Source organism: Homo sapiens, chromosome 12 (genome assembly GCF_000001405.40).
Source record: "Homo sapiens chromosome 12, GRCh38.p14 Primary Assembly".
Taxonomy (NCBI): domain Eukaryota; kingdom Metazoa; phylum Chordata; class Mammalia; order Primates; family Hominidae; genus Homo; species Homo sapiens.
In genome coordinates this window covers 127,586,351-127,658,439 of record NC_000012.12, presented here as the reverse complement: position 1 = coordinate 127,658,439, position 72,089 = coordinate 127,586,351, and the positions used below count along the sequence as shown (strand labels likewise).

General features: G+C 43.0%; 3 long non-coding RNA genes and 1 pseudogene across 3 annotated transcripts, besides 4 other annotated features; 2 read left to right on the top strand and 2 right to left on the bottom strand.

Annotated features, from left to right (window-relative positions):
- The first annotated feature begins 2,851 nt into the window (after positions 1-2,851).
- LOC105370068 (uncharacterized) lies at positions 2,852-9,544 on the top strand. The gene is made up of 4 exons (NR_134995.1): positions 2,852-2,889; positions 7,100-7,195; positions 9,125-9,213; positions 9,326-9,544. It is a non-coding gene; the product is annotated as an uncharacterized LOC105370068 (long non-coding RNA).
- Positions 15,882-16,176: a silencer, noted in NCBI's record as "tiled region #13155; K562 Repressive DNase matched - State 9:DNaseU". NCBI's record gives its function as "represses a minimal TATA promoter and a strong SV40 promoter by Sharpr-MPRA in K562 cells {active_cell/tissue: K562}" and the evidence as "EXISTENCE:reporter gene assay evidence [ECO:0000049][PMID:27701403]".
- Positions 19,459-45,097, bottom strand: LOC124903051 (uncharacterized). The gene is made up of 3 exons (XR_007063524.1): positions 44,965-45,097; positions 34,087-40,982; positions 19,459-20,781 (listed from the first exon to the last, which is right to left on the bottom strand). It is a non-coding gene; the product is annotated as an uncharacterized LOC124903051 (long non-coding RNA).
- LINC02411 (long intergenic non-protein coding RNA 2411) lies at positions 21,973-27,171 on the top strand. The gene is made up of 4 exons (NR_120451.1): positions 21,973-22,038; positions 22,322-22,496; positions 23,038-23,082; positions 26,735-27,171. It is a non-coding gene; the product is annotated as a long intergenic non-protein coding RNA 2411 (long non-coding RNA).
- LOC100420119 (transmembrane protein 132B pseudogene) lies at positions 32,104-34,287 on the bottom strand (annotated as a pseudogene).
- Positions 33,961-35,160: an enhancer, noted in NCBI's record as "BRD4-independent group 4 enhancer chr12:128107825-128109024 (GRCh37/hg19 assembly coordinates)". NCBI's record gives its function as "activates an origin of replication core promoter dependent on BRD2, P300/CBP, MED14 and CDK7 cofactors, and independent of BRD4, by STARR-seq in HCT116 cells {active_cell/tissue: HCT116}" and the evidence as "EXISTENCE:reporter gene assay evidence [ECO:0000049][PMID:35650434]".
- Positions 50,347-51,243: an enhancer, noted in NCBI's record as "OCT4-NANOG hESC enhancer chr12:128091742-128092638 (GRCh37/hg19 assembly coordinates)". NCBI's record gives its function as "activates a minimal SCP1, AML or CMV promoter by ChIP-STARR-seq in naive H9 embryonic stem cells {active_cell/tissue: H9 hESC(naive)}" and the evidence as "EXISTENCE:reporter gene assay evidence [ECO:0000049][PMID:30033119]".
- Positions 61,505-62,004: an enhancer, noted in NCBI's record as "H3K27ac hESC enhancer chr12:128080981-128081480 (GRCh37/hg19 assembly coordinates)". NCBI's record gives its function as "activates a minimal SCP1, AML or CMV promoter by ChIP-STARR-seq in naive H9 embryonic stem cells {active_cell/tissue: H9 hESC(naive)}" and the evidence as "EXISTENCE:reporter gene assay evidence [ECO:0000049][PMID:30033119]".

Below are 72,089 nucleotides of genomic sequence, written 5' to 3'. Positions count from 1 at the left end.
ATCACCATGTTGGCCAGGCTGGTCTCGAACTCCTGACCTCAGGTGATCTGCCCGCCTTGGCCTCCCAAAATGTTGGGATTACAGGCGTGAGCCGCCGCTCCCGGCCTTACTATCCTATAGTTCTAAAGGTCAGAAGTCCTTAGATTATGGTACAAGCAGGGCTGCGTTTCATCTGGAGGCTCTAGCGGAGAATCCGTCTGCGTGTTTCTCCCAGCTTCCAGAGGCGCCACATTCCTTGGTTCCTGCCCTCGCATCATCTTCTCTGACTGACCCTCCTGCCCACTCTTACAAGGAGCCTTGGGATGACATGGTCCCTGTATGAGTCGCATTAGTTTTGCATTGCTATAAAGAAATACCTGAGACTGGGTAATTTATAAAGAAAACAGGCTTAATTGGCTCCCAGTTCCACAGGATGTACAAGAAGCATGATGCTGGCAGCTGCTTGCCTTCTGGGGAGGCCTCAGGAAATTTTCAATCATGGCGGAAGGTGAAGGGGAAACAGGCACATCAGACATGGCAAGAGCAGGAGGCAAGGCGGGTCGGGTGGGGTCGGGTCGGGGGGGGGAGGCAAAGCGGGGGCGGTGGGGGATGTGGGTAGAGGCCAGGTGTGGGGAGACGAGGTGGGGGCGGGGGTGGGAAGGGTAGAGGCAAGGTGGGAGGAGGCGAAGCGGGGGAAGTGAGGTGGGGGGAGGCGAGGCGGGGGAGGTGCCATGCACTTTTAAATGATCAGATCTCAGGAGAACTCCCTCAGGATCGTGAGAATAGCACCAAGAGGGAAATCTGCCTCCCACCAGGCCCCACCTCCAACACTGGGATTTACAATTTGACATGAGATTTGGGCGACAACACAGATCAAAACCATGTCAGTGGCCCATGGATCATCCAGGATCATCTCTCCCATAGCAAAATCCTTTTCTTAAGCAAATCTGCGAAGTCTCATTTTCCACGTACGGTAAGGTATTCGCAGGTTCTGGGGATTCGGTCGTGGACATCTTCAGAGGACCATTATTCCACCTAGCACAGGGACATGCCTTCTCAAGCCCTTTATTTCACCCCTTTTTCCTAAACCTGCTCCTCCCCCTCCCAGTCTTCCTCATCCCAGTAAATGCCAGCAGCCTTACTCAATGCATCTTTAACTACCAAGAAAAAAAAATGGCCATGACTCTGATACATTTCTCCAAGTCATGAGAGCCTCAACTGATATTTAAATAAAAACTTGCCTATTAAGCAAATGCACATTAGAAGAAAAAAGGAATAAACAGATGTCTCTCATTAACAAAAGAAGGGCTTTTATTTTTACCCAACTTTACTTTTATTGCCCTCCTAAATGCTCATCCCTAAATGGAATGAAATGAAGAATTCAGCTAAATAATAAATTTTTTCAAGTTTCAAGATGTAGGAGACTCAGTGAAGTTGAGATAAAGGGCACCGCAGCTCGGCCGGAGGCTGGCCAAGGAGACAGCTGCCATGTCCAACTTGTTCTGGGATCATACGACTCTCAACATCTTATTCAAATGAAACGATTTTCCTAAAGCAGACTGCATGGATTCAGCCAGGGTCAGAAGAGCAGGAAGAGCAGGCAGGGCACAGCATTGACCTTGACCCGACCTTGCAGCCATCACCCCATCTATACTTGGCCCCAGTGCTCAGGAAATTTGCAATGACCCCTGTCATCTCACGGGGCTGGGGACAGCATCCAGGCCCCACAGGGGGCTAGGTAGGTGGTAAGATGAAGCACACTGTGGAATTTCCTAAGACCCATAATTGTATTTGCATTTTAAAAACTTTCCAAAACAACTATGGACTCTTCCCCTTCACTAGAAATAACTGATCCTATTAGTTTCTCTTCTGCTTACCCATAAAGACCATGGCTTTCAAAAAACGTTTAATTTCCCTTTTACGCCTGACCACACACAGCACAGAAGCCTGGGGAGGGGCATCACTGCCCCCCAAGAGTGCATTCTTGAAAAGTGCGATGACCTCCCTGGCACAGGGCCTGGTGAATGCTTCTCCCTGTAAATATCTGCTAAATGAATCAATAAGTAGACTAATAAGTAGATGAAATCTACTTCTCTGAGGATGAAAGACTCATCAAATCAACATGCCCTGCTCAGGAGTGGAAGTGGGTCCACTTCCCACTGGATTATTTTGTGCTGGAAATAATCCAGCACAAACATCCTAATGACTGTAACTTCTGTTCACCCCCCCATGTCTCTGATAAACGGTGAGGGGTGGGGGCTGGGGGAGACTGGGAGGAGAGACCCCTTGCAAAGGGGACTTCTCACCACCATGCTGGCTGCCAGGTAGGAAGAGGAGTCCAGTTACCAGAGCTCCCATCTTCACAGGAAAAGACAGTAGAGCTATATTTTACTTGGGGCCTTCCAGTGTTTATGTGTTGTCAAATAATTCAGTCTTTCTAAACTAACTGAACAGTTTGGCATCTCTGATGTATGCATGGGAAAAACATCCTTAATTTGCCTCTCTGGGAAGTAGATGCTGAAATAGTGTTAGGAGTGCAGGGTGCCGGCAGTTTACTGGAGGCAATACTCATTGTATTAGTCAGGGTTTTCTAAAGGGCCAGGACTAATAGGATGGATGTTTATATGAAGGGGAGATTATTAAGGAGTACTGACTCACACAGTTACAAGGTGAAGTCCCACAATTTGCTGTCTGCAAGCTGAGGAGCAAGGAATCTAAGCTGAGGAGCAAGGAAGTCAAATCTTAAAAGGAGGGAAGCCGACAGCGCAGCCTTCAGTCTATGGCTGAAGGCCCCAGAGCCCCTGGCACACCTAAGTCCAAGAGTCCAAAAGCTGAAGAACTTGGAGTCTGATGTTTGAGGGCAGGAAACCTCCAGCATGGGAAAAAGAGGAAGACCAGAAGACTCAGCAAGTAGGTTACTTCCTCCTTCTTCTGCCTGCTTTACTCTAGCTGCTCTGGCAGCTGACTGGATGGTGCCCACCCAGATTGAGGGTGGGTCTGCCTTTCCCAGTCCACCGACTCAAATATTAATCTCCTTTGGCAGCACCCTCACAGACACACCCAGGAATAATACTTTGCATCCTTCAATCCAATCAAGTTGACACTCAATATTAACCATCACACCTCTGAACATTAGAAGAGGGAGGAAGTGGGAAAGGGATCTGACAAAGCCCAAGCCAGCACAGAGGGGGCTCCAGCCGTGGGGAGGGGGTTGCCCATTAGAGGAGTGCTGCATTAGAGGGAATGGGTCAGACCCCAACATCTCTGCAGCGCTTTGCTCCATCATCAACCGGCTGCCCGGGAGGAGCGTGGCCTCGGCTCAACAACAGAGGCAGATCTGGACCACCTTAGCAGGTGGGGCCTGTCGGCTACTGAACCCTTGGAGCTAAATGGCGAGGCATAGAAATCTAGGTGGCATTGCTCCACATGGTGGAGCACAAAATGTTTTGCAATGGACCCACTTCCACTCCTGAGCAGGGTGTGTTGATTTGATGAGTCTTTCACCATCAGAGAAGTAGATTTCATCCACACATTAGTCTACTCATCGATTCATTTAGCAGATATTTACCGGGAGACAACAGTCACCGGGTCCTGTGCCAGGGAGGTCATTGCACTTTTCAAGAACACATGCTCTCGGGGGCAGTGACTCCCCTCCCCAGGCCTCTGTGCTGTGTGTGGTCAGGATTCTGCACAGCACAGAACAGGGCCACTCACTCAGTCTCAGGGCCGGCCTTCCAGGGACATCCACAATCAGTCCATCCGTTTGACTTCTCTGGTGGCTGAAATCCTGGCTTATCGGAAATTCATAGTGTTACAATGACCCGCCCACACATATTTATCTGAAACACACAACTGACTGCCAAGACCAGTCACATTTCAGTTTCAGGGTTGGGTGGTTGATGGAAAGTGGAAATAGAGAGGAGAAAATACCTGGCTGGTATCATACCTTGACTCGCAGAGAGATCAGATCACAGTGCATTTAAATCTGACCTCACTTTTGGAGCAAGTAAAGGGAAAGGAGGAATAGGAATCTTAGCTAAGAAAAGACAGAGACGCCAGATTATTCATTCAATGTTTTAAAAAATGACAGCCCCTCTATGTACGCCTTGTGGGTACATTGTGGGTGACAGCAGCAACACCCCCGTTTCATGGTGCTTGTCGTCTAGTGAGAAAAGTAATACAATAAATTGGTGAAAAGTAAACGCATAAGATAATATTTGACAATGAGGAATACTTTGAAGGATATGAAACAGGTTGGTGTGTGAGAAGGACTAGAACTATTGAGAATGACCTGAATGATCCCACAAGAAAAGGGTTCTATGGAAAGGGGATGGCTCAAATGGAAACACCCAGAAGTAGGAACCATCCTGGGTCGTAGAACTGGCACATGGCTGTGTGGTTTGTGGGGAATGGGAGGGTGGAGCGAAGGTCATGGAGGAAGGTGGGCCAGGCACACAGGGTCTCGGGGCCTCTGAGCACTGAGATCCCTTGCTCCTCAGGTGTTAAGAACAAAGGAGCAAGTCCTGGTGTTCAAATACTGTCCCATGACACTGAAGAACAGAGACCTGAGGAATGCACACCTTCTGCTCCTCATCAAGTCTCCTAAACAGGCTGCCCAGCTCACCAACCTGGAAGGAACCTCCTTTCTCCATCTTTGTGCCCTCGTCCCTGGAGCCACAGCTATGAGAACAGGTGTGCACACTGGATCTAGGTGCGACAGGCATATACCCTCTCTGATATGGTTTGGCTGTGTCCCCACCCAAAATCTCATCCTGAATTGTAGTCCCCATAATCCCCACATGTCAAGGGCAAGACCAGGTGGAGATAATGGGATCATGGGGGCAGTTTCCCTCATAGTGTTCTCATGATAGTGAATTCTCACGATATCTGATGGTTTTATGAGCATCTGGCATTTCCTCTGCTTGCCCTCACTCCATCCTGCCGCCCTGTGAAGAAGGTGCCTGCCTCTCGGCCATGAGTGTAAGTTTCCTAAGGCCTCCCCAGCCATGCAGAACTGTGAGTCAATTAAACCTCTTTCCTTTATAAATTACTCAGTCTTGGGTATTTCTTCATAGCAATGTGAAAATGGACTAATACACTCTCCTTTGGAACCCCTGGGCCAGTCAGTGATACAGAGCTAAGGTCCAACACCAGGGGGACTTGAGGTTATAAGGTATTTGTGAGACCCCCAAACCTAGGAAGGATCAGAACCAGAGCAGATGGAGGAAACGGTCAACAGAGAGGGTGGCTAGAAATAAATCATAATAATAATAGACTAGGCTTGCTCAACACCTCATTATAAACCAGACCCCCGAATCTAAGCACCAAGCATTAAGACAGTTAATTGTGGTAGCGAATAATGGCAGATGCTACTGTTACCCTTATTTTACTAATGTGGAAACTGGGCTAATTTGACAATGAAGCAGAAACAGAAGCAAGACAAGATTGTATTCTGCTCCACGGACAGAGACTGAGAGACCAGCTACCCCCTGCTGCAGTAAAATAAACCTTTGTGTAGGACAAGACACTTCTGGGTTCTCATAGGCCACCTCCATGGCAGCTCCCCATGAGGGAGGGAGGTCACCCCTCATCCAGCCCTTGACAGCACTGGCTGATTGACAGGTGCAGCCACAGCCTCCCCATTGCACAGCTGGGTATAAAGTGTGGTGGTGCACACTTCCCAGTCATTTCTCAGCCATCATTCTCATTGTGCTTGTTAAGCCTTTTCACTGAGTCTTTAATGGGCATACAGTTTATTTCTCTAGTGTTTTGAACCACCAACTAGTTGTGCAGAAATCTCCTCCTAGGCCAACATTTTGTACGTTATCGCCTGCATTGACCATGATCACGCAGTACCTAACAAGGAGAGATTCTGCTGCAGATGGGGATGTGGGCGACATTTTAATACAGCACTTCCAAAAAGCAGACAACATGATGAATAGGTGGTGATAAAATGGTCATCTTGCAGGTGGCTGGATGTAATAAAGTGATGTGTAATGGCCCACCAGGGAGCTTTTCCAAGAGGGAGAATGGATTTCTTGGGAGGGTCAAGGCTCCATCAAAAACCTCATTCCTTCTCAGCATTGAGGGGTTGCCTGCCCTGAAGTGGACTGTTAACCACATTGATTAAAAAGATACCAGCTCTTCTCTGAGCACCTATTTGTCTGGTACTGCCTAGGGCTGGGATATATAGCATGGGATATAAAGGTAGATGAAAGCCTCCACTCATGGGGCTTATATTTTAATGGGGGAAGACCGACAATAAACAAGTATGTAAGTTAAATACATAGTGTATCAGATGACCGTAAGTGCAACTGATAACAGTAAGGCCAGGAAGAGGAAGAGAGTACTTGGTGACTGGGGGTACAATTTTACTGAAAAGGGTTAGGGATTCCTAACTGAGAAAGCGACCACCTTGAACAACTCAGTGTAGCAACTGAAAGACAGAAAAGTAAAATGATGATAATAATGACACTTTCAAAGTTATTACTCTGTACTGTGTATTGTCCTAACAATTCAACTCACTGATGCTTTATTTTCAAGTATGGAAATTGAGATAAACACTTAAAAAGCCTTTCCCAAAGTCACACGGGCAATAAGCTGTAAAGACAGACCAGACGTTGACCCAGGCAGTCTGACTCCAGTAAGTGTGACTTGAAGCCCATATCCCACTGTCTTTCATGGAATACGGTAGAGAGTACCTAAGGCCATGAGCCTGCTGCTGTGTAGAGGTTCAAGAGTCCTGCCCTACTGGACTGCTGCTGTGTAGACAAGGCTGCCCTACAGTCTGCTGTGGTGTAGAATAGACTCAACAGTCCTGCCCTACTGGACTGTTGCTGTGTAGACAGGGCTGTCCTACTGGCTTGCTCTTGTGTAGACAAGGTTCAAGAGTCCTGCCCTACTGCCTGTTGGCCATGTGAACTGGGGACTCATTTGACTTCTCCTTGCTTCCTTGTTAGTATACTGGGGATATTAATAGTTCCTGTATCTCAGGGCTCTTGTGAAGTTAAAATGATGTAATAAATGCAAAGCTCTAAGAAGAGTTCCTGGCCCATGTTAAGTGCTCAATCAAGAATGTTATTCTTGCCAATATCACCATCTAGTCCTTGTTACTTTTTAGGTCACATGTAGGATGTAGGGAAAGGTATCAACATCATCCTTGGCAGAGAGAAGGTCAGAGATCACCCACCTGTTGTGCCCATGGAGTGTCTCAGGAGTAAGTACATTGCCCCGTTCCTCACTTAGTCACCTAATCAAACACCGTCTGGGGAGGTCATCCCCAGTGATTTTCCTATTCCTAACCATCAACAGGGATTGAAAGGTCGATGGGATGTGCAAATAGGAGGAAGGTGAGTGCTAGGGTCTGGATGTCTGTGTCCCCCTCAAATTTCTGTTTTGAACCCCTCATTCCCAAGGTGATGGTATTTGGGGATAGAGCCTTTAAGAGGGGATTAAGTCGTGGGAGTGGAGCCCTTATGAATGGATGAGTGATCTTATGAAAGAGGCCCCAGGGAGGCCCCTTCTGCCCTGTGAGGTTACAGGGAGAAGACAGCAGGTGATTTATGAGGCCGGACACCGAATCTGCTGGTTCCTTGATCTTGGACATTCCAGCCTCCAGACATCTGAGAATACATTTCTGTGGTCTCAGCCACCCGATATATGGTATGAGACTTAGCCCAAACAGACTCAGACAGTGAATCAGATTGAGACCACTGGTAGCTCCCAGTGAGTCCCTTGGGAAGAAACAAGTGCCCCTGTAACCCTATCTCATAGATTGTGGTTTTACACTTTGGAACATTTTTGTAAGTTTACGTAGGACTCAGTTAATGTTCTGGATTTCTACCTGGATGTGCAGAATTCATAAAGTTCAACCTATATACATTTTCCACATAAATGTACAAAAAATTAAAGGAAAGATGTAATCACAAAATAATTGAGAAAACAAATCATAGAAGAGGGTGTTCATAGATGTGTCCAAACGAGTGTGTGGTATGCACGGTGACAGGAGTGCTGGCTGCATTGGCTGGTGCAGTTGGGAGGTGCCAGAGCCTCCGGGACATCCTGAGCTTCCAGTCACTGGGCCAGCAATATGGTGTCCACAGACATTCCTGCCCACTCAGCCTGGCTGGAGAAATGGTGGCACAATTTCCTGTTTCTAGGCTCTACTTCATTCCATTCTACCAGTCTTAATGGATATCTATCCAATCACCAACATGTGTCACTCATTACTTGTGTTAAAAGAAAAACTTCAGCCACATTAAATTTAAAGGACTTCAATTGAGCAATGAATGATTTGTGAATTGGGCAGCCCCCAGAATCAGCACATTCAGAGAGGTGCCTCCAGATGTGCCTCGTGATGAGAACAAATTTATAGACCAAAATAGTAAAGTGATATACAGAAATTGGAAGTGAGGTACCAAACAGCTGGATTGGTAACAGCTGGACGTTTGCCTTATTTGAACACAGTTTGAACACTCAGCAGTATATGACTGGTTGAAGTATGGCCTCTGGGATTGACCAAGACTCAGCGATTGTTAAAGGCGCATACTGCTCAGTTAGGTTTTCAGTCCTGTCTACCTATTAAGTCGGGTTGCAGTTTATCCACAAGGACTTAATTATAGAAGTACGGAGTCTTTCTCAGGCCATGTTTAGTTTGCTTCAACACTTGAAAATGCTTTATAGCTCCAAGGATCTACTGAATAAAGGCCAATAGCTTAGCTGGAGCCCAGTGGCCCTCCACAGGCAGGCTCCCACCACCAGACACATCACCCATCCTTCCTCCCCGTGCAGCCTGCTCCAGTCACCCAGGATGACCCAGCATTTCCAGAATACACAATGTTCTTTTTCTGCCTTTCCTAATGATAATAAATTAAACAAGATACAAATTTATCACAATTGCAAGATTTTATGATGATGATTTCCAGTGTGGTGTTGTGTATGATTCTCCCAATAACTTTATACGGTAGGGACCTAACGTTGCTTCCCTTTTGTTTATAAGAAACTTCAGATTTGGGGCTATTCCAAAAAAGCTGGATTTTGCTAAGGTAACAACCCCAAATTTTCCAAGACTTAAAACAACACAGTTGATTTGGCATTGTCACAATGTGAGAGGTCACAGGATCTGTTTCCCGTTGTTCTGTCTCAGGAACTCAGGCCGAAGGAAGCCCCTCCATCCAAAGACTTGGACTTCTCAACTGGAGGTTGCAGGTTCTGCCACAGCAGGAGAGACAGCAGGCTGGTACCTTTCTTTTCAGCCCCAAAGATCATGAGAGCACGTATTATGCTACTCAGAAAAAATATTATCTATTTTACTTTTCCATATACCCTGAATGTGCTCTTTTCTTAGAAGCAAAAAACGAACAATGAATCCCAAGCCCCTGCTGCTGTGTAGATGGGGTTCAAGAGTCCTGCCCTACCAGACATTAGAGAACACAGGAAGAGCCTGGTGCCTGGAGGGGAGAGGGTGTGGCTGCCCTGACGACGGGAAGGAGGGGCCCTCTCTGTGTTTTGAGTGTAGCCCACATGACCTGTTTTCTGCTTTAAAATAAAACATTAAAAGTCCCAATTTCTATTGTTTGTTCCTCCTAGATTCATAGTATGTTAGTTGAGTCAATTACCTGTGTGCATTTTTCTCTTCATCTCTCTTAGGCAAAGTACTGATTTAAATTCAACCTATAGTTACCTGGTCATGTCTGAAGGCCTTGGCCCATCACATTTGAGCGAATGTGGTTAGATAGATGTGTGATGGCTCAATCCCAGACGCCTCCACTTAATGCTATTGTGGGTATGGAGAGACACAATACTGGAAATATTTGTCAATCTCAGCAAATGTCCTCAAAATGCCCCCCAGGAACACATATGGATTCACTAAATAGTTTTCCAACCATACAGTGTAAGAGACTGAAATTCCATTTTCAGCTACAAATTAACTTGGGGAATTTGGAAATATCCCACGCTATCTGTGAGCTGGAGATCTATGAATTTCAATCTGTCAATATCCACAAATAATTCCAAGACATTTAAAACACACAGACTCGAGAGCTAGGGACATCTGGTTTACCAGGCGTTCTCCCTCCAGCTTAGTGGCTGCACGTGTTCCTGTTGGCTGCTGGGAGCTATGATGGTGTCACACAGGTAGCACGTCTTTCTGCCTGAGTTAAACACATTTAACTCAATCAGTGGAGTTACTGTTCTGAGGCCAAAACGTCTCCATCTCGTATCTTCACTTTTGTTTCTCATACAAGTATGATATTAATTTCTAACTCTGAGTGGCAGATTCCTCCCAGAGCTATAAAAACAATGGCAGAAAGAAGAGGAACATTTACTGAGCACTCCCCAGACGCATCTTTTCATTTCACCGGTCACACCACAGCAGCAGAACAAATATTGCAGGCTCATGTACAGTTCCATAACTAATCCAATAAATGACAGGGGCCTCCCACTCTTAGCAATTCTCATTTAGAATGCGACTGTCCTCTAAAATGTTTATTCCCCAATTCTTAGTGTCATGAATTTATTTACGCAAAAGCTTCATGGAACCTGAAATTCATTATGGCATATCCTCCATTTACAGCTCAGGAAATGCTGGCTCTAGTCATCGTCTCCCCTGTATCAGTTTAATCTGAACATAAATACATGCATTTGCTGCAGGAGTCACTAATGTGAAATTGTAAAATTGTCAGAGTAAAGCCAGAATTCCTGACGGAGAATTGTGTTCCATTTCTTTCTCCTTACTACATGAAGGATTGCCTAAGTCTGGTTACTACCTTTTTTCTTGAAAGAAGTGGGAAAAACAGTACCCTCTGATGAGAAGATATAGATGAGAGCACATGCCCACACCTGATGACTTCAGCCAGAAGCAGCTGAAGAGGGCAGCTCAGAGACCTGTGATCCCCTGCTTCAGGCTTGTGGAAAGCTCTGCGGGACAGACACATCTACCGGCATGGCCTTCCAGGGATAATGACTTTCACTTTATTTCTGTCTTAGACACCTTATTTGTTTTCCTCTCATTGGAAGGGAGTTCTGGAAACTAGAACTAAAACTCAGGGCATGCAGTCTTCATCAATAACCATTCAAGCCTAGAACCTGGGCTGCCTCAATGTGGCTAGCTCATTGCCAGTGGACACTGATGCTGTAAAGAAGTAGAAAATACATGAACATCAGGTGATAACTCAAAATTCCATCACCCTCAGCTCATAAACATTGAAATTGTCACTAACCACCATTCACATCTTTTTTTTTTTTTTTTTTTTGAGGCGGAATTTCACTCTTATCACCCAGGCTGGAGTGCAATGGTGTGATCTCGGCTCACTGCAACCTCCACCTCCTGGGCTCAAGCAATTCTCCTGCCTCAGCCTCCTGAGTAGCTGGAATCACAGGTTCCTGCCACCACACCCAGCTAATTTGTTTTTTATTTTTATTTTTATTTATTTATTATTTATTTATTTATTTTAGATGGAGCCTCGCTCTGTTGCCCAGGCTGGAGTGCAGTGGCATGATCTCAGCTCACTGCAAGCTTCATCTCCCGGGTTCATGCCATTCTCCTGCCTTAGCCTCCCTAGTAGCTGGGACTACAGGTGCCCGCCACCATGCCTGGCTAATTTTTTATATTTTTAGTAGTGATGGGGTTTCACTGTCTTAGCCAGGATGGTCTCAATCTCCTGACCTCGTGATCCGCCCGCCTTGGCCTCCCAAAGTGCTGGGATTACAGGCGTGAGCCACTGCACCCAGCCAATTTTTGTATTTTCAGTATAGACGGGGTTTCACTATGTTGCCTGGGCTAGTCTTGAGCTCCTGACCTGAGGTGATCCTCCTGCCTCAGTCTCCTGAAGTGCTGGGATTACAAGCATGAGCCACTGCGCCTGGCCTAACAACCATGCATAGCTTATCTTGGTGAGGTTTTCCTGAATTTACAGAGAAATTGATACCACAAAAATCTAATTTCTTGGAAAAATGAGAAACAATAAACAAAATGTATTTTTTTTGTTTATCTTATCTTTCCCATCTTCCTCTTCCTCCTCTTTCTTTTCCCCTCCACCTGCTTCTTCTTCTCTTAATTATCTCACCTCTTCCAATCCCCTATCTAGCTTGGGATCAGACATAAATTTTGCATTTAAAACTTCCTAAATAGGTTTTCTGAACAGCAAACAACTATTCAAGGGTTGTGAAATTTACTTCCCAAGGGAAATAAAACCTTCCAGTAAGCCTTTACAGGTACAATGATGGAAACATCGTCATCACCATTGTCATCATCAAATAATTATAAAAACAATAATAAAGATGGACCATGTCTCCTCTATTCATGGCTATCTTATTCTGCTTGGGCTGCCATAACAAAACACCATGAACTGAGGAGCGTAAACAACAGAAATTTATGGTCTCACAGTTCTGGAGGCTGGGAAGTCCAATATCAAGGTGCCAGCATGGTTGGGTGTTGGTGAGGGCTCTCTTCCTGGATTGCGGATGGCAGCCTTCTTGCTGTGTCCTCACAGGGACGTGAGACAGAGTGAGAGCAAGCTTTCCCATGTCTTTTTATATGCTTTTTAAATTTCCATAGATTTAGGGGGTACAAGTACAGATTTCTTGTGTGCATACATCACACAGTGGTGGAATCTGGGCTTCTCCCCATCACTTGAACAGTGAACACTGTACCCAGTAGGTGATTTTTCAACCCTCACCCCCTGCACACCCTTCCACCTTTGGTAGTCTCCAATGTCTATTATATATCTCCAGTGTCTACTATATATCCATGCGTATCTAGTGTCTTTTTTATAAGGACACTCATCCCATCATGGAGACCTGACCCTCACAACCTCATCTAAACTTATTCAGCTCGGAAAGGCCCCATCACATGCAGAGTTAGGGTTTGACCATATGAATTTTAGGATGAAACAATTCAGTCAATAGCAACTGTCATTCCAGGTACAGGATGGTGACTGGTGTATAATACAAGATTATTATTATTTTGAATAAATGAATGAATGAAAGATGGTTGCAAACTTATTTTTTTCTCTTTCTTTGATAGATGTAAATCTGTGTTGGATTATTTTTTGCTAACTTAGCCACCCCACTATGTCCTCTTTTTTTGAGACTGAGTCTCACTGTGTCTCCCAGGCTGGAGTGCAGAGGCACAATCCAGGCTCACTGCAATCTGCATCTCCCAGGTTCAAGTGATTCTCATGCCTCAGCCTCCCAAACAGCTGGGACTACAGGTATGCCCCACCACGTCCAGCTAATTTTTGTATTTTTAGTAGATACAGGGTTTTGCTCTATTGGCCAGGCTGTTCTCAAACTCCTGGTCTCAAGTGATCCACCCACCTCAGCCTCCCAAAGTGCTGGGATTACAGATGTGAGCCACCACAACCAGCCTACCACTACTTCCTCTTAAGCCTAGGAACTCTTTCCAAAACTCTCTCCCAATGAGAGGAAATACATTGAAATGTGTAAGACAAAAATGAGGTGAAAGCTATTGTCACTGGCAGGCCACGCAGGTAAATGTGTTGGCTTCACACAGCTCTCCATAAGCTCAAAGCAGCATGTCAGACTTCTCTGTGAGCCCTGGCTTTTCCATTGCTTTAGGCAAGTCCTTAGTTGCATTTCCTCTGATCTTCTTGCTGCCGCTTCCTAGACCTTCCTTCTCCCAGTTCCATCCACCATCTAATTCCAATATTATGCCCATTAAACTTCTAATAATTGCACCTGTAGCAACTATGGTGGCTCCATTTTTCTGATCAAACTCAGACAGGTACAATATCCTGAAGAATATTTTTGTTGAGTTTGTTGTGTCATAGTTTTGTTTTATCAGAGTCTTCTCCAAAAATATTCTCACTCACAGAAGTCCACACTTTTTCAGATTTTTGTAAGTTTGTGTCAGTGGAGAACACAGGATGAACCAAGTTAAACACAGGGAATAATGCTGGCATAAGCAGGTGTGAAACGAAAATAAATCTTGGGACCCCCAAATCACAAACTAAAAGGAAAAGTCATCCTGGGAACTGCTTAGGGCCAATCTGCCTCTCATTCTATTCAGTCATCCCTCTGTGACTCCCCTGACACAAATGCCTGTCTGATTGCTCCCTCTCCCCTATTGTTTATGTAAAAATGCAGATTCACTGAGCCAGACTAAACTGTGTATTTAGTGGAAGGCTGATCAAGCACTCGAAAGAATGCAACCTTTTGTCTCTTACCTACTTCTAACCTGGAAGCCCCCACTTCGAGTTGTCCTGCCTTAACAGACCTAACCAATGCACATCTTATCCATATTGATTGATGTCTCACGTCTCCCTAAAATGTATAAAAGCAAACTGTACCCCTGATCACGTTGGGCACATGTCTCAGGACTTCCTGAGGCTGTGTCTTTAACCCTGACAAAATAAACTTTCTAAATTGACTGAGATCTGTCTTTGATATTTGGGGTCCACACAAGTATAAACAGGAAACAAGTGTATTAATTGGAAATGTTTCCAGGTGCACGGCACAGAAGATTCAGCCAACCTTAAACCATGAGGATATGTGTGCCAGGCGCAGTGGCTCACACCTATAATCCCAGCACTTTGGGAGGCCGAGGCGGATCTCGAGGTCAGGAGATTGAGACCATCCTGGCTAACAAGGTGAAACCCTGTCTCTACTAAAAATACAAAAAAAAATTAGCCAAGCGTGGCGGTGGGTGCCAGTAGTCCCAGCTACTTGGGAGGCTGAGGCAGGAGAATGGCGTGAACCTGGGAGGTGGAGCTTGCAGTGAGCCGAGATTGTGCCACTGTAATCCAGCCTGGGTGACAGAGCAAGACTCCGTCTTGAAAAAAAACAAAACAAAACAAAACAAAACAAAACAAAAAACCATGAGGATATGTGTAATTTCCTTAAGAAGACTGAGGTAAATTCAGAACAGGTTTGTGATTAAGTCTTAAATTTGTGTCATCTTTCCAATGCTCCTTCCCAGAACAGCCTCTAAAACATGACGGGAAGACAGAGGCAAATGATGAGCTTTCTCACATTACAATTATTATCAAAGAGGTAAATATTGCTTAGAAGGCACAGAAGGTGTTACCAATGGAGGGTGTCCAGGTTCTTGGCTTCTTAAACAAAGAATTGGACACAACGTACAAACAAAGCCAGGAAAGAATGAAGCAACAAAAGCAGAGATGTATTGAAAATGAAAGTACACTCCACAGTGTGGGAGTGGGCCCAAGCATAGGGGCTCAGGGCACCGTTACAGAATTTTTGGGGGTTTAAATACCCTCTAGAAGTTTCCACTGGTTACTTGGTGTACGTCTTAAATAAATGAAGAGGGTGAAGTAAAATTACAAAGTCATTTACTCAGCCTATGGCCTATGGAGATGACATTTCCTGTCACAGCCGATGTGTAAATTGGCCTTATGTTCCCTGCCTCCAGACCCTATTTTCCTGCCACAAAGATATTTCCTAATATCTGTTTGAGTAAAACTGGGTTACTTGCCCCATCCCTGAACCAGTCATTGACAGGGGAATGGGATTACCTCCATTGGATTAGGCTAATCATGAGCCATCCCTTGGGATGGGGGGAGGGTCTACAGCTGCCTATCATGGTGGACTTCCAACCTGGTCAGCCACAACATGGGAGATTGTTACCTTAGGACATAATTCTAGATGACACAAAATCTGCCATTTAAATCACACTCAATTATATGGCGACCAAGGGATTCCCTTTCCACAAGATTTGGGTTCTTCTGGCTGTTGGGTTTTGAAGGGAAGGCGAGGGCTAAAGAAAGATAGAGAGAGAGTTGGCGGCTCTACGGCAAAGCAGATTTTTATGTCCAGCACTAGGACCAGCTTAACGTCAGAGCCCACTGATGCTTACAGGCTGGCGTCATTTATAGGTTTGGCAGGGGGATGTCTGGGCAGTACGGTTTGCTGCCCAGCAGGATATTGGTAAGATGGTCCTATGATCAGGTGGTTTGGCCCTTTCTCCTGTGAGATGTGATAGGATGTTCCTTGGACCTTTGCCCAGCGGGATATGGTAGGGACATTCCTTCAGTTGAGCCTTTGCCTGGCAAGGTATGATAAGGATGTTCCTACGCCTTGCGGTCAGGTGGTTAGTAGGATGTTTCTCACGGCCTGAGCCCCGGTGGAATGTTTCACTCTCATCAAGGTCTGTGAAACTGCGGGGGCTTACAAAATGCTGCAGTTTGGACTAACGCCAGCTACATTGAGAATTCTGTTTGATGCTTACATAACTGAAAATCCTCCTGCTACCACTGAATCTTCCTTTCTGACCACTCCCAAAGAAAAGCAGAACTCAGGCAGTAAACCTGAAGCACATAGTGGTAACTAGGTAATGATATTTCATGTTTATCTATTGTATTTACTTCCATAATTACCTTTGATTTTTGACAAGTGATAATGGTTTTCCATTCATCATGTTGGTATAGTTTCCTGTTAGAATGTCCTTTTCAAATATATTTATTTAAGTGACATAAGACTTTTAAATTAAGTAGATTAAGTAATCTACTTAAGTAGATAATAGTACAGCCATTATGGTAATTATAGGAAATTTTGTAAGAATATTTGAGGATGGGGGTGGTGGCTCACCCCTGTAATCCCTGCACTTTGGGAGGCCGAGGTGGGTGGATCACTTGAGATCAGGAGTTCAAGAACAGCCTGGCCAACATCATGAAACCCTCTCTCTACTAAAAATACAAAAATGTAGCCAGGTGTGGTGGCAAGCACCTATAATCCCAGCTACTAGGGAGGCTGAGGCAGGCAGGAGAATCGCTTGAACCCGGGAGGTGGAGGTTGCAGTGAGATCACGCCTGGGCAACAAAGCAAGACTCCGTCTCAAAAAAAAAAAAAAAAAAAAAAAAGAATATTTGACAAAAGACTGAAAATTGGAAAATGCTATTTAAAGCACAGTAGGAGAGACACGGGCTGACAGTGCAGCTAGACCCACACGGTAAACCAGAAAGCTGCCTCCAGATTAATTGATAAGGCAAATTACGTAAACATAAGCCCTGAGCCAGGTCTTGCTTTCCTCTGACAGCATCTGGCCACTCCACAATCAATCCCCAAACACCCAAATTGTTATAATTTTAATCATCAAAATATTGCATTGTTTCAAAGTTTGAGCCAACAATGGCATTTGTTATTAACTACTGCCAAAATTACTGTTATTTCTGAAAACATCCTGATTCAGTTCAGTCATTATTAATCATCTATTGATTTCTTGTTTTTATATTTGAAAGTACAATGACTGAAGAATTCATAGGCTGATATTTTTGTGTACATAACATGCACATCTACACAAACACCCACAGTCAATATTTCACACCCAGAAAAATCTTGTGCTTCACCCTGTGTATTTAACATAGCCTCAAAGGTACAAAAGTCTTGATTTTGGATAGCACATATTGTAACGATGTTTTTCAAAGGGTGCCTGCTTCACTGGTGTTGTACAATATGACTTTACGTGACACCCAGACAGTGTTAAACAACATAAAGTCACATGGGAGACATTTTATTTCATCTTCCATCTTCATTTCAATTCTCTCTCAACCCTTCACATTACACTGAAGAGAAAGTCTCATTTGGGGGATGAAATATTGTTAAGACCTCCAGCCCTCACTGGTTTTCCTTTTAATCAAAGGCAGCATGAGGATCAAGCTCAGCCCCTCTGGAAAGCATCAGAATCTAATAGCAATGGGCATTTTTTACTTTCACCAGTCAGATTGCTTAACTACGGTTAACAGTTGAATGACGTGGATGATGAATTAGCTCTCACAACTGGCGGTCTGGAGACATGCCTTTCTCAGGGATCTAAGGCTCTGTCCGTGCAATTCTTCCAGACTTCCTTAGACAGAAATTCCTGCCTGGGTGCCAAACATCAAATCTATCACCCTCCCAAGCAAGAAGAAAGTGGGGCAAGAAAAAAATGTGTTTTTTTTTTTGAAAGTTCTATCTTGTTTTTCTTATGATTTTTTTTCTTTAATTGTTTATGTTGGCTTGTCTCTTTATTCTTATTTGGCTTTCGTTGTCATTGTTCTTTGCCTGTCCCCATTCCCAAAGCACCACGTCTGACTTCCCCTTTTGCCTCATTGGCCACTATCAGGTCACATGCCTATCCTTAGCCCAATCACTGGCAATGGGGAGTGGTAACACATGTCTGACTCAGACCAATCAGGCTGTACTCCTTGGGACAGGGGATGGGATACCCAGCTACTCTCAGCACAAAATTGAGATTGTTTGGCAGGAAAACAGAAAAGTGGCTTCTGCTTGGGCAATGAATACAGTCAAACACAATTGTTTATATGTACTATTTTTCAGTTTAAATTCCATGTATGACAACAATATAAGACAGAAGAACTGTAAGCTCATCAGAAGAGACACTACATTGCACAAAGGTGGTGTGTGGTGATGCTTGGTACTGAGTGGATTTGGCTAAACTATTAGATAGGATTCCTGGATGGCTGACCCTAGCTGTGTATATTATATTTCATGGGTGATTTGTGCAGGCTTAGAGTTTGTCAGAATAACCCCAGGACCTAGGAGAGATGGTAGAGTAACACTTAATGTTGTTCTTAGTTTTGTTCCTGTCTCTGCCAGAAAGACACTCAATGAGTGCCAGATGGAGAAGCGTCTCTGTTTCCCAGGCGTAACTGGATGTGTGGGAACTGGCAATTGGCATTCAAGGTGCAGCAAAGTTAAGCTGTCCCTCAGGGTAAATCACAGCACAGCCACTCATTCTTATAGTGAGGGGATGCTGGGGCACACCTCTGCACCTCTCAATCCAGTTTTCATTTTTCTCAACTTGGACATAAGATTTCCAGCAAAAGGCTGAGGATCTGTTGTTCCAAAGGAATGAACACATTCTGGATAAGGAAGAGTATGACCAATTGCTCATTAGCCAAAACAAACTAAGGTTTCCGATTCCATAATTTTTTTTTCTTTTCAAATAAGACTGTTGAGAATTCAGAATAGAAGTGCAGCAAAATCGTATACCCTTCTAATTGACAAACATTAATTCTCCATTAGTTACAGTTTGAATTATTAAAATATTGACATCAAATATAATAACTGTCAAATATAGTACTTATGGTATTCAAATAAAATTTAAAAACATCTAACCACACTCTTTTTCCCCCAAATACCTTTTAAATCATTTGATACCCCAGCAATTTGGGAGGCCGAGGCGGGTGGACCATTTGAGGTCAGGAGTTCGAGAACAGCTTGGCCAACATGGTGAAACGCCTTCTCTACTACAAATACAAAAATTAGCTGTGTGTGGTGGTGCATGCCTGTAATCCCAGCTACTTGAGAGGCTGAGGCAGGAGAATTGCTTGAACCTGGGAGGCAGACGTTGCAGTGAGCTGAGATTGCACCACTGCACCCCAACCTGGGCAACAGTGACATTTCATCTCAAAAAAATAAAAAATAAACTAAATAAATAAATAAATCACTTGATAAGACTAAATTGTCACTATCTTATCAGCTCAGTATAAATGTGGACCTGTTTATTTATCCCTTGCAAGGGCTGGTAGTACTTCTGTACTTCTATCATTTGATACTATTAATTTTGAAATATTTTATTCGCTTACCAGATATTTTCTTAATTTATACCTTGTCCTTGTCCAAATTATCATAAATTTCAAATGAAGGGCATTTGAGTTAATAAGATTTATGAACCGCAAAGTGGTTTTAGAGATCAAAGGAAAGTTTAATCAGGTCTAGGTATATGTAGAAAGCTCTTTCTTTGCCTCTTCTCAGTTGTTTTCCCTTTTTTTTTTTTTCTGATACAACTCACAGACTTGAGAGGATTTCCAAACTCCTTTGTCAAAGACGTGTAACTAAATCCTGGTCAAAGATACCTGTGAGGACATCTCAACGGGCACATCTGTAAGGGGATTCTTCCGTAATTAGTGAGATGCACATGTAGAAACCTGACTTTGTCCTTCTTTTGACCATGGTTGTGTGAATACAGTTGTATGGTTGTCTGATGCTAGGAGCTCTGGTAGCCATTTTAGGGCATGAGGTGGCAATATAAGGACCAAGCCAGTAGTCAGAAGAAACTGGAACAGGGGGATGGAAAAAGCCTGGGTGTTGGAAGACACTGGAGAGTTTCTGAACCAAACACATGGATGTGTGGCTTTAGGTATCTTGTTGTAGGAAAAAATATAACTTAGTCTTGGAAATCCTCTACTTGAGTATTTTTTAGTTGGCAATAACACAAGGTCACACTGGAAGAGGGTTTCCAATGAAACTGATTTTCTAAAGCTGAAGTTCCAGAACCTGAAATACATAGACAGAATATATTCTGGGTTCCCATGTAGGATTCCCAGAGGCCCTACAAGTTTTTAAAAAAATTAATAAAATATAGAATATTTCTTATTGTTTTGGCATGAAATTGACCTTAGCATAACTACTAGTTCTTTGCCACTGCAAATATTGACGCTTTTCCATGCATGTGTGAGTATAGATTTCTTCCATGGCACAAACTCAGCAAAGTGCACAGACCTCTCCCTTCCTTCTATTCAGCATTTTGAGCTCTGGGCTAGACATGTGAGACAGAGAGTTTCAATAAAGAAAGACTGATAAATGCAGTCAAAACCATTGGGATCTGGAATTGATTTATGGAGGTGGGGAAATCTGGCTTATTTCTTTCTGTTTCCAGTGAAAATCACAACTTTCTAATGCCACAGTATTTTGGAATATCTCATAAGAAAAACATAAAATTACCTTTTTTTTGGTAAGTGGCCTTAAAAAAATCTCCAAACTATATTAGCAAACTGAGCATATGAAAATTATTTTCCAGTTCAGATATATCAATTCTTCCCCCTAAAAGAAAAACAAAAACCAAATCAAGCTGAAACTGAGCTTCCTCCGTATTTTCCATGATTTTATTGGGCTTGTAAAAAGTAGAGGTTTTATTAAACTGTAAGACCATGGCAGATGGAGAAAGTATAATTTAGGGAGAGTAAATGAGCTGGGTTTTATATGCCTCCAGTATTTAAGGCATTGAAAAATATCTAAATAATTGGAAAATGATGCATTGTAGACACCAGGCTATTTCTCAGCTGAACGGCTAATAATCACTCCTTCCAGACTTCGAGATGTGTGTGTTTCCTCTAATGATGAGGAGTTAAAAATAACACTCCTGATTCTTCCTCCTGATGGGCAGGTCCCTTGCCACCAGGCATTCCACAAGAGGGAGGGTTGCAGGGATCTCCAAAAGAGCCCCACAATAAAACAAATGTGCATGTTCATCACATTATTCAAATGAAACATTAATTATTTCAGAACTTGCTCCAAATGTTCCCAAGCCTGGCTCATGATAATGAGCTCCTGGGCTTTTGTCTTACAGCTCACTGTTAATGTCATGCTAAATGGACTGCAACTGGACATGCTGCTTGGATGAATATTTATGTGCTGGAATGTTGTTTGATCTGGGGTTTCAGGGCCTGATGACATAGCTCATTTCCCTTCTCCCCTCCCCAGCTCGGCAGCTCCTTTCTCATCCATTTTTGTGGGGTAAAATACATGGTGCTGGCATAAGCTTCTGGTGCTACAACGAACACCAAGGGGTTTCTTAGCTCAAGGGGCTGATGTTAGGGTTTCCTCTACTTTACACATATGGAACGACTCTAATACTTAAGCCAGCCACTGCACTTTGTGGATGACACAAGAAAAGGGACTGAATGGTCTCTGGCACTACATTTTGTAGCTGTAGCAGCAGCCTCATTCTCATGACCCAAGGGCAGTGGTGGACTTCCATGTGGGATTATTGGAATGAACCATGGAATAGGAGGAAGGCTTGGATCCTAATCATAGCTCTTCCCTCAATTCACTGAGGGTTTATGGGCCAGTTCTAATGGCCAGGGTTCTTATCTGCAAAATGAAACACTAATATTCTGACCTAGCTGCCTCCAAGTTTCTTGAAAGGGTAAAATAATAGGACTGTGGGAAGTTATTTCCCAAGATAAGTAGCACCTGCAACTTTAAGTCAACATCTACCCCCAATCAATTGTGAGGTCAGACCAGGAAGACAGAGGCCAAACCCAGCATCACACTTTGACCTGCCCGGGAACACAGTGGGTAAGAGAAGAAAACATGGAGAATTATTTTACAGCTGTGATGTTGTCAATTGTACAATATCTACTCCAATTTCCTCCCATCTTTGAGATGACTGATAAGAATGCCTTATGTGTCACACAGGATCATAACACAAACTTTCTTCTCTTTCCTGATGCCCCTCTCAAATTTACTCAGTAGGGGGAACTTCACCTTCTCCTATGTAAATGGGCTTTTCTGCTTATGTTTAAATAATAGGCCATTGTGTGGCAAACAACTCTATCAAAAGTTGTGTCTTTTACCCTAGCTCCTGGGAAATAACCACTAAAGTCTTGAAATGTCTTGAGTGATTGGAGGACCTTTATTTTTCACGCCTGATGCCTTATGCTGATGAGATGACTCAGCAGGGGATGGCCAGGCCAGAAAGACCAAAACTGTATCCTGAGGTTTGAGTTTCTGAGCCAGGTGATGTCATCCTCCAGGTAAGGAAGGGGGACCGAAAACTGAGTTTAACCATGCGATCCATGGTTCAATAAATCATATCCACGCAGTTCAGCCCCAATACAAACTCTGCACATTGCAGCTCAGGCGAGCTTCCTGGTGGGCACCACTCTGTGTGTACTGTCATACATCATAGCCTGAAGAAGGCAACACTGTCAAGGCCTTCATGAGGAAAGGACTCTGGAGCTTCGCCTTGGACCCCTCCTTATGGGTCTCATCCTTTGCTTGGTTCTAAATTTGAATCATTTCACTAAACAAAACTGTACTCATAAGGATAGCACTTTTCTGGGATCTGAGCATCATCCCAGTAAAGTGTTAAAACACAAGGTAGTTTACAGAAACCTCTATGCTGGGAGTTGGTGTCAGAAGTGTCTTGTGGGATCAGTCCCTCAACCTGTGCAGCTTGCCTACCTCTTCACATCCACCCATGGCCAGCTTGGTTAATGAACACAGTCTCACTGTCCCAGATACAGATCCAAACTATGTCCTTGATTTAACTGCAGACTTTCTCTCCTTCTCTAGCTTGGCCGGCCTCTTTCTGGGAGCCTCTGGTGTGAAAGAGAGCAGGTAAGGGATTAGGGAAGGTTGTACTTGAGCTGTTAATTTAGTAAAAGAACATATGCTCTCCAATCCAGCACATGTTCACGCTGCTTCTTTGGTCTTGTCAGAAGATCCCTGTTGGGTTAAGCTCATCTCTTGCTGTTTCCATGACCTACGTGAACACATCACTGGTCCAGCAGGTCACTAGCTCCTCATTTGCTAACCCATAGAAATCTCTACCTCATTCTCCTTCCATGCATTGCTGCGTTCATGCAGACGCCTTATCAGTCTCCTGGGAACTTCACTCCAATTCTCTCTCAAACCTATTCTAGAAGCCCAGAACTAATTCATTGCTCTGAGACAATAGACTGTAGCTGAGGACTAATGACTGGTGTGCAAACTAATTTGTGAGAGGACGGCCTGATATTTAGATACATATTATAGATAAGCAATGCTGTCAACATTAATTTCCCACTGATACAGCATAAAAGCCATTTCCCCCCAAGAGCCCAGGTATAATTAGGGAAAGTGAAAGTGTGTATCTTTCATAGGGTTTTATAACCATTTCTTTGTTCCTGGTTTTGATCATTTTTGTTATTTAATTTTTCACTTCCAGTGCTTGCCTTTCCCATGTCTAGGAGTTTGCCTAAATCTTCAAAGATATGTGAGGCTTGCCTAGAACATCATCATCAGGAATGCTGGTCCTTCAATTTGTTTTTTGAATTGAAGTGTAGTTTACAGTGATCAAGTTGAAAATAAGGCTCTGCATGAAAGCTAACTATTAAAAGGGTGTGGGCACAGGAGCAACCAACACAGACCCCACAGAATCCCAAACCTATGCTAAGAGGGAGCACTTCCATCCCTCCAAACCTGTGCTAAGAGGGACACCTCCATCCTTCTAAGCCTGTGCTAAGAGGGAACACCTCCATCCTTCCAAACCTGTGATAGGAGGGAGCATCTCCATCCTTCTGAACCTGTGCTAAGAGGAAACACCTCCATCCTTCCAAACCTGTGATAGGAGGGAGCACCTCCATCCTTCCGAACCTGTGCTAAGAGGGACACCTCCATCCTTCCAAGCCTGTGCTAAGAGGGAGCACCTCCATCCTTCCAAACCTGTGATAGGAGGGAGCACCTCCATCCTTCCAAGCCTGTGCTAAGAGGGAGCACCTCCATCCTTCCAAACCTGTGATAGGAGGGAGCACCTCCATCCTTCCGAACCTGTGCTAAGAGGGACACCTCCATCCTTCCAAGCCTGTGCTAAGAAGGAGCACCTCCATCCTTCCATCTGGCAACCCCACATCTTTCTGTGCAGCATTGGCTCATGGAGTTTTGCACAATCTGTTGCCTTAATGCAGCTGTGAGGTGGTAAACCCCATGCCATTGCACAGCTGTGCTGGTGGAGTCTTCAACAACAGAGGGATGAAACGAGAGTGCTGAGTGATGGGTGGAGTGTGCTCACAGAAGCCAGCTGTGCTTGCCCCACTCCCACCCAAAATGTTTACCCACGTGGGAAATGCCTGCCCTGCATAGGAGTACCCAAGGAACCCAGGATATAAAGAAACTTCTAAAATGGATCTGAAAGGGGGAAGAGCCCTCCCCTGTAAGGAAGCGAGAGAGGTAGGAATTAAGTGCCTTATACAGGCAGTGTCTACACTTGCACATTTTTGCTATTTAATTTGTTGGGTCAGATTTCATCATAAAAGTAAGGAGGTATTTAATTCTCAATTTGCAATAAAATATAAAAGTTAAGAGTGCCTGTTTTTTTACATGACTTTAGGTCTAAGAAATAGAGGGAACAGTGTCAGGTCAATGGTGATTTAAGCCATCCTAAAACAAAGTAAAATACTCTTAAATGAGGAGAGGAGGCAGTCTCTCACAGACCCTACATTTCAAATTGTTCATCTCATCATATAGCCCTTTAATCCCAGTGACTAAAAGGGCTGCCCCTACTCTTAGCCTCTGCAGTGTCTAAAGAGATGATCCTGAACCTAAAATAAAATTAAAATATTTCATCTAAATAAATAACCCAAAGCAACAGTTAAAGCCAGAGATATTTTCAAGCTCTCCTAAAACACGAAGATTGGCTTGTTTTTTCTATGGATAACATCCCAGCCTTCTTAGGGTGAGAGGAATATGTCCCTGATGGGTTTGAAAACCTCCTGGGTTGTTAATTCCCGTCAAGAAAGTATTAGTGTCCCGCTGGTTTCCAGCAAGGGGAGGGGTTTACATTAATCTATTTTCTACACTTTTCTATATATTTTATTTTTTCTAAAAAACAAACATCTCCCACCGTAACCCATATAAATTATCTAAATACATAAAGAAATTTTCAGTAACTGTTAAGAACTTCAATATCAAAATATTTTCAATGCAGTGTTTGCATTTTGCAAATAAACTCCCAAACACAAAGTGTTTTTCTTTTCTGAATCTTATTTCAAAATGTCTCTGTTCCTTCTTTCTTTGAATCCAATTATACTAAAAGCTATACATACATGCTGAGATCTGGGAAAAACTCTCGGTGGCCAGCAGCTTGGCTCTCCTGTTTTCCCGTAGAAAAAGAACAGGATGAAGCTATTAGTGAAAACGGTGTTTTTTTCTAGTTGTAGGAAGTAATGTCGATAGGGAAGAAAGGGCTCGTAAGTATGGGAGAGCATTTTGCCTCCTATTCTATCGACTCTTTGAAGCATGCAAGCACGCTGCTCCACAGGCTTAGCTGCACAGAGACGCACTACTCCATTTACTCATGGGCTGCCCGTGGGGCTTGGCGAAAGAGCAGGCTTGGCTTAGGGGAACTACTGAGACACATCCAGGTATTCAAACCGTGGGTTGCCAAGACTTCTCTTTTCATCCTGAGAGTATGGAATAACATTTGCTAAAATGTCAAAGGTGATGCTGGCAGTTTTGGGAGACGCAGAGATGGCTGAGAGTCTGCGGGGGCTTGGCAAGTGCACGCACCAGTCTCCCAGCTGACACATCTACAGAAACCTTCAGGGAGCAAAACAGAATCCAGGGTCATTTTGCACTTTTCTTATGTCTGAGTAGGTCTTCCTGTTCCACAGCATCAGCATCCCAGGGAACTTGGACCCATATAAATCCCTCCCCTCGATATGCACACATGCAACACTTAAACACACAAACATATATGCACATACAAACATACAAATGCATGTGCATACACACATAAATATATAATACACATCAGACACTCATCCAAGCACACAAGCACATGCCATACATAATACATAAATGCACATACAACCACACACACACACAGTACACATACAGTTACCATATGCAAACATCCAAGACATACACACATACACACCATATATACACACATACATAGACACCCACATAAATACACACACACACACACACACACACACACACACACATACACGCATACACACATCTAAGCCATGAACAAATACAGCCCAATAGTGGAACAGGGATAACCATCAAGTAGACATGGAATATTAACTTTGGCTCTGAGTTTCAGTCTGGTTTGGCCCCTGAGCTGGGGTATAAGAAATACTCTACCTCTTCCTTTCTTTAACACTATGGGATATGCATCTGCAAATACCATTTGGCTGGCTACTATGAGAATAAATAAAATGCCTCTTGAAGGTAAAATTTCTACATGCTTTTAACACTTTTAAGTTCATATTTATCTTTTCAGATTTATTAAAAATCATCAACTTCAAATTATTTGGATGGAAACATTGCCAAATCATAGAGATGTTTGCTACCACCCGCACACCAAGCAGCTGGGTAACTAGAAGTGCAGGATCAGCTTATTCACCTCCGAAAGCCTGCATGCAACCACTGAGGCCGCCTCTATTTTTTACATAGTTCTACTTGGTGTATGTAACCCCACAGAGAAACCTGGAAGAATGCATGAAACCTAGTAAGGCAACCAGCACATGCAACAGAATGAACCGTTTCTTTCCATCTGAATGCCTAAATGTGGACTCTGATCCTTTCTACCAAGTCCTAAGTTTGGGAAAAGAGGACAAGGACAGGGGCTCTGTCCCATATCATAATGTGCTTGTGAATGGCTAAAATTACAATGCTGAGATAAGTGTGTGTAATAAAATAATTGCACCCCGAATTGAAGAATGTTTCACTGTTTATTTTCATGTTTCAATATATGACACCCTGTGGTGGAAAGATGTCTTTATGCTGGAATATGAACTCTTTTCACTGCTGAAGTAAGTCCAGGAAAAATAAAATCACAAGGAAAACAGAGAGACTAGAACATGCCAATGATACCAGCAACCATCCCAAACGTGGGCCAGATATTTAAATGCAGTGCATTTTACCTTGTCCTCTCGAAATGCCTCCTCCCCTTTCATTTAAATATTTCAGAGTTCGATGGCCGTGCGTTTAAAATCTACACCTTTGCATGCTTTTACTTGAAAGCATCCTTGTTCCAATATACATTTTAGTGTTTCAGTATGCTGTATCCATTACATAAATGGAACTCTATAGTCAATATTTTAGCATAATGTTCCACTATCCTTTTAAATTAGTACTCTTTGTAAAGTAGAGAATATGTGTTATATTAGTCAAGTGTGGTTTTAACTGGGGAAATGGCTGTTTAGATGGGAAGGCACATATGCTATGCTTACACAGACAGAGAAGGGGAGGACTGAGGCTATTAAATGAAGAGAAAAGGATAGTTTGAATGCGTGTCGAGATGGGATGCAATTATTCTCCCTACTGCTAATGGACTTGGTTAACCCTGATGGGTCCAGCCTGCATTTTTTATTTGTTTCTTCTTCTTCTTAGTTTATTTTATTTATTGTATTGTGTTTTATTTTATTCCCATCTTTATTGAAGTATAGTCAACAAAGTTCTTTACATGGGCCTGGGCAATGATTTTTTGAATAGGACTCTAAAAGTACAGACAACAGAAGCAAAACACATAGATGGGAATGCATCGAATCCAGAATCCCCCAAGTCCATGGAAAAGTTGTCTGGTTCCCAAAAGATTAGGGACCACTGATCTAGAGCACAGGAACTGACATCTCACATACTCAAATCTTTTAAGCTGCATGGTCTTATTGAAGCATTTGGACTTCTGCACCCAAAGCATTTTGTAAATGCTTCAATAAGCATTTGGACTTCTGTACCTGAAGCATTTGCAAATGAAAGAATTCTGAGATGATGTCAGGAGTTCTAGTATCTGCCTCAAGATCTGAACCACTGCATCCTGGAGAAAAGGAAGGGACTTTATGCCAGATTTTGGATGAAATTGTTTTTCCAGATCAAAAGTTTGGATACCTCATCCACTAAGATCCTACTTGATTCAGGCAAATATCTTAGGACCCACCAAAAAGCTGCATCTCAGAATCTAATAATTCATGTTCATTTTTCCATATTGGTTTATGTTCTTCGGAGTGCAATACATATTCTGTTTGAGGAAAACAAGGGTAAATATAACCCATGGTTTCTAATTGGCAAGAAACATTTAGAGAAGAAAAGACATTAATAAAATTATATTAACCTGATGAAAGTCAATGGCAAACCTGAGAAAAAATGAAGAATCACAATCCAATGAACTGCAGCCTTTTGTTGAGTTTTTGACGAGGAGCTGAAAAAGTTCTGGCACAAGGAAAATCGGTGACTGCACGGGAGAGACTCTCAGTGAGCACTTCTGTCATCTCTAGATGTTCTCTTGACAGAGCTCTCTTTGAAAAAGTGGTGCAGTTTCCAGCTTGGATGAGAACTTCTGCCACATCATCGTACTGAGTTTGCTTCCTGTACCACACTGAGCCCTCTCGCCATGGGAACTGTTATACTTCAGGCTGCCTTAATTGGGTTTTTCATCACTAAGGTGATATCCATTTTCTCTCCCACCCACCAGGCAAGCTCTCCCCATCCAACCCCCAAATTCTACAAAGTCCCCGTTTCCAGAGGGATCTGTCCTGGCTGACGGTGTATGACTCATCCTGTAATGGGGTTTTGAGGATCTGGTTTCAGAAATGAATTCTCATTATGCCTGGGCCAAATGTCAAGCATTAAAAAGGAGAGACCATGGAAAGTAACTTTGAGAGGCAGCAGGTTTCATTTGAATAATTATATCTCAATTAGCATGTACTTCTCTCTGCCACGTGGGGCTGTCTCCCCAGGGAACACTGCAGAAACCGTGGAGCTGTACCCTGGCTAGCAGAGGAGCTCTGACTACAAGCGCTAGTCATCTTTTTAAATAATCTGTTTACAGCAAATGTCTTGGGTCTCCTGGCTTCACTGGAATTGAAAAAGAAAATCAAGTGTTACCAACTTCACCTTCCAACTACAATTTGAACATCTACAGGACTCACTGAACACCCGCTCATGGTGACAGACACACATCACTCATGATTTGCACACAGACCCTAGACTCACCATGGACCCATGGACTAGAGATACAGGAAGAACTTCTTGTCTACTAATGTGATGAGATCATCAGGGAAGAGAGCCTGGGATGCTTCCATCCATGGACATCTATAATTGGAGGATGGCTGCACTCTATTTTGAATAACTGAGTCATCAGCCTCTTGAAGTCATGGAGCTACCTCAGATGACTCCTGCGAGTCTTTCCAATGCCTGCTCCTTAAAACTCTATTGCTTAGAGAAGAAATGGTTTAACGGAGACTCTCATAAGCCAGTCTAGATCAATATCTGTCTCAGCAGCCGATCCATCTTTACAGATACATTTTTTATTAAATCTTCCTGCTCTTGCATTCTTGCTCTGTGTAGGATCATTTCTGTGGTTAATTCAGAAACATTTTCTATTTTAAAAGTAATGCAGAAACTATGCAATTTTTTTCTTTGTCACTTTGATTTACAGTACCTGTGTTTTTCCTGAAAATTGCTTCTCAATTTTTAGAATGTCTATTCACTTCTATGATTTTTTTTTTTTTGCACTACCTGCCAGTTTCTCCCTCAGTGAGCATACTATGAATGTTTTCCCTCTACCGGAAAGACAATTGTGAATATTTTCTGGTCACCCTACAGGTGGATATCTACATACTGGTAAATAGAAACATTCTTCTATATATTTATTTTTATTGTTGTTCAAGCAAATGGAAAGTCTCAGCTGCAGATGTTTCCCAGGCAGTTTCATGTTTGTGCATATCAATACTATTTTTAGATTTCATGTTGGATACCGAGATATGATGCCTACAAAATGTTTGCATATGTAGAGCTAATAGTATTTTAATTGGGAGATTTTAACCCCCCAAAATATTAGCTCTCCATGAAGTTACAACTACCAGAGAGGAAAAATATATATATATGTATATGGTTCTCAGTGTTTCCCCAAACTCTACAAGGTTTATCTAAAAATCATTTATAAACTAGTACTTTTTTATTGTACACTCACATGTTAAATAAAACTTCTTGTCCAATTCATATACAAAAGATTTCTGGAGGTTATCATCCTTAGCAAACTAATGCAGGAACAGACAACCAAATACTGCATGCTCTCACTTAGAAGTGGGAGCTAAATGATAAGAACTTATGAATGCAAAGAAGGAAACAACAGACACTGAAGTGTACCTGAGGAGGAGGGGAGGAGGAGAGAGAGGAGCAGAAAAAATAAGTACTGGGTACTGAACTTAATATCTTGGTGATGTAACAATATGTACAACAACCCCCAACAACACGTGCTCATCTATGTAACAAACTTTCACATGTATCCCCAAGTCTAAAATAACAATTAAAACAGACAAAAACAAAAACAAAAAAAAACCCTCAGGATTTCAAAAAGGGAAACAGGAAAAGATAAAGTCGGGATAAGAATTTAGGTACTGCCCCTGAACACTTATGTGAGGAAAAGTGGAAAAAAACTGACAGCCAGCATGGATACCCAGTAAATGACATGAAAAATCCCAGGAAATAAAACATATATGCCAATCAAACAGATTCTTGAAATAAACATTGATTTAGTGTTTCCTATTCCTATTTCCAGAAAAATTACACAGGCCAAAGAAATTAGCTGCTAATGCATACACAGGGAGGGTATAGGAAGAGATGGATGAGGTACACTCAGAGTCATGTAGTACACCCTGCAGTACCCCGCAGCACCCTCCAGCACCCTGCAGCACCCTCCAGCACCCTTCAGCAGCACCCTGCTGTGCACTCCAGCACCCTCTAGCACTTTCCAGCAGCCTCCAGCACCCTCCAGCACCCTCTGCCACCCTGAAGCAACCTCCAGCATCCTGCAGTACACTGCAGCACCCTCCACTACCCTCTGGCAGCCACTCCTTAGTCCCAGCCTTTTGCCCAAGTACTCAAAACAAGAGCAGTGCTCATTCCAAATAAGGGTGGTAACATTCCATTATCTTTTATATGCACCTACTCTCAGGCCAAGGACAAGCGGTGGCCACTATGCTTCGCAAGAGATTAAGAATAGAAAAATCAATACCCAAATCCTTTCTAATTCCAAGTGGCTGTTTACCCGCAGATGACTAGTAACATCAAAAGTCTTAGATTTATTGTATAGCACTGGTTCCAGGAAGTATGTGAAAATGTTGTCCTATGATGTTTCCAGCATCTCCTTGTCATTGTCTGGGGCACACCCTCACTTAAAAGCCATCTTCTTCAAACCTCTGTTACCTGCCTAGAAAGGGATCCTACAAGACTTCCACAAATTAGGCTTTGCTAAATCATCCTCTATTGACGATAAAACTCACCACTTCACTATTTAAGAAACCAAAAGATATGCAGATGAATACAAACATAAGAAAGAAGTTTACATCTGGTCTTGCAGTTTTCCCATATTAAATAGTCCCTTGGCATCCACGGGACATTGGTTTCAGGAACCCCGTGGATACCAAAATCCAAGGATGTTCAAGTCCCTCATATAAAATGGTGCAATATTTGCAGATAACCTCTGTACATCTTCCGCTATACTTTAAATCACCTTCCCCTATACTTTAAATCATCTGCAGATAACCTATGCACATCTTCCCCTATATTTTAAATCATCTTTACATACTTATTCTATGTAAATATTGTTTATGCTGCATTATTTTAAATTTTCATTGTTTTTATTGTTGTATTGTTACTTTTCATTGTTTTTGGGGGGACTATTTTTCAATTTGAGATTCCTTGAATCCACAAATTTGGAACCGCAAATGCAGAGGGCCAACTGCAGTCTCCAAAGTCCTGGGATTTCCCCAGCTGCATACCTTGGCAGACCCACTTGATGATATCATCACTGTCAAACAGGACAGAGTTGTATATGGCCCACTGTCCCCTCAGAGGATGCTGGTGTAGGAAGTAAACTTGACTCTTTTCTTCATCGCGAACCTGAAAAGCTCACTAATCATCATTTCTAATTTAAACAAGGGCACCTGTCCTTCACCTTCTGCAAACACTACCAACCATTTGGACTCAAGGTTTGCCTGGACAGACACCACCATTTCATCCAATGATAAGACAGCAACTGAAAAATCCTCAGGTTAATAAATCTCTAAAGAGATCACGGGACAAAATCAACTGAGCAAACCATCACTGAACAACATCCAAGGACTATTGCTTCCTAAAGAAAGTGAAACCAACGCAGGTTCTTTCAAATTTGTGAACATGTGCACAAATGTGGTCTCCTATAAAATACGTTTTCTGCATAACAAGGAAAATAAGCTTCTGTGTTTCAGAATCCAGAACAGTGGCTGTCATATATTCAACTGACATCAATAATAGTTTCTAGCTCCAGTGGTGCAAGGAAAAAAGATATACTTTAATGAATTCAGTCATGTGTATATTAACTGATTGAATGTCATATAACAGAATGTGACTTTGACGTTTCCAAAAGAGTTTGAAAGATCACATGACACATTTGAATCAATTTCAGGTGCAACTAATCAGGCTCAAGACAAGATCCTGTCAAGCATTTTTATTAGGAAGCCATGCTAAAAGTATCTGAGGAAAGATGCATTATGGGAGATTGGCATGCTTGAAGACACAGTGAACTTGGGATAATTGAAACAGATTGGCTTCAAGTTCAAAGATGGGTCTGTGGTTTAAGAGTTGTTAATAATTAATATAAACCAACAGGAATTGGTGCCTTTTAGCCTGTAAACCAAAAATAAAATTTGAAGGCCTCCCACTCATCGCTCCAGCATCTAAATGAACTTCCTCCTCGCCAGAGTACTGTAAAATTTAATCTGAAAAACTGGTTCAGGCCATGACGGGAAGTGGGGATCCAACACGCCTCATTATGCCCCTCCAGCATTAACATCGACACAAATCTTAAATTTGATAAGAAACATTTGCAATTTATTCTCTCTAAAGCCTGCAACCTGGAGGCTTCATCTGCATGATAAAACCTAGATCTCCACAACTCCTTATCCTAACCCAGACATTCCTTTCTATTGATAATAACTCAACAACTCTTTCAACTAATTGCCAATCAGAATATATATAAATCTACCTATCAACTGGAAGCTCCCCCTACCTTCCAGTTGTCCTGCCCTTCCAGATGGAACCAATGTAAATCTTACATGTACTGAGGGATGTCTCGCATCTTCCTAAAATGCATAAAAACGAGCTGTACCCCAACTACCTTGGGCACATGTTGTCAAGACCTCCTGAGGCTGTGTCACAGGTTCGTCCTTAACCTTGGCTAAATGAACTTCCTAAATCGACTGAGACCTGTCTCAGATATTTGGGATTTGCAAGCTCTATTTGTTTAAATTGCTGAAATAGAATTTCAGGAATCAAATATAATTTGTTCTAGAAAAGTGAAAACACGTGATCCTTTGGTCATGGTCTAGCAGCAGGCTGTGCCTGGCACAGATAAGCCCAGGGGAAAGCAAATGGCGTATAGGGATGTGGTGGGTGGAAAAGCACATAAGAGAAAATGTGTCTAAGCCACTGAATACTTTTCTCAGAGACAGGGTAGCCTGGATAAGAAGCAAGAAGCTTCAAGAATCCCCAGTCCTAGGCGTGAGGGCTGTCCTGCTCTCCTTCGCAGGATGTGCTAACTGAGAGAGAAGTCATCTCCACTGACCAGGGACGCAGGGCCCCTGGAATGCTCACCTGCTGTGGGGACAGAAGAACATCCAGGGCAGCGGCTGTGGAGACGATGGCCCTTTTGTCTGCTCGGTGTGGCTGCAGGGAGAGAGACATGCCAGCTACGAGCTGCACTCCCAGCTCCACGATGGCGACTCGGTCATCCAGGACAATCACCGTCTTCTCAGCCAGGATGGAGTCAGACAACGGCGAGAGGACCTGAAAAGTCAGCGAGGAGACTCATGCATCTCTGCTCCTCATGAGTACCACGAATCCCTTAACTGGGGCTCCCAACAAAGTGCTCTCCCAGCCCTCAGCTCAATGCATGCACCTGTGGGAATCGGTTAGGAAAGTGTTATGCTGTTGTTCAATCACACTTAACACTTGCAGGAGTTTTATAAAGATCATCTTGGTCTATTTACTTTCCTCTGATTTATGCCATGATATCAGCAGTGTATTATTCATGAGTTTTCCGGGAAAGGGGTGGACAATTCCCAGAACTGAAGGTTCCTCCCCTTTTTAGACCATATAGGGGAACTTCCTGATGTTGCCATGGCATTTGTAAACTGTCATGGTGCTGGTGGGAGTGTCTTTTAGCATGCTAGTGTATTATAATTAGCCTATAATGAGCAGTGAGGACAAACAGAGGTCACATCATTGCCATCTTGGTTTTGGTGGGATTTGGCTGGCTTCTTTAATGCAAACTGTTTTATCAGCAAGGTCTTTATGACATGTACCTTGTGCCAACCTCCTATCTCATCCTGTGACTTAGAATGCCTCACCTCCTAGGAATGCAGCCCAGCCAGTCTCAGCCTCATTTTACCCAGCTCCTGTTCAAGATGGAGTCGCTCTGGTTCAAATGCCTGTGACACATCCACCTATTCACTCACCAATCTGTCTATTCGCCAGGTTACTAGGGTGCTGTTTACCGGGCGCTAGAACTGCTCAAAACTCAGAAGGCAAAGATATTGTCTCTTCCCTTCACCCTGCCTTCTCCAAAGCAGAAACCACAAGCCCCTGACAGGCTGTTATAAGATGAAGAGTCTACGTCAGTGGTTCCTCAACTGTGCTGCAGATTAGAATCACCTGGGAGACCTTCTAAATCGCCCAATGACCAGGTTCAGGTCCTAGCAATTAAGCCAGAATGTCAGAGGGTGGGAGCCAGGAATAGGCATGTTTTAAGAGCTCTTGGTAATTCCACTGTGCAGAAACAGCTTGGGAAACACTGGTTTGAGCTACAGATTGAAACAAACCTAGTTCATTTTGTAACCGAGAACCCCTAATTTACTAGGAGATAGTTGTTTTATTATTTTATCTTCTTTTCTCCTCCTTCCCTTTTCCCAGTTTCCTACTTATCCCTTTAGAAATACAAATATAATCTTTTACCTCCCCCTCATCAGACAATTCCTACAAGCCAAGTTCATCTAACTATGTGCTGTCAAAGAGATCTTTCCTCGTGTATTCACTGACCTCTCCTCACTAGAAATCCTGTAAAAAGACAACAACTTCAGAAAAAAATTGAGGAAAAGTGGCATATGTTAGCTTCCGTTTCTAGTTTAAGAATCAAGGCCAAAGACAGAGCAATGGACAGAGAGACATCACAGCAGGATATAGGACAAGTTCCTGAAGGCCCAGGAGCCCATCATTGCAGCCACTTTTCCTGGAATAGCATGCTCCTGACAGGCAGAGCAGAGCAGGTTTAGAAGAGGTGCTAGCAAGCTAAGGTACACAGACCAGCTCCTGGCTCCCATCAGTTTTTACAAATAAAGTTTTATTAGAAAACATTCACATCCATTTCTTTACACGTTGGCTGCTTCTATGCTACAATAGCAGAGGTGATAGTTGTGAGAGAGACCATCTGGTCAGTAATACTCTAAAATTACTTTCTGGCCCTCCACTAAAAAATTATGCCAAGCGTAAGCATTGATACCAAACTGCTTAAGCCCCAATCTCTTAAAACTCATGGCATAAACTTTGTGTGCCTTGAATTCTTTCTCTAGAGCATGGGATTATTACAGAATTCACCTTGTAGTGACAGAGGCAGGAGGCAGAGAAATCCTAGGCCGACAGGGATGGGTTCCTGGTGAAACCCCATCTTCAAGCCAAAGACAGTTTAAAGCCTGAAGGTCAAGCTACAAGTCAAATCCACAGACTGGATTGAGAACCCGTCTTCCTGTTTGGTGTGCTTTCCTTGGATGGATCCCCACCCTTCACCTATTTCACATATATCTACACTAACTGCCTTTACACTCTGTCCACCTCTGACTGGTGGCTTTAACCTTTTTTGCATACTCGCAAACCAGTTAGCACACACTCCCCTATCCCGTGCCTATAAAAGCCCCAGACTCAGACACACTGAGAGAGATGAACTGACTTCAGGAGAGATGACCCAACCTTCCTGTTCCCTCTCTGCTGAGAGCTGTTTCATTACTCAAGAAAATTCTCCACCTTTACTACCCTTCAATTGTCAGCATGACTTCATTCTTCTTGGATGCTGGACAAGAGCTTGGGACTCAGTGAACGTGGGTACCCAGAAAGGCTGTAACACTGGCCCTTTGCCCTCACCAGTGGAGGGCAGCTGCCCCATGCAACAGAAGCAGCCATGGGGGGAGGTAGCCGGCCCTGGAGCCACACCAGTCCCAGAGCCACGGGTCAGAGCAGGGCAAGAGGCTGGCTGAGGGGCTAACACACCACCATTTGTCGAGCTGCAGGAAGGCGGTGGAACTAAAAGTGCTCATTAGCACACTGTAACACCCCCTCTGGGGCTTCCGGGTCATGAGCACCCCTGCCTGGGCCCTGCCACCTTCCCCTGGGGGTGATATGCCCTGTCTGGCCACGGGCCTTACATGTAGTTTGCTCCTGTGTCAGCACTCCGGACAGCCTGCCAGACCCTGCGCTCACTCCCTTGTGTGCTCCCTCCCACCAGGGGCTGAGCATGGCAGGCTGAGCAGATGGGGTGCCCCCTGCAACGAGTCCAGCAAAGGGGCCAAGAAAAATCCTGCATCAGTAGGACTGTTTTAAAAATTAATTGATTCTTGCAAAATGTTGTTTGGAGTAGTCTCTGGTATGTCATCAGCTCTTGGAAAAACATTAGCTACTATCATCAATTCCTATATACTCGATTTCTAACCATGGGCTATTCCCAATCACCTGCTGTCTCTCACAGAGCATCAGAATCACCCCCCGTGCTCAGTCCACTCACTAAGCAGGACTCTGTTCCAGTTCTTTCATAGCTTTTTAAGCCTAAGCAGCTGCCAAGCTGGGAGATGAGCAGAGTGGCCATTAGCAGCAAACTCTGTCTTCTCAAATAATACCATCCACTTAAGTGGCTGTTAGACTTTATAGGATATAAACATGTTCCTCTCTAATTCACTTTCTGTTTACACAACAGAATAAGCACTTTATCCCCTCATTTCAGCTTTTCTTCTCCCTGAAAAATCAGATATTCAGCCCCAGGCAGTTATCTGTTCTCTCATTAGCCCCCATGCTGAGAGATTCATTGTCTCAAAAATGCTTGATTTCATGAGCTGATCACTATTTCTAAAGTCAAAGTGAAACAACAACACAACAACAAAAATCACTTATTTATGATAGTGTTTAGAAAGCTTTTTTTCTTTTCTTCTTCATCTATCTCTTCCATGGCCCCAGGGTATTTATACCATGTCTCTCGTTATAGACTCTCTGCAATACCAGTTATGGATGTGCTATTATAAAAGGAAATTTTTGTTGCTGTAATTTGTTTTGTGGCAATGTTAGCAACCAAGAAGCTGCAAGCACACTGTTCTAATCTGGGCCACCTTGTTTCTTGATGGAGTGTTTGGACTAAGTAAACACATGAGAGCAGTTTCTAAAAGAAGCAGCCTAGAAAACAAGCCCTGAGCCCCACCGGCTTCCCACTCCTCATATTTCATCACCAGCCTCGCCTTGGGGGTAATGGCTCTAACATCCAGAATGCCAACTCTCCTGATTTGTCAACAGAAATCTAGCCTTTTAAGTGAAATCTTTAAAAATATATAAACAGCTGAATTTTCTTTTATAAAAATGTTTTTCAGGCCAAACTAAATACATATAAGGGTCAGCTTTGGCCAAAGGACCAATATATTTAGGAATTTGGGTTTAAAATATCAGGCTCTGCCTGTGAGCTTTGGACCCGCCAACCACAGGGCATTTATCCAAACTGGATGGGTCACAGCTTTCTCCTCCGGAAATGTGCCTATTACACTTGCCTCCAATCTACCCGATATTGTCACAGGGAAGAAGGAGACATTGCTTGCTAATCCAGTGGCAAGGAGGCAAATGAGCTTACTTCCCAAGCCTCTTCCCTGCCACAGTTTTGCAAATGCAAAAGAGGGTTGGGAGAGAGACAGTAGTCACCCGCCTTTCAGCCAGGGATTGAGGAAGGATTCACCAATTGACTATTAAATCATTGTTGATTATTTAAAAGGCAAAACAGCCAGGAGTGGTGGCTCACATCTCTAATCCCAGCACTTCGGGAGGCCGAGGCGGGCAGATCACCTGAGGCCAGGAGTTTGAGACCAGCCTGGCCAACATAATGAAACCCCGTCTCTACCAAAAATACAAAAAAAATTAGCCAGGTGCAGTGGCACACGCCTGTAATCCCAGCTACTTGGGAGGTTGAGGAATGAGAATCTTTTGAACCCAGGATGCGGAGGTTGCAGTGAGCCAAGATCACACCACTGCACTCCAGCCTGGGTAACAGAGCAAGGCTGTGTCTCAAAAAACAAAACAAAACAAAAAACCTGAAAATAGAAATCACTATCCATTGGCTTGAAATGGTTCCAAATTCCAACATCTTCATTCTTTGGGGCCATTTACATCTCTACAGAAATGTTTTCTCTGAGCTTATGATGCTAAAGATTGACAAAATACACCTCCCCTATCACCATCCTGCCCAGTTAAAAAATTCCTGCTGGGCTGGTCCTAAGGTAGCGAGTTATCTCAATCGACTGTTCACAGTCAGTTACAGATCAACCTCCTTGTTCTACTCTTTCCCTTCTTCCACTACTCCACTTGACTAGTCTAAAAATAAATAAATAAACATAAATTGTTGCTGGAGGAGCAAATTAAGAAAAAAATACTAAAAATGCTTGAAATATATCTTTGGAACTTATTTGCATTCCTCCCTTATTCCTCTGTCTTGACTTCTTCCTCTTTTCCTCAGTCCTCATCTCTTCCTGCCCCATGTGACAACCCAGATTCTGGCCTTCACCAGTTTTTACAAGTAAAGTTTTATTAGAACACATACATAACCCATTCTTTTTTCTTAACTTTTAAGTTCAGGGTTACATGTGCCACTTTGTTACATAGGTATACATGTGTCATAGGGGTTTGTTATACAGATTATTTTATCACCCAGGTACTAAGCTTACTACCCATTAGTTATTTTTCCTGATCCTCTCCCCACTCCCACCCTCCACCCTCCAATAGGCCCAAGTGTGTGCTGTTCCCCTCTATGTATCCATGTGTTCTCATCATTTAGCTCCTGCTTATAAGTGAAAACATGCAATATTTGGTTTTCTGTTCTTGTGTTTGTTTGCTAAGGATAAGGACCTCCAGTTCCATCCATGTTCCTGCACAGGATATGATCTCATTGTTTTTCATGGCTGCATAGTATGCCATAGTGTATATGTACCACATCGTCTTTATCCAATCTATCATTGATGGGCATTTAAGTTGACAGCTATTCTTTTATACATTGGCTATGGCTGCTTTTATGTTACAACAGCAGAGGCACTAGTTGTGACACAGACTATTTGAACACTAATATTCCAAAATATTTACCATCTGGCTCTCTATCAAAAAATTATGCCAAGCATAAGCTTTGACACAAAACCACTTGGGCCCAAATCTCTTACTGCTCATGAACTAAACTCTTGGTGCCTTGAATTCTTTATCTAGAGAGTGGGATTATAACAGAATTCATCTTACAGGATTGTGCTAAGAATTAAGTTATTTGACTCCTGCAAAACGGGGCCTATATGCCTCTGCTATTCTGGGTTCTATGCTCTCTTGCTCTTCTGTTGAAAATGTATGTGTTCACCGGGCATAGCGGCTCACGCCTGTAATCCCAGCACTTTGGGAGGCAGAGGCAGGCAGATCATGAGGTCAGGAGATCAAGACAATCCTGGCTAACACAGTGAAACCCCACCTCTACTGAAAATACAAAAAATTAACCAGGCATGGTGGTGTGTCCCAAGTTGGTTGCTTCCAGTGAATGAAGAATGAAGCCGCAGACCTTTGCAGTGAGTGTTACAGCTCTTAAAGGTGGCACGGGCCCAAAGAGTGAGCAGTAGCAAGGTTTATTGTGAAGAGCGAAAGAACAAAGCTTCCACAGTGTGGAAGGGGATGCAAGCAGGTTGCCTCTGCTGGCTGGGGTAGCCAGCTTTTATTCCCTTATTTGTCCCCTCCTATGTTCTGTTTTTGTCCTGTCAGAGTGCCCTTTTTTCAATCCTCCCTGAGATTGGCTACTTTTGGGATCCTGATGTTTGGTGCATTTTACAGAGCGCTGATTGTGCATTTTTCAATTCTCTTGCTAGTTACAGAGCACTGATTGGTGCATTTTTACAGAGCACTGATTGGTGACTTTTACAATCTCCTTCTAAGACAGAAAAGATCTCCAAGCCCCCACTTGACCCAGGAAGTCCAGCTGGCTTCACCTCTCAATCCCCCCTCTAAACAGGACACCCCAACTGCTGTTGGGAATTGGGTGATGACTGCTCTAGCTACTTTCTGCTGGATAGGGATGAAGAAGGGGCCCTGCAGTTGTAGTGTCCTCCAGAGGGGAACTCTCTAGGCCAGTCAAAGGGCCAGTGGGTTGGTCCAGGGGTTCTTGGTAGAAGTTGTGAGTTGAGCTCATTTGGGGTTCCATTCGTAGGAACATCTGTAGCTTGATGGCCTTGATCCTGGAGGAAACAAATTTGACAAGGAGGTTAAAAATACAGGGCCCGAAGGTGAGTAATAGCAAGATGGCTGTCACAGGACCTAGAAAGGGGAGAAGCCATGTCACCCAACTCCAGAGGTTGGTATAAGAGTTTGAAAGGCATTGTCTGATTTCAGAAGACTTTTCCTATAAATGCTGGATGGTGTCTCCTGTTATCCCTGACTTGTTAGTGTAAAAACAACACTCTTCCCCTAAGAAGGTGCAGAGTCCTCCTTTCTTAGCAGTGAGGAGGTCTAGGCCTCGACGGTTTTGGAGAGTCACTGCTGCCAAAGAATCTATTTGGGATTGTAGAATAAGGATAGATTTTGTTGTTTCTTGCAAACTGTCTGAGAAGTCCTTTGAGAGTGTGTGGTAGTAAGATAATGAAGTAGATAAACTGGCTATTCTGGTTCCTGTAGCAGTGGCCATTCCTAACCCTGTAAGTAGGGGTATTAGTCGTATGGCCCTGTGCTGATGAACTTGAGCTTTGAGGGGGCACTGATAGGGTCTAATTTCCTGGGGCAATGTCAATGTTGGGACTTAGGAAGACTAAGGTGCAGGTGCCTGTCCAGTTGGTGGGGAGGCAGATATAGGTTTAAGTTTCACATAAGAATATACCTTGGCTGGGTAGACAGAACTGGTTGTTGTGTATGTTAAAAAAAAGTGTGTGAATTTGTTGTTTTCATTTTCCCATACTCCTAGAGTACTTGCCAAGGTAGCTGCGGTGAGCGGCTGGAAAGGGGTGTTAGGAGCAAACTGAGTGTCTCCCTGTGTTCTATTTTTCCCATTGGAGAAAATACCATTTTGTATTTGACATCCTTCGGGTAGGTTTTTAAGGTTTTGTTGGTATTTTGCCAAAGAAATGATATCTTTGACCAAGTTGGCCATTTCCTGATCAAGTAAGAAGTAATTTGTGAGAAAAAGTCGTCCATATAGCATTTCATATGGACTGAACCCCATTTTGTGAGGAGAATTTCAAATTCTCAGCAAGGCCATGGACAAGAGAGTAAGCCATGGGAGATGAGCTTCTTGTGTTAGTTTCCTTAAGTGCCTCTTGAGTATTTCATTTGCTTTCTTGACCTTCCCTGAGGATTGTGGCCTCCAGGTGTAGTGAAGGTGATATTGTATCCCTAGTGCCCTGGAATTTCCCTGAGTTATCGTGGCTTTAAAAAATGGACCATTGTCACTCTGTAAGCTTTGGGGAAGCCCAAATCTAGGAATTATTTCATGAGTTAGGACTTTAACCACTTCCTGAGAATTCTCTGTCTGGCAGGCGAAGGCTTCTATCCAATTTGTAAATGTATCAACACAAACAAACAAGTATTGAAATCCCCTTGAATTAGGCATATGGGTGAAGTCTAACTGCCAGTCCTCTTCGGGATAGTGCCCTATTCTTTGTTCCCCCAGAGGTGCCCTACGATGGAACAAGGGATTATTCCTTTGGCACACCTCATAGGCTTTGACTACTTGTCCGATGGTCTGGAGGAGATTTGGCCCTGTAAATAAGGATTTGGCCATTTGATGAGGGCTTTTAATACCCATATAAAAAGTTTGGTGGAGGGTCTTAACTATTTTCCACTGGCTGGCTTTAGGTATGAGTACCTTTCCCTTTTCTGCCATTAACCACCCCGAGGGGAGAAAACTACGCCCCTGTGAAAGTCCCCATTCTGTTTTGGTCAGGGAATACTGGGGCTTAATCTCTTGGAGAGGGTTGTTCCATACCAAGGGTCCTTCCCTTGGTATTTCTAATGGGAGGTTCTGCCTGGCAGCAATTTTGGCCTCAGTGTCTGCCTGACGGTTTCCTTCTGCCTTTCCTCCTACACTTTTTTGATGGCTTTGGCAGTGTAAGACTTCCTCTTCCTTGGGTTTTTGCACTGTGTGCAATAACTCCATAATTTCCCTATGGTATTTAATGGGGGCTCCACCAGAGGTTTGAAACTCCCTTTCTTTCCATATTGCAGCATGGGCATGGAGTATTAGATAAGCATACTTGCTATCTGTATACACATTTATTCTTTTTCCCTTTCCCAGTTCTAAGGCTCAGGTAAGTGCTGCTAGCTCTGCTGAGTGTTGGTCCCTGGGGGAAGAGGCTTACCTTCAAGTACCGTTACATCACTAACTATGGCATAACCTGCCCTTCATATCCCATTCTCCACAAATGAACTTCCACTGGAGTACAGGTTAAGGTCAAGATTAGCTAAGGGGACTTCTATGAGATCCTCTTGGGTGGCATAAGTCTGGGCTACAATTTGTTGGCAGTCATGCTCGATTGGTTCCCCATCCTCTGGGAGAAAAGCGGCAGGGTTGAGGGCCACACATGTGTGTATTTGAAGTATCAGTCCCTCAAGGAGTAGCTAAGCAGGTGGTTGTCTGATAACCATAAACTTCCTTTGGCACCTAGTATGCCATTTACATCATGAGTAGTCCAGACAGTGAGATCCTTTCCTTGTATTATTTTGATAGCCTCTGATATTAAGATGGCCACTGCTGCAACTACCCATAAACAGTGAGGCCAGCCTTTTGCTACTTCATAAGTTTCCTTACTTACGTATGCCACTGGTTGTGGGGTTGTCCCACGAGTCTGAGAAAGGACTCCGAGAACTATCCCCACTCTCTCTGTGATGCATAAAGAGAAGTTTTGTTCTGTGGGAAGGCTTAAGGCTAGAGCTTGTAACTAGGGCCTGCTTTAAGGTTTTGAAGGCTGTTTCTGCCTCTGGTTCCCATTCTACTAGATGAGTATTTGCCCTCTGGGTCTCTTTGATTAGAGTATAGAGTGGCCTGGCCATCTCACTGTATCCAGGGATCCATAGTCAGCAAAAGTTGGTGATCCCAAGGAACTCCCACAACTGTTTTAATGTCTTAGGGTGAGGACAAGCCAGTATAGGCTGTATTCGTTCCTTGCTGAGGGCCCTGGTTCCTCTGGCTAAGACTAGGCCTAGATATTTGACTTGTTGTAGGCAGAGCTGGGCCTTCAATTTAGACACTTTGTACCCTTGATTAGTTAGAAAGTTCAAGAGATCTAAAGTAGCCTGCTGGCATGAGGCTTCTGAGCTGGTAGCCAAAAGTAAATCATTCACATACTGAAGGATCAGAGTGCCTGGACTTGAGAAGTGGCCTAGATCTTGGACCAGTGCCTGACCAAACAGATGAGGGCTATTGCTAAACCCTTAAGGCAAGACTGTCCATGTAAGTTGGGTTGTGTGGTCTGTGGGATCCTCAAAGGCAAAGAGAAACTGGGAGTCAGAGTGCAGGGGAATGCAGAAGAAAGCATCCTTGAGGTCTGGAACTGTGAACCATTCTGCTTCTTCTCTTTTTGAGAGAGCAGGGTGTAAGGGTTGGGTACAACTGGATATAGAGGAATTACTGCCTCATTGATGAGTCTAAGATCTTGCATTAGTCTCCACTGACCATTCAGTTTTTGTACTCCTAGAAATGGGGTGTTGCAGGGACTGTTGCATTTTCTTAATAAGCCTTAAGCTTTTAAATGTCTAACAATATTGTGTAATCCTTTATGAGCTTCAGACCTTAAGGGATATTGCCTTTAATAAGGAAAAGTGGTGGAGTCTCTTAGCCTGATTTGAACTGGGTGGGCATTTTTTTGCCCTTCCGAATTGTCCTTCCAATGCCCAGACTTCAGGGTTGATTCCCTCCTCAAATAGGGGACAACAAATGGGCAATTTGTTCCTCACATTGATGTAGATAATAGTTCCAGCTTTGGCTAATATGTCTATCCCTAATAAGGGTATGGGACTTTTATCCATAACAAGAAAGGCATGTGAAAAGACCAAAGTCTCCCAATTACAACTGAGGAGGTGGGAGAAATACCTGGTTACAGGCTGTCCCAGGATTCCTTGGATGGTAACTGACCTTGAGGAAAACTGTCCAGGGCAGGAGATTAACACTGAGAAGGCTGTGCCAGTGTCCAGGAAGAAGTCAATTTTCTGGCCCTCAATGGTTAAACTTACCCACGGCTCAGTGAGGGTGATGACATGAGCTCGGGAACCCTCAGTCCTGTCGTTGGATCATCTGATTGGGAGCTTCTGGCCCAGAGAACCTTTGTCCTCTGGGGCAGTGTGCCTTCCAGTGATCACCTTGGCATAGTGGACATGGGCAAGGGGGCGGCTTGTTTCTCATTGGACAATCTTTTTTAAGGTGCCCTTGTAAACCACACTGATAACAAGCCCTACCGGTTGATTGGCCTGCTCCATTTTCTGTCCACCAAGGTTTGTTTGTCTGAGGGCCATGACTAATGCTGTGGCCTTTCTCTTATCTTGCTTTTCCTTTTCAGCCTGTTCCTCTTGGTCCCTATTACAGAACACTGAGATTGCCAGGTTTAATAATGCCTCCAAATTTTGTTCCGGGCCCATGGCTAGCTTTTGAAGCTTTCTCTTGATATCTGTGGATGATTGGGTAATAAACTTATCTTTCAGGATCTATTGACCCTCGAGGGAGTCGGGTGACAGGGGAGTATATTTTCTTAAGGCCTTCTGTAGCCACTTGAGGAAGGCAGAAGAATTTTCTTCCTTTCTCTGAGTTATGGTAGACATCACTGAATAATTCACAGGCTTTTTCCTAATTCTCCTTAGTTCTTCTAGAACACAGGTCAACAGATGTTTGCGACTCCAGTCCTCATGATCTGAGACGGGGTCCCAGTGGGGATCCATACTGGGGATGGCTTGGTGACCAGTAGGGAATTTGTCCTTTTCTTTGGCTGTCATTCTATCATTTACTTGACTAAGATACCAGGTATCTCCAAACTCTTGGGCTGCAGCTAAAGCTGCATTCTTTTATTAAAGGCCAGGGTTTGATCTAAGAATAGCATGACATCTCTCCAAGTGAGATCAAAGGTTTGTCCTGTAGAACATCTATGTAACTATTAGGATCACCTGAAAATTTCCCCAGGTCTACTTTGATCTGCTTTAAATCAGAGAGGGAGAAGGGGACATGTTCCCAGGTTGGGCCAAATTCCCCTTCCCCTACAGCTTGAAGGGGACAAAACTGATAACCTGGGGTGGGTGGGGGAGGGTTGTGGTGCCTTGGAGATTTCTTTGCTTGTTTTCTTCTGGGTGGGGGAGATTAGAGGAGGCTCACCATTAATAGGAAGGGGAGCTGTAGGGAGGCTAGGATATGGGGGTAAGCTGAGAGGTCCTCCTGTGGAATGTAGATTGCAAGCTTTGCATAGTTGTGGATTATCCTTCAATGAAAAGAAAGCTTGGACATAACGTATTTCACTCCATTTGCCTTCCCTCTTACAGAAAAGATCAAGCTGCAGGATAGTATTGTAATTCATACTTCCCTCAGGTGGCCATTTTTCCCCATCAGAAAGAATATTGGGACCAGGCCATAGTGCAGAAAAAAAAAAGCCACTTCTTTTTCAGAGTTTGCAGGTCAAAGTTGTTCCAGTGGCTTAGGATATATTTCAAGGGTGAGCCTGTTGATGCCTGAGTGTTTCCCGTCTGAAAGAAAAAACTGCCCACAGTTTTGGTTTTTTTTTTTCCCCTGCCCAAGAACCCGCCATGGTCCCTGGACCCTGCTGCTTGGAATAGTTGTGCTCACTGAAGCAGCAGCGGAAACACTAGTTTTCTGCCTAGACCACAAAGAAGACTGAGGAAGGTCAGATTTAGTGGCCCTTACTGATGCCTTCTCTAAAACCTGCACCCTTGCCTTTCATCTTAGACCACAAAGGGGACCGAGAAAGATCAGATTTAGTGGCCCTTACCAACACATTCTTGAAAACCTGTTAGAGTCCTAAGCATTTTCTCCTGTTGGTATTGGGACCTTACCCTTGTCCTATAAAGATGATATGCCTCAAAATGGAGTGGAGGGCCATATCCTGAGGGAGGGAAGGGATCTCCATGGTTGGAAGAGTGACACATTTTGTCCTCACTTCTCATCATATGAATAGGAAGGATATTCCCCTAATTTTGGAGTCTATGATTTCTGAGGCTCCCCATATCCTAGCTTTGGGAATAGCCTTTGTTAAACCTGCTAGTCTGAGGAGGGATCCTAAAATTCCAGATAGTCGCCCCCGATGGGCTTTGGGCAAAAATTATGTCTTTCTGATTGGTGAACCCAAGTGCCTAAAGAAGGGAACAGAGTCCTGGAATTTATTTTAGAAATCATCCTTATAGGGGAAACTAGAAGAGCACCAGGGACAGGGTGTCGTTTTTAGAAGCAGGACTAGCCTCAGAGAAGAGAGGCAAGAGGAAGTTTGTCTGACAGGCATTAGGACCCAGGAGACAAGGGTCAGGATAGATAGGATAGATGGGCGAATCTCGCTTGGGTGACTTAACTTTAAGAGTTCCACTCATGGCTACAGGGTCAACCAACTTTTTGTCGGGAACCCGGGGGTGAATGGCTTTCCTCCCTTTTGACCCTTGGCTCAGCCTAGAAGTGCAGGAAAAGCAGAAGCTGATTCCAGGCAAGCCAATGCTCCTGACTCTGAAGAGTTGGGGGCTGTTAGAGAGCCCTTTCCTAGAAAGCCTGACACCCGTGTCTTTAGCCCGGCAGCCATGCTAGTCACTTTTAACTGGTTGACAGGTGCCCGGTGTTTAGCCCCCTAATTCTAAGGAAAAATAGGACAGAATAGCAAGCAAAAGGGGTCCAATGGTACTCACTGCATGGCGATATCCCAGATGAGCCCCCAGGATGTGTCCGGAGTTGGTTCCTTCTGGTGGGTTTGTGGTCTCACTGACTTTAAGAAAGAAGCCGCGGACCTTTGTGGTGAGTGCTATAGCCCTTAAAGATGGCACGGACCCAAACAGTGAGGAGTAGCAAGGTTTATTGTGAAGAGCGAAGGAACAAAGCTTCCACAGTGTGGAAGGGGACCCGAACGGGTTACCACTGCTGGCTGGGGTGACCAGCTTTTATTCCCTTATTTTTCCCCTCCATGTTCCGTTTTTGTCCTATCAGAGTGCCCTTTTTTCAATCCTCCCTGATTGACTACTTTTAGGATCCTGCTGATTGGTGCATTTTACAGAGCACTGATTGGTGCCTTTTACAATTCTCTTGTAAGACATAAAAGCTCTCCAAGTCCCCACTCAACCCAGGAAGTCCAGCTGGCTTCACCTCTCAGTGGCATGCATATGTAGTCCCAGCTACTCGGGAGGTTGAGGCAGGAGAATCACTTGAACCCAGGAGGTGTAAGGTCAGCTGAGAGAAAGGAATAATAGACCCAAAGTCAGGTGAATAAGTTTATTGAACCTGCCAGCTGCTCCACTACAGTCAAAGGATGCAGCCCTGAGCTTACAAAATGAGGGGTTTATATGGGGGAGAGAGACCCTGGGGTCGTTTGTTGGTTAACTTTGCCGTATGTCACCTTGTGACATTTTTGGTAGCAGCTAGATGAAGGAACTTATAGGAGGATGTAGCTAAAGTTTGTTTATGCTTCCCACAACCTTCCCCTGTGCAGTCTGGATGGTTTGTAATTGGGGTTTGCTTATTGCAGCAAGTTCTGATAAATGAAGTCTGCTGGCTTCACCATGGTGCCTAGATAAGGGCTTAGAAATGTAAAGGGGCTCAGGAGGAAGAGTAAGTGGCACAGAAAAGAGTTGCAGAGCATAATGGGGAGGGGTGGGCAGCACGGAGAGTGTTGGGGGAAGTGTCGGCAGTAGCAAGAAGTTATTTTGGGGCAGTTTGTCTCTAACAGGAGGCAGAGGTTGCAGTGAGCTGAGATTGTGCCACTGCACTCCAGTCTGGGTGACAGAGCGAGACTCTGTCTCAAAAAAAAAAAAAGTATGTGTTTCACATTAACCATTCTGATACTGCCAATGTGTATTCTAACATAGAACAATTAAACTAATCAAATGGCTGAGAGCGGGACTTTAGAGATAAGCAGAGGAAGAGGTGAAACAATCCACATGTGAATTGATTACAGTTGGAGACACCCTGAGAAATTCATGTTGAACTTAATGCAGATGCAGATGGTTACATGCAGAAATATTTATAGTTATATGGATGTAGGGGCTAGTATACACATGTGTATTTCCTTTCCGTCAGCTACAAGAACCTAAAAGATACAACACTGGGCAACAAAGCACAAACCCAGTTCCCAGATCTTGGTTTGTAATATTCTCCAGTAGAAGAAGCTAGGGCTCCTGAGAGAAATGGATGATCCTAGGATGGGACAGGAAATATACAAGAGGAACATACATCTTATAGTACTATAAAGTAAGAATGTGCTCAAAAACGTACATTGATGGAAATATGTGAAAGGGAGACAGGGGCTAAGTGAAAGAGCTCCCTGTGGCCAAAGCTGCAATCATTTAAAAAAGAAATATTGACCAGCTAAATAAAAACATCTTGTATTATAACTCAAAGCATATACTAGATATTCATGGGTCCATACTGATATAAATGAATTGTTGAATACACAATTAAATGTTGGAAAAGAGACAACATTTTCCTATGAAGGAATTTCAAATAATTTATGTAAATATTCTACCCTTGAAGAAGGAGCTCATACCTAACTCCTCCCCACCAAGAAAATGTGGGCTGTGCACGGTGAGTTCCTTTCATACAGTATAGTATGCAAAGGGGAAAAAAGAGTCACTCTACAGTGGAGACGCTTGAGAAACACCATCTCAGCCAGGGATCACTGCCAACACCAACAGTGATAAATCATGTACCCCGATATGATGCTATGAAAGCGACATTTTACTTTTGAGGTATTCCCCCAAAAGCCCTTAACCCTAGTTAAACATGAAAGCACACACATGCATGCATACACACACTGGCACACCTACCTGACAAATTCCAATAGAAGGACCTTGTAGAAAATGCCTCATCAGTACCACTCAATATTGTGAATTCATCAAAGAGGCAAGTCAGAAACAATCACAGACAGGAAGAGCCCAAGGAGACATCAAAACTAAATGTAATGTGATATTGTGGTCAGAATCCCGTAACTACATTTTATTTTACTTAGTGTGAAAAGTACAGGCTGGCCGCGGTGGCTCACGCCTGTAATCCGAGCACTTTGGGAGGCCGAGGCAGGCGAATCACCTGAGGTCAGGAGTTCAAGACCAGCCTGGCCAACCTGGTGAAACCCCATCTCTACCAAAAATACAAAAATTAGCTGGGTGTGGTGGTGCATGCTTGTAATCCCAGCTACTCTGGAGGCTGAGGCAGGAGAATTGCTTGAGGTTGTGGTGAGCCGGGATCGCACCACTGCACTCCAACCTGGGCGACAAGAGTGAAACTGTATCTCAAAAAAAAAATTTTTTTTGAAAGTACATTAGGTAATAACAAAAAAAGCTCAATAATATATCAACATGGGCTCATTAATGTGTGTGTGTATGAATTTATGAATTCTTAGAACAGAAAGATGAAGCACTACTTTTATTCCCAATGTGTAAATGTGGAAACTGATAAATGTGGAGTTGAAGTACTCATCTAGGCTCATTGAACTGCAAGTGGCAGAACCAAAATAAAGCCCCAGACAGGCCAACCACAGTGTCTACTTCTCACCTTGTAAGGCACTCAGGAAACTTGTGTTGACTTTTGCAAGTAGAAAACAAATGGCTAATCTAAGAAAAACACAATTGGGAAACGGGGAATGAAAGGTAACCATCAAGCTCTTCCGAAACGCCCGGGCTGTGCTCCAGGCCTCTGAGGGAGCTACCTAATGAGTAGGTTAAGAATGAGAGAAGTTTATGTGCATTATTTGGATGCATCATTTTGTGTAATGTTAACAACAACGCTATCAGGTCAGTAATATGATTATTCCTATTTTCCAATCAGAAATCTGAGGCTCAGAGAATTTCAGTAATTTTTCTCAAGTCAAATTGTGACTGATGAGTAGTCTGGCTGCCAAGCTCCTGTCTCACCAATACCCTCTGGCCTCTATCACCACTAATGGGTGGCAGAATAGAATCCATCTGACCCCCACGCCCAGACCATTGTCATGCACAGTGGGTTGCTTCCTTAGGGCCTAGGCCCTGAGGGTTGGTTTTACCGTCTTTACAACGATGTCTGGGCTCCAGGAGCATCAGATCCACAGTCCTCTCTCTGCTTCCTCACCTTCTGTTGGAGGCCACAGAGATCCTCCAGCCCTTGATCTGGCTCAGCTCCCTGTCGAAGCTCTGAATCCGCAGGGAGAGTCTGGACACCCATATGGTCACCTTGAACTAAGAGCGGGGGTGCTGGACGTGAAGTCCACAATCCTATCCATTTTGCTCTTCATTTTCTTCCTACTCACAAATACAAATTCATGGTTGTTAGATACCTTTGGGGAAAAAATGAGCTGTTGAGATGCATCCACAGAAACAACACACAGGCAAAAATCCACAATGAGATTTTACGAAACCAGAAGTGCTCTGATTCTCTAGACACCAAAACAACCAGACCAAGAGGACTTTTATCTAACATGACTTTTTAAAAGCATTTAGTCCTAATCAATTATAACTAGTCAAACTGTAAGCATAATTTTATGGAATCGCATAATTTCATCTGTGAGTGTATGTGTGTGTGTGTGAGTGTGTGTGTTCCTTACAAGATGTATTCAATCCTCCATAAATCAAATCTTGGGTGCATCAAATTTTATGCTTGAGCCATTTTTGACAATGCATAAATGTTGGCCATATGGTACTAAAAAATAGTTTTATGTCAACCATAAACAGGATCCTTGAAAACCATTAAACAGTAGGATTTCCTGGCAGAGTTAAAATTCTAGAAGGCAAAATGTTCAACAAAGGCTTTGAAAATGAGAGCACTTTTTTTTACTCCTTTAAATTGTAATTTGCAGGATAAAAGTGATGAAAAGCATTTTCCTTATGGTCTTTGTCTTCAGGCCTCTGAGGGAGCTGCCTAATTAGCAGGTTAAGAATTAGATAAGTTAAGGCGCAATTATATCGCACATGTTCCTGTTGAGGAAATAAGACATTTTATAACCTTCTTTCCTGGGCCTTCAGAAAATGTTGCATCTATGTACATGGGAGAAGGAGAATGAACAAGTCTAACTTCCTAAGAAAAAAGTGCAATGTCTCATACTGCCCAAAGCAATTTACAGATTCAATGCTATTCCTATCTATCAATGACATTCTTTACAGAACTAGAAAAAAGCTCTTTTAAGATTCATGTGGAACCAAAAAAAGAGCCTGAATAGCCAAGGCAATCCTAAGCAAAAAGAACAAAGCTGGAGGCATTATGTTCCCTGACTTTAAACTATAACGTAAGACTACAGTAACAAAGCAGCATGGTACTGGCACAAAAATAAACACATAGAACAATAGAATAGAGAGCCCAGAAATAAGTCCTCACACACCTACAACCATCTGATCTTTGACAAAGCCAACAAAAATAAGCAATGGGGAAAGGACTCCCCCTTCAATAATGGTGCTGGGATAACTGGCTAGCCATATGCAGAAGATCGAAACTGGACCCCTTCCTTACACCACATAAAAAAATCAACTCAAGACAGATTAAAGACTTAAATGTCCTTAATCTTAAATGGAAGAAAACCTAGGCAACACCATTCTGGACATAGGAACTGGCAAAGACATTATGAAAAAGACACCTAAGCAATTGTAACAAAAACAAAAATTGACAAATGGCACCTAATTAAACTGAAGAGCTTCTGCACAGCAAAAGAAATATCAACAGAGTAGACAGACAACATACAGAATGGGAGAAAATATTTGCAAACTCTGCATCTGACAAAGGTCTAATATCCAGCATCTATAGGGAACTTAAATTTATAAGAAATAAAATCATTAAAAAATTGGGCCAAGACATGAACAGTCAGTGTTCAGAGGACATACATGAAAAAAAGCTCAACATCACTGATCATCAGAGAAATGCAAATCAAAACCACGGTGAGATACCATCTCACCCCAGTCAGAATGGTTAATGGCTATTACTAAAAAGTCAAAAACAACAGATGCTGGTGAGGTTGCAGAGAAAAAGGAAGGCTTATACACCGCTGTTGGGAGCATAAATTAGTTCAACCATTGTGGAAAGCAGTGGGGTGATTCTCAAAGAGCTAAAAACAGAACTACCATTTGACCCAGCAATTTCATTGCTAGGTATATACTCAAAGGAATAAAATCATTCTATCATAAAGACATATGCACACATATGTTCATTGCAACACCATTCACAATAGCAAAGACATGGAATCAACCTAAATGCCCATGAATGGCAGACTGGATAAGGAAAATTTGTACATACACATCATGGAATACTATGCAGCCATTAAAAAAGAACAAGATCATGTCCTTTGCAGGAACATGGGTGGAGCCGGAGGCCATTATTCTTAATCTATACAACAAACTGCCATGGCATGAGTTTACCTATATAACAAACCCGCACATGTACCCCTGAAACTAAAAGTTAGTGTTTTTACAAAAGTTGCCATGTCCAAGAAAAGTTCTTTCCAGAGTCATGAGCCAAAATAGGTCCCACATTATCATTCTCTAGATGAAGAAGCTGCAGCCCAGAGGCATGACCAGCATGGCTCAGGATGACCCATCTACTTATAGAATACCACATCCTGCGAGGGCTGCCCAGAAGGCCCTCATGGCCACAGACATACAGTTATCCTAGATATCTCTCTTTCTCATGCAAATTTCCGTGCTCAGCTCTGATTAATTGTGTGCTCAGCTCTGGCTTCTCTGCTGAGCTGTGGATCTACTGACCACCCTGACATTTTTAGGAGACTGTCTCAAAAAAGCAGCAAACCCAAACTTCCCAAACAAAATCGTGATACCCAATCCCCATCCCACTGGAGTTTCCTCTCTCAGTAACTGGCATCTCCATATGTTCCACTGTACAAGCCAGAATCTTGGGGATTGTCCCTAATGCCTTTATGTTCTCCACTGTTCACATCCAATCTAGCACCAATATCCTTGATTTTGTCTCTGAAATAGCTCTTCCACCTGTCAATAAAGTGTTGCTTTGGGATGACATATTAGTTGGAAACAACCAACTACCAGAACTCAATCCTGCCTAGTTGAAATCTTGTAGCAGTTATCTAACTTCCATAGTTAAAGAGAAATTTAACACAGAATTAGATTTAGCATTTTTTTCTGCTGAATTATCACTTTGCAATTAATCTGTGTCCAATTTGAGTAAACAACTCTTCTGAACATCACTTTAGGAAGGAGAATTATTAAATTGATATATTATCTTTATGTTTAAATAACATAGATATGTTGAATTCAATTAACAAAGTAAATATTGTCAGCAGATATTTGACTAGCATAAATCTCTAAAGGCTTAATGAAGTTAGTTACTAACATATTGAGGAATCTTTTAATTGAGAAAACGAGAATCATTTTATTTTCAGCATCATTTCTGTTCAACTAACAATGATGGCTTCTTTTTAAAGCCTGGAAAAGAAAAATTTCTAAAATACAACCACTAAAGTGGTAGAGAACCTGTATAATGATATAGACATATTTTGATGAACATATTAGTTACCTAGAGTAAATGCATTAACCTCCCACCCTCAAAAAAAAAAAAAAACCCCAAGTCTTAAACATCTTTTATTTCCAAATGTGAGATTGGACTTGGTCTGTTTGGGCTGCTGTAACAAAAATACCATAGTCTGGGTGGTTTATAAACAGCAAAAACTTATTTCACCCAGTTCTGAAGGCTGGAATATCCAAGATCAAGGTGTAAGCACATCCCATGTCAGTGAGGGACCACTGCCCCATTCACAGACGGTGCCTTCTCTCTGTGTCCTCGAATGACAGAGGGTAAATGAGTGCTCTGGGGCCTCCCTTATGAGGACACGAATCTCATTCATGAGGTCTCCACCCTCATGACCTAATCACCTCCCAATGACCCTACCTCCTCATATCACCAGCTTGGGGCTTAAGATTTCAGCATACGAATTTGGGGAAACACAAATCCTCATTCAGTCTATGGCAGAGATCCTTACTCATAAAAAACCCAAAGTACTTTGCTTCAGATTTGAATACCTCGTAGGAGGTGCTGCTGTAACACCTAAATTTATTATCACAAAGTGAGCCCCGTTTGCTCCCTCTTACGGTACCTTAGGGTGAAAGCTGAGTTGAACTTTGAAGGAGTTTATAGCTGCAGGGTCTACCTAACCACACTGCTTGCACATGCGTAGCAAGTCCTGTGCTGAAGGAAAATCAGAGTGACACACCTCTGTGTTGCACATAGTCCACCCTAAGCTACTGAGATACAAGTTTCTATTCAACTGGAAGAATGAGGAGCTCTTACAGACATATGGTATACCTTCATTGTTGATGACACACTTAGAAAGCAGAGGTTAGTGGGATGGACATTCCTAGTGACTATAGTTGATATCAAGGTTAAAACAGATATTCCACCTCTTCTACTGTCCCTTCTCAACTTCCATTGTTCCCACTACCACCTTTTAAATATGTTCTTCAACCAGTTTATCATCAAAGTAATGGATCAATACGATGTTCTTTGGTATGCCTAGATAGTCCAATTATCTTATGAGGATATTATGAGAAAGGGCAGAAAAGATGACAGAGCCCTGGGTGAAAACCACAAATGTATGTTATTGTCTCTTCCACATGAATGAAATCTGTCTCTGAACCTCTTTCCTGATTAGGCCAGTAAACAATGTATTAAACAAATTAGTTTCCCATATAATGTCTAATATATCCGAGGCAATGCTCATCTGTTCCTGCAAATATACCACATCTGGAATTGTGGCTGTGATTGGTCCTACAATTTGACTGACCTGGCGTGGTCACTGGTCACTTTCCATGTCCATCTATTTTTCCTGGGGGCCATAATGGAGGATGAAATGGAAGCACAACAGGGTTCTGCAATTGCTGCTCTCTGCTTGGAATAATCTTCTTCCAGGTCTTCCTCTAACAGGGAGTCTTATCATCTGCATTAGAAGTGGATATTAACACTGGCTCACCCTATGACCACTTTTATATGCCTCAACACACACACATACACTTTACTATTTTCTAAAATAACTGGAATTTTATTCAGATAATCTATCTATGTCCACTTGCCACATACTTTGTTCTTGCTGGTGATGGGTGTAGGAATGAGGATATGACATGATTCATTCTAGTGATCATGGGTGTTTCTGGAAAAGGTTTACTGGCTTTAAAAAAGACACCATAATAGTTTTCCCCTTTATGCATTTGAGTGTCATATCATGTATGTCTGCTGGAATGGCTACAGCCTGAGGAACAAGCTGAAAGGGGGAGGACACAGTGACAACAGGAAGTAAAGAATCTGGACTTTTAATAACATCATGGAATCATAGAATTAATCAAACCTGAAAGAGGCCCCTAGAGTATTTCTTATTGGTTGAAGCAATCTAATTTTTTTCCTATTTTGTTAAGGTCATTTTGAGTCAGAGTTTTCTGTTACTTGCAGCCAAAGGCATCATAAATGATATAAGACCCCAGCTCAGATGCCACTGCTCAGAGGTGCTCCTTGAGAACTGCCAGAGCCAAAATTGTCCTCCTGTTCAAACTGCTTACTACCCATCCTATTGCTACTCTTCATCATTTTAATAGCATTTATTACCATCTGAAACATCTATGCTTATTTTTCATTTTTCTTCTTCCTTAGCCGGCCCATTCATTCTTATAAGAATGAGAATCTTGTGTGTATGTATATACACACGACACACACAGAGATATATAACTATTATTTGGCAATTAAAAAGAACATTTAAAATTTAATCCAGTAAATCACCAAGCTGTGCTTGTTGCTGGTTTGCTTATATGGCAAAGCAGCCGTAGAAAGCACTGAGAATAGGCTGGGCGCAGTGGCTCATGCCTGTAATCCTAGCACTTTGGGAGGCTGAGGCGGGCGGATCACCTGAGGTTGGGAGTTTGAGACCAGCCTGACCAACATGGAGAAACCCTGTCTCCACTAAAAATAAAAATTTAGCCGGGTGTGGTGATGCATGCCTGTAACCCCGGCTACTTGGGAGACTGAGGCAGGAGAATTGCTTGAACCCAGGAGAGGGAGGTTGCGGTGAGCCAAGATTGAGCCATTGCACTCCAGCCTGGGCAACAAGAGTGAAACGGAGAAAAAAGAGCCTGGGCAACAACAGCGAAAGGGAGATAAAAGAAAAGAAAGCACTGAGAATACAAAGTAAATAAAGATACATTGTTGCCCTAAGAAGATCCAATTTAGCAGAGGAAACAGATACGTACAAAATATATAGTCCTCAGTAGACAAATTGGGGTTCCATACTGGAAAATACAAATTTAAAATAAGAAAATTATATATGAATTTTTCCTAGTGCAAAAAGAAATACAGACGTTCCTTTTTCTGAAAGCATTTACATGAAAAAACTTGTAATTTTGAATTCTTTCTCTGCTCCTTTGAGATGCACATGAATTTATTCAAAGTCTAGGTAAGGCTTTTGCCAACTTTCCAACTGAGGCATGTCTCTCTCAAGGACCTAAGAGTCATCACTTGGTAATATAACAATGAAGGAAGCCAGTAGCCCTCTCTCCCAGCTTGCATAGGAGGGTAGCAGCCTAACTTCAGTAAGCTCCTAGTTCCAAGCTGCAAACTGCCTCCTGGAATAGCTGGGAAAAATTTATTTTGCCTTTAGATAAAGACAGTCAGCAAACATTAGAGGCGACCTGAATTCCCAGGTGAATTTAGGATGAACTATGTGTTAGCAGAGATTCTGTTAAATCTCACTTGAGGACCAATTATTATTTATCTTGAGAAAATGTATGCAATAGGTTGTATCTGCCTGGCTGTACAAAAGGGTGAGATTTCTTTCTGTCTTTGTAGTCTCTTAGCAGATTTCCTGTGACGAGTATCACAGTCTGGTCTAATGCTTATTTAATAATACAAGTGTTTTCTTTTTCTTCCAATTCTGTGGACGGGTTTTCTGGGTTAGCAGGAGATTTCATTTTTAATTATATTTTCCCAACAGTTCTCTCGGGGGCCTGGGAGACAAACATATTCACTGGCTGCTTTCATCTTAGAACTACAAGAAGTGACTGCTGCTTACTTTAATTTGGGATATGCAGAAACCTTCACAACAGGCTTCCCTGACAGCCTGCCCTCATTCCACCTGCCACACCCCCACTAGAGGGCAAGAGTGCAGAGCGCAGTATTTTGGGATTCCGTTTGATGACTACCTCTATGAGAAAACCAGGAAGTGTTGATCTTTTCCCCTAGGGAAAGAGCCCTGCCCAAAATATGTTCAATAATGCCTCACTCTATCTTTATAGACAAATATATTCCAAGAAAATTATTCCTTTTTGTATTAGTCCATTTTCACACTGCCGATAAACACATACCTGAGACCGGGAAGAAAAAGAGGTTTAATTGGACTCACAGTTCCCCATGGCTGGGGAGGCCTCAGAGTCATGGTGGGAGGCAAAAGGCATTTCTTACACGGTGGCAGCAAGAGAAAATGAGGAAGATACAAGAGCAAAAACTCCTGATAAAACCATCAGATCTCGTGAGACTTATTCGCTAGTACGAGAATAGTATGGGGGAAACCACCCCCATGATTCAAATTATCTCCTACTGGGTCCCTCCCACAACATGTGGGAATTATGGGAGTATAATTCAAGATGACATTTGGGTGGGGACACAGCCAAACCATATCACTTTTCAAAATTTCAGAGCATCCTAGGCCCAGGACGATTGATACCAAGTTTAGCATATGCTTATTTGTATGATGCCTTTATTTCACCATTTTATCCCTTGACTTGGGAGATTTGAAAAGTCCCACCAACCTTTGTTAGCTTAGGAAAAAATCCAAGCATTTCATATTCATCAAACGGTGCCCCAGAAGGGATTGGGAGTTGATTATCTGGTGAAAGCCCAGCATATGGTGCTGCCCGGCTTCCGGCTCCAGCTCTAGCTGCACTCGCTGAACCTGCTGGAGAGAAGTTCTGTTTGTCACGTGCCATTAGCACAGATGCTAGGGGCGTAAGTTTAGATGCTTAGGGTTTACATGCAAATTAATCACATAAAAGAAAAACATTTTGGCAGGATAAACAGATTTTCAAGGGGGAAAATAATAGAGAGAGAGGTCGGCAGAGTTTTCCAAACTTCCTTGGAAATTTAGGGAAGATTCCATTAGGAATAAAAATCACAAAAATTTTTTAAAAGTAGGTGTCGTAAACTCAAGGCATAAAGCAGCAAACACTGAAAGTTTATCTCTGTGGTTACAGGGAAAGGGGAACACGTGAAAATAAATGGTGGCCTCTAAACCACCTAGTCCACAAACAGAAAGTGGAAAATAAGGACTTTGAAAGACCTAAGCTCACCAGACCTGGCAAATACAAATATGTTCCCTGTTGCTAAAAGAAGACTGGACTTCCAAACTCATACTCTTAGTATGTGTTTCTCAAGGGACACAGGCCTTCAGGATCTAGCCAAGCCCATGTGTTTTATGAGAAAATGCTTGGTGCACAAGCGATGTCTTCAGCATTACAAAAGGAGTTAGTGTTGTTAGACTCTGACTTCGGTTCACCAAGGTTAGTGGTGGATGAAATCCCTGCCTATACCTGCCTTTCTCTGGGCTGCCCAAAAATTCTATCTGCAAGCACCCTACCTATCAACAGAAATAATGCTTAATTAAGAATTGTTGGTACATAAGCTGTAAACACAATTTCTGCTCCCTACACTCACGCCGCTGTGGTGAAATTACACCAGTTACTTACAGGTATGTACATCATTATCCTCTTATCCTGTGCATCCATAATATAATTCAATCTACAAACAAATGATTTATTCACAAATTCTTATGACTGCTGGACAGAAGTGGCACTTTATCACGTACTGTTGTGACTAGGTAAGCAAGGAAAAAAAAAACCCTTAAATGGCCCAGAAAAGTGATGTGGCGTTGCATCTGGTGTAATATACCTGGGGATGCAGAGAGCCAGGCAAACTGGAATGAGCATATTTAACTCAAAAGAGGCAACCACCACTTCATCAGACCTAATTATGCCCTTGTGGGAATGCTGGTTCTGTCCTTCTACAGCATCTGCTACGTCAAGAAAAGCAGGAAATCAAGGTATTGGATGAAATCCATCCATTTTCTTTTAATTTTAGTTTAAGTTCCGGGATACATGTGCAGAGTGTGCAGATTTGTTACATAGGTAAACATGTGCCATGGTGGTTTACTGTACCTATCAACCCGTCATTTAGGTTTTTAAGCCCCGCATGCATTAGGTATTTGTCCTAATGCTCAACATTAGCCACTAGCAGGGAATCCATAAAGTAGTGTGCTAGTCAAACAAGGCAAGTGTTAGGACTGTATTTGTCCCAAGAGCTGACATTTTATGGCCTGTGGCATAATGCTGTCCTTGATAGTGAGATTCTGATGCTAGCCGAAAGAAATTGAGGCAGGTTTATGTTTTTTGTGTTTTGTTTGTTTTCAATGTGTAAAACCATCTGGTACAAATTTGTGCCTCATTGTCACCATGTTCTAGTTGTTACTACTTTTCCAGTCTCCTTACAGACTCTCATGTAAATAAGATGTAGGTTTCACCACATTTGTGAATGGAAAATCAATTCATAGGTGCTTCTCTCAGGAGCTGGATCCTGAGAAGGAATCTGGGCTTAGGCGAGAAGCGTGCTAGGATTGATTAGTGATGTCTTCCTCAGGTAGGTGCCAGGGCCCTTTGCTTGTCATGTCTGTCTCTGCCATTCTAGGTTATAAACCCAAGTCCAAAGCCCTCAGGAGGTTCTAAAGCCTTTTATATCCCATTCTGCACACCATGTTCCAATCACCAATGATACATATAACACATTTAGGAAACACTGACTTAGAGGATTTGTTTCTGGAAAACTTTGCATACCCAGTTAAAATGGCTCTGTTGAAATCCTATGTAGATTATTCATAAATGTCATTTGACAGTGCCACTGAGGGTGTCCATGTATGAGGTGTCGTGACTGAATTGAACCCCAGAGCAGCAGCGTTGCCTACTCACCGCATATTTTTACTATAACCTGACAAATAGCCTGAGACAAAATTATCCGCCCTAAATACCAGCAAGTAACTCTCAGAATGCAACAGGCTTGTTTTAACCACCATCAGCTGCAGAAGCCTCCTTTTTTACCTTTTGTAAATTGAATGAGTTTTCTGACCCTCCCTTCTCACAGTGAGAAATACTGCAAAATTACAGTAATCATTTTCAACATACAGACACGCATTCCTAGCGGTTCCCAGATGAGATTATCAAGGTAGACTGCAAAACCCTGACTTCCACAAAAGAGTTCCATGTTCAATTAAATGCTGCACAATGAGGGGATGCGGTTACCATCCACAGGCCCAGAATAGCCCACAGAAAACATAAAGGTAGAGGTTTCCTCAGAAACTGGAGTCAAGGCGTTTTGGTTTAGATGTCGATGCTTGGGGACTCTCTGTGCCAATCTGCTCATACAGCATGGACAGAGTCACCACCTTTGCAGGGGTCCCAGAATTAGACTGTGGCCATCTGCTTGCTGCCTGGTGCTGAAGTCACACCTGCTTTCTTCCTAGTATCTCTCGCATGTCACAATAATCATCAAAATTTAAGCAAATGGAAACAACAAACATTGAGATAATTTGACATACTTAATGTAATTTCCTAAACCCTATCTTGGTGCATCCCAAACTTCAGGCATTTTGCATTTTATGTATCATACCCAAAACTTTTGCCGTGTTGACGTATCATCTATAAATTACTGATTTAATGTTCTAAAATCTAATGGTTCTTTTTTTTTTTTTTTTTTTTTTTGAGACAGAGTCTTATCCTGTCCCCTAGGCTGGAGTACAGTGGCACAATCTTGGCTCACTGCAACTTCCGCCTCCCAGGTTCAAGCGATGCTCCTGCCTCAGCCTCCTGAGTAGCTGGGATTACAGGCGCACGCCACTAAGCCTGGCTAATTTTTTTTTTTTTTTTGTATTTTTAGTAGAGATGGGGTTTCACCAGGTTGGCCAGGCTGGTCTCGAACTCCTGAACTTGTGAACCACCCACCTTGGCCTCCCAAAGTGCTGGGATTACAGGTGTGAGCCACCTGTAACCCCACGCCCGGCCTCTTTTCTGTTTTTTAGACCGAGTCTTGCTCTGTCTCCTGTGCTGGAGTGCAGTGGTGCAATTTCGGCTTACTGCAACCTCTGCCTCCCGGGTTCAAGCAATTCTCCTGCTTCAGCCTCCCGAGTAGCTAGGATTACAGGCACCTGCCACCATGCCCAGCTAAGTTTTGTATTTTTAGTAGAGACAGGGTTTCACCATGTTGGCCAGGCTGGTCTCGAACTCCTGACTTCAAGTGATCTGCCCGCCTCAGCCTCCCAAAGTGTTGGGATTACAGGCGTGAGCCACTGTGCCCAGCTGGCTTTCTTATTTTAACTAGTTTCATGCTATCAGCCTTTTCTATTCTGACATTTTATATAAATGGAATCATTTTATATTGATCTTTGGCTGGCTTCTTGCCCTCGGCATCCTGTTTTCAAGGTTTACCTATGTTGTTGCATCTACCAGTACTTTGTTCTTCTTCACGGCTGAATCATATTCCATCCTATGGCTACAGCACATCTTTTTTGTCCACTCCTCAGTAGATGAACACTTGGGTTGTCTCTCCTTTTTAGATATTATGAATAAAACTGCTATTAACATTCACGTACAAATTTGTGTGTGGACATCTATTTTTATTTCTCTTAGGTGCAAACCTAGGAGTAGAATTACTGGACCATATGAGAACTACATTTGACATTTTGAGGAACAGTCAAACTGTTTTCCAAGGCAGCTACACCATTGTACTTTCCCACCCACCAGCTGTCTTGAGTGTTCTCATTTCTACACTCTCGACAGCAGTGATTTTGGGAACAAATTTCTACATCAAGTACCAGCTGCTGCAATCCAGAGTTCTCTACCCATCCACAAACATTTCAAAGAGAACTTTATTTGGGTTGTCTGTCCAAAGGAAGAATTCTCCATCGGGGATGATGCCCTATGCATCAGGGATTCTTTGCAGAATCTAAACGTGGAGACAAAATCATGAATGGAAATATCTTCCAGCTTATATTTTTCAATTTAGACAATGTTTTATTTCTAATACCCACATGTCAACTAAGCATGCTCTGTCTAAAGCACTGACTAGAGTGGGCATTCATTAAAAGCTTCATTGAATATAGGACTGAATACAGATGTGATTAAAAAATGAACAATTGAAGAGATGAATGAATGAGCGCAAGGGCTATTTGTCGAACACCCTGTAGCCGCCTGATGTGGTGCTAGATGATATGAGTGAAGACGTGGACAAGAGAGATGTGGAAACTCCCAGAGATTGCATTCAACTGTGGGAGACAGAAAATAACAAAGCAAACAAGTCAAAGGAAAGGCCCAGCTATAGGTAAATCCTCTAAATTAGGGGTGTCCAATCTTTTGGCTTCCCTGGGCCACACTGGAAGAATGATTGTCTTGGGCCACACATAAAATACACTAATGATAGCTGATGAGCTAAAAAAAAAACTCATAATATTTTAAGAAACTGTAGGAATTTGTGTTGGGCTGCATTCAAAGCTGTCCTCTGCCACATGCCGGCCAAGAGCCGCAGGTTGCAAGAGCTTGCTCTGAAGGAAACTAAAGAAGACAATGGGGTGCAGGGTGGCCAGGAGGGGAGGGCCAGAGCAGCGGGCAGGGTCTGCATTCTCCAGGGCCTTCCAGACAGTCAGGGTGCAAAGCAGAGAGGGCCTCTGGACGCAGCTGTGTCTCCTGCTACTCTGGGCCTTTAACATTTCAACAAAATTGTCACTGTAAACCAAAAACAGAATTCTAAGCTCCACCCCACCCCTCCCCCCTCAACCATCTGAATGGACTTCCTCCTCAGCCAGGGCTCTTTTAAAATGTAACCTGAGAGACTAGTTTGGGCCATGATGAGAAGTGGGGGACGGACAGGCCTCATTGTACCTCTTCGGCATTAACATCAACACAGACTAAGTCTGATAAGAAACATTTTACAACCTATTCTCTCTAAAACCTGCTACCTGAAGGCTTCCTCTGCAAATAAGAACTTGGGTCTCCACAGTCCTTTATCTTAATCCAGACATTCCTTTCTGTTGATCCCAGGCCTTGAGATAAACTCAACCAATTGTCAACCAGAAAATATTTAAATCTTCCTATAAGCTGGAAGTTCCCTCCCCATTCAAGTTAGCCCACCCTTTTTAGACCAAACCAATGTACATCTCAAATGTATTTGATTGGTGTCTCATGTCTCCCTAAAATGTATAAATCCAAGCTGCACCTCAACCACCCTGGGCACATGTGTTCCGGACCTCCTGAGGGCTGTCACAGGCCATGGTCACTCATGTTTGGCTCAGAATAAATTCCTTCAAATATTTTACAGAGTTTAACTCTTTTTATTGACATCACCCACGTTTCTTATTGGTCTCTCCTTAAGGACATCAGTGAATTATTTTGATCCCTGGAAGAAAACTTTAGACATACTTTTACCCCCCTCCTGTCTAACTCCTACATTGTTTCCTAAATTTCATGATTTCACAGCCAATTTTCCAAAATTCTCACCCAATGAACATTGTCCACTGTCTCTTCTCTGACCTGGGAGTCGACTCCAAACTCCTTTGTTCATGAGCTCTTCCCTTGCAGTCTGTGCTCCTTCTCCAATCTCATTTCCTAATACGCTTTCCCAACAAACTGTGCTTCAAGAAAATCACTATCACCCCAGTTTCCCAAATGCATCAGGCGGTTTTTGTTTCTATTTTTTTATTTTTGAGATGGAGTCTTGCTCTGCTGCCCAGGCTAGAGTGCAGTGGCACGATCTCAGCTCACTGCAACCTCCACCTCCCAGATTCAAATGATTCTCCTGCCTCAGCCGCCTGAGTAGCTGGGATTACAGGTGTGGGTCACCATGCCCGGTTAATTTTTGTATTTTTAGTAGAGATGAGGTTTCGCCATATTGGCCAGGCTGGTCTTGAACCCCTGACCTCAGCTGATCTGTCCACCTCAACCTCCCAAAGTGCCTCCACGCACGGCCTCAGGTGGTTTTTAAATAGCCAAGACTTTTTCAATTGTGAGACTTCCTGATTTCTCATTGTCTTCCTAATCAGAGCCCTCTGTTCCCTCTCAGCTCCTGTTTGCCTTTTGGGATCCTTCTCCATCATTTCACCAATCACCAAAATCAAGTTTACTGTCACCTGCTGCTGAGCTGATGTAGCACACTGTCCCATTCTTACCTGTGCGTTTCATAAACTACTCTGTAAACCTTTCAAAAGCTTAACAGTGAGTTATTCATCTTTATAGCATCAACACTCAGCACAGTGAATGGCACAAAGTGTGTGATTGACAGGTGAATGAATGACAAACCCTTTTTCCCTTTCTCCTTAGCTGGAAACCCTGCTCAAAATGACACAGGAGTTAAAAAGCAATTACTTAGGCAGATAAGGTATGGAAGTCCCTAGTAAGGTTTCCCTTTTAATGAAAAGCAGCCCCAAATAATTTTCTTTTCTAACAAAGAGCAGCCTGTAAAATCAATCTGCAGACACAGACAAGCAAGCTGGAAAGTTGCACGGGTGAGTACCTGCAGCTGTGCCAACAGGAAGAGGCCACCTGGGGCCAGGCATGTCCAACATGGAGGCTCCATCTTCCCTTTGCCTTATCAGCCAGTTGCACAGTAAGGAGCAGACAACACAGCTCTGGCCCGGTTAAAAAATGCATTTGCATAATAAAAGATTAGGGTGGGGAGGCCAGCTTCTTCACATGCTATGTAAACGTCACACCTGGTCCAACCAATCTTTGGGCCCTGTATAAATCAGACACTGCCTCCTCAAGCCTGTCTATAAAACCCTGTGCACTAGAGCAGGCTGGAAGTCCCACTCGGGCATCCCCCTCTCTCTCAGGGGAGAGAGCTATTCTCCTTTCTTCTTCTTTTGCCTATTAAACCTCCTCTCCTAAACCCACTTCTTGTGTGTCCATGCACTCCATTTCCTTGGCATGAGACTAACAAACCTCAAGTATTTACCCCAGACAACAGTGCCGCTTCAAAAAGACCAAGATGTGAGGCAATTGGACGCACCTAGCATGTACCTCCCAACACAAACAGCTCCAGCCTGCCTTGCAGTAGACTTTTGACCCAAGACGGCTCTTTCTCGGGAGTTTCGGTTCTGACCTTAGTGGAGAAGATTATTTTTCTCCCTGTTTATAGAATTGCATAGATATGAGCTTGAAGCTACTTATGGCAACCTTCCAGAGAAGTTTGTCTGGAGAAGTAATAACTTACATATAGAAACAAGAAAAAAAAAAAGAAAGTGTGAGTCTCAGTTTCAGCTCTGGTTCCTGTCATCCAGAAGACTACTGACTTCTATCTATTAGCTTATGAGATCCAATCTATTCCTTTTCTTCCCACCTTTTTCCTGGAGGAAGAGTTCAATGGTGCTCATCTGGGACAATTTTGCCCCCAGGGGACATTTAGCAATGTCTGGAGACAGTTTTGCTCCTCACAACTTAGAGGAGTGTTGGCCACTGATGGTGGGTAGAGGCCAGGAACGCCGCTAAGCATCCTAAAATGCACAAGGCAGCCCCTACACACACATAACAAAAAATGATCAGCCCTCAAATGTCAGCGTTGGAAAAATCTGAATTCGTTCACTCATCCCTTATAGCAAGAATGCTAGCCAATTCATTTATATCTCAGACGTCTGAAGGCTACGCCCTGAGGCTGAAGGCTGCACACTCTACTTTGTGAGGGAAATCCATCAGGTTACATCTGCAAGTCAACTTCACAAAACATTCATTCTACAGAGGGGAAGTTTCCATGCTAAAAGAACTGATTTCTGTTTGCACACTATCTTCACTGGAATGGATGCGAAAAACACTTTCTTCCTTCTTGGTTTGGCTCCCTTTTTGTCAATGTTACAGACATACCTTTGAAGTTAAATTAAGTGTCAACAAAGCTGATTAGCCCTGTTTTTGTTTTTGTCATTGTTGTTTTTGAAACAATTCTATCAATGTTTCAAGGTTTATGCAGGCTGTAGCTGTGGGCTTATTAATTTAACTTGGAAGAATTCTGTCTTCCTGGAGAATAAAGGTCTATTTTTCTGCAATTTGCTGCCTCTGCGCTGTTTAAGAAACCTTGGTCCCTGAAGTCTTATTGATTGGTGCAGGTCACTGATTTTTTTAATGAACTCCTGTTCAATACAGAATATGAGTGGCCATCTATTGATTCAAGTTCAATTTCAAGGGATCCCGTCTTTGCAGAGAAAGGCCCTTCTAAATGTTTCCTGTTTTCCTTTTTTTAGTTTGGCTTTTTTTTTTTTTTTTTTTGCTTTTGCTTCATTCTGTGCTGTTTGCGGTACACCTCACCTTCAGTACAACAGTGAAATGAGATGCTGCTCCACATGAATGCCATTGATTGGCCATCTGGTTCCCTGCAGAAGTGTTTGCTTTTCAGTTGCTTCCCCAGAGGGTCAAAAGCTCATTCTAGACATTGATTGACCTTAGCATCCTCCACCCAGCCCATCAGCACTCACCGTGAAACTGCTATGCAGTCGCGATTCACAGGACCCTCCCATAAATACACCACCTAATTAAAAAACATCCTTGAACATCATCAGCTGGTTCCTCAATTTATAGAATACATTATGGATGGTTGCTCATGGCCAACTAACACACATTCTGGAGAAGGGTGAATCAGGCTCATTTTCCTTGTTTAATCCCCGAAGGATCGTGGGCATGTAAATTCTCAAGCCTTAGTCTCTAGCTGTGAAATGGAGATATCATTCATATTCTAGAAATATGTCTTTCAAACCTGTCTTGAAATAATCAACATAAAGGGCTCCTGGAGGGGCCAGACACCTGAAATCCAGCCAAGTGAGTTCTCCATCCCCTTCTCTCCTGGTTTCTGTAAGGAAAGGATAATGAGAAGGAACTTGAGGAAACTGGCAACTCTTCTCATATTAATCCTAAAACAGACCAGAGGACCCTTCCATAGAACAGACTACTTATTTTGAAAAGACTAAGAAACCAAGTCTTGGAAATATGAAGCCACTTGCCAAGGTAACCAAGTGTGGTGGAAACAGGATTTGAATTCATCCTGTGTGGCTCCAGACTCTGCATTCTGCTGCGTGGATGTCAACACAGGTGTTTACCCAAACGCAACCACAATTCTAAAGGCTGTTTAAAATGTGTCATCAGAAATATGAAATAAAAAGGAATGGAGCATTTTATTTCCATTGTGAAATGAACATGTGTGTGTGCAGGACTAGAGGAGAAATAGTCTTGGGGAAAGCTGTAATAGATAAGGTGATCGGGTGGAATTTGGATGTTTACAAAATCTATTTAAGTATAAAATGGAGTAGGGAGTAAATGACAAAGCCTCCAGGACTCTAGGTGAGCTAGCAGTGAAAAGAAGGAATCAGGGCCCTCCTGGAACTTGGAAAGGGTGCAAATGTGTCTGCCTGGCTCTCAGGCTAAACTCCAGCCACCTGCTAGAAAGCTGCCCAACGAAATCTCAGGAATCTGTATACCTGACAGCCACACTTAGCAAGGGGCAGGGTCACTGCCCTGTTCAATGTCAATTGGGCAGCCAGCCGGGTGGCAGCGGGGGCAAACTTCAATCAGAAAAACTAGTTTTCTGCACACATCTTTAAAAGCACCTTACTCTCTGCTTTGTAGAAGCAAGCACTATGCCTTACAGTCTTTTATGGAAAGATCAGCTTTCTGAGACAGAACCAAGTGGGGGAAACCAAACTCCATAAAGCAGGTGCCCTCAAAGGTCAGCCAGGCTTAATCTGCCACCACTAAGGATGCTGAGAGGTGTTAGCCGAGTGAATGCAAGACAGTGTTGCCACTGAACTTCAGAATGTCTGAATGTCACTTTGTGTTAGAGCAAAGATCACAAGGGAGAACTTGACAGCCTTAATAGCTGTGACTAATAACAGCCTATAAGGTTTAGTAAAAAGAGCCTAATAAGGGCTGACCACAGCTGAGCTATGGCCCTTTTGAGTGGTCAAAGGAAAGGGCTCTCCTTTCTGTTCTCAGCACACCTGGAAAATGCTCCCTTGCTTAATTCTTTAGCCCTGCAGAGACACAAGTGAATTATTTCCAGGAACAGCAAAAATCATTATAATAAAATGATATTTTATATTTGTTTCACGATTTGCATTTTACAAATTCCCAGTTGTTCAAAATTCCTTACTCAGTACCGTGTCCCATTTGGCTTAAAGACGCACTTGGAAACATTACTATTTGCTATTTAACTGAGTGACGAATGATGGTATTGTGTCAGGTTCACATGATGACAGGGCTTGGGAGATGACCTGCATTTATCTTTTTGTTAAGAGGAAGAAACTGAGATGCTCAGAGTTGAATTGATCTGCTGATGTTCACAGCGTCAGTAGCCAAGAGAGGATCCTTGGTCCTCTATATCAAAGGCAAAACAGAGTGGTGGGTATAAACATAAAGGGCAGGATAATAGATACATAGGTTCAAATTCCAGACCCACAACTTATCACCCGTGAAGTCTTAGCCCAGTTACCTAAGCTAACTGTCACTCAATTTCCATGTCCGTAAAATGGGGGATAGTAAAATTACCTCCCTTGGAATGATTGAGCCTTCAATGAACTAGGCCACGTGAGTTTCTTGAGCAGTAACTGGTACATAGAAACCATTGCACAAACATTAGCTGTTATCATTACTTCAGTGCTATTTCTTCTATGCTATACTCATGTTTCAAGAGATCAGTCATGATGGAGAAGAAATTCATTATTTTTTGTCTGCCTAATAATAATTTCTGTTTCTTGAAGTAAAAGCACTCTGCTTTTCTTTTGGATAACCTCCACTTTCCAACGGCCAGTGCCTGCTATTTGAGTATAGGGCTGGATCCAGAAGTGGTCAAGTTATACAAGCAGAACTGACCAGCATATCCCATTCGCCTGACCAAAGCCATTATTTTGGACATGAGCATGTGGACCGAATTGCCCCAGTCAAAGCCAAATTTCAGGGCTTATTCCGAAACTCTTAGGAAAGAGAAGTTCCCTGAAAGCTTGGCTTGCTGAGCCTGGACTGCTTGACCCCCATTGAGAAAGGCATTTCCTGAAAGTAATTCGAATCAAGACAAAAGCGAAGCCAAATGTTGGAGTCAGAACCCTGCATGCCTTGCTTGTGAACCAAGATCCAGCTGGACCTAAGTCTGGGTCATGTTTAGTCTGACGTGAGTCAATATTCCATCACTTCCCTTAATTTCGCTTGAGCTGCTTTTCTGGCCCATGAAACTGAAGAGATCCCAGCTAATGCTCACAGTAACTTTTACAGGAGCCCAATATAAAGAATAGGAAGCTGATTAATTCTGCATAGGACAGGTGTTTAAATTGTGAACTAAACATCAAAACAGAAATAAAGGCTGTCTTTTGTCTTACGGATCACAAAATAAATATGTCTATAAAAGAAGACAATCAGGGCAATTTTTAAATAGGGTCTGAGGTCTGAGACACATTGGCAGCCCTAAGCGCTCTAAGACATCGCTCTTCTGTGAGACGTGCTCTGGCTGGTTGGAGATTTGGTGTGTGAGGCAGGGCCGAGGAAGGAGAAAAGCCCCTGGCAATGTTATCGAGTGAAAGGGGAAGCAGGGAAGCTTGCAGCTGCAAGGGGCCATGTTGCAGGACTTCAACTAAGAATGTGAGTTCTGGACTGGGCGAGCCAAAACAGAAATGAAGAAGAAAGAACTCTCTAATTATTATTGACATCAGAATCTACATAGTAGAGCAAAAGGTTAAGAACAAAGCTTTATCTATAGCGAAGTCAACAGGAAATAGATGCCACACATCCAATTAGAAAGAAAAAATAAATGTTTAAATTATAGGTGTAAAAAAAGACAAAATTAGGCAATAACATCCACACCGATTGACAATTTATACTTAAATGCTTGACTCCTGGTAACAAAGGGAAGGAAATTCATGCCCAGTAATTCATAGGAAATTTTGCCGACAACTGCCAAGGAGACGTCACCTTGAACATCTCTGGGTTTTCTAAACTTGTTGGTAAAATCGAGTTAGCACGGCTCTGCTGCTGTCTTCTGATAAGAAAGATACACGTGCAAAGGGAGTTAGAGTCCTATTTCTTAATTTCATATACTTTTCTTATGTCACCAGAAGAATATTGAGTCCTTAGCACTAGTTTTAGTTGTACCCACATCTGTGACTAAGAATCTACCTTCCACACTTTCTTCAACTGACCCTGATAGGAAGGTGAACCTATCAGTCAACAGGCAGAATTTACTTGCAAACTTTTCTTAGTGGGCTGGGGTAGTGTTTTATTATTTAATTTGATAAATAGGCAACATTTAAAAATCAAAACAATGGAGAAGCACTCCTGGAAGGGCAGACTTCCAAAAATTCTACCCTCCATCAACTCAATGAGAGTACTGCCAACAATCGTCAAAATCAATTTATTTTCAGAACTCTGGAAACTAACTAAAGGCTTGTGACAATCTCAGGAGTGTTCATTTAAGAAAAATCTACTGAATCTCAGTAAGAACAGTGAGCTTTGTGAATGTCTTAGCTTGCGCCATTTCCATGCTTCCACTCCCAGGCTCTGTGGCAGCTTTGAAAATCTGTCAGCTCCATGGAAAATTTCTATTCTAAAGGTTTTTCTTCAACTGACTTGTTCAGAACTTTCCCAGTCAATAGCCCTTTTTGCATCAAGAGTTGTCAAAAGTAATCTGCAACAACTGTATAACACTGTAACTGCCTAAAGCTATGGTTGTGGCTAACAAGAAGCTGACATAAAACAGAGAAGGAAAACCTTGGGAATGACTGGGAATGACATCCCCACAGGGGCTTTGGAAGGGTCCTACATATTCCTAAGAAAATAAAAGGCCACATGCATATGTAGGACTGTGCACATCCCAGGAATGACCTGAGAATGTGCCAGTCTCTCACCTCTCGCTGACTGTGAGGCTCTGCACAAGCAGGAAGTGAAGGCTAAGGCAGAGAGCTGCAAGCGGTCTGTCAAATTTCAAAGCAAACCTCATCAAGCACACAGAGCACCTGGGTAAAGGCTAGGAGACACATTGTCTCAAAGCCTTTAAAGGGGTATAAATCATTCTACCATAAGGACAGATGCATATGTATGTTAATTGCAGCACTATTCACAATAGCAAAGACATAGAATCAACCTAAATGCCCATCAACAGT